General features: G+C 41.8%; 2 protein-coding genes across 3 annotated transcripts in view; both read right to left on the bottom strand.

The window, feature by feature from the left end:
* Window positions 1-14,675: 14,675 nt before the first annotated feature.
* LOC101472928 (uncharacterized) lies at window positions 14,676-36,514 on the bottom strand. Its single transcript, XM_024805985.2, has 3 exons — window positions 36,265-36,514; window positions 18,212-18,562; window positions 14,676-16,857 (listed from the first exon to the last, which is right to left on the bottom strand). The coding sequence occupies exons 1-3, from the start codon at window positions 36,434-36,436 to the stop codon at window positions 15,311-15,313; spliced, it is 2,070 nt and encodes a 689-aa protein (XP_024661753.1). The 5' UTR covers window positions 36,437-36,514; the 3' UTR covers window positions 14,676-15,310.
* Window positions 36,515-52,582: 16,068 nt separating this feature from the next.
* LOC101471087 (uncharacterized) overlaps window positions 52,583-53,963 on the bottom strand; it is a 7,213-nt gene continuing 5,832 nt past the window's right edge. For both annotated transcript variants that reach the window (XM_024805986.2, XM_023155271.3), the window contains exon 4: window positions 52,583-53,963. This exon is cut by the window's right edge and continues 508 nt beyond it. In XM_024805986.2, the coding sequence (XP_024661754.1) occupies window positions 53,375-53,963 (589 nt within the window). In that variant the 3' untranslated portion in view covers window positions 52,583-53,374.

Below are 53,963 nucleotides of genomic sequence, written 5' to 3'. Positions count from 1 at the left end.
GAAATATACAGTTAACAGTTGGTTTAAATAATAATAATGGATTACATTTATATAGCGCTTTTCAGGACCCTCAAAGCGCTTTACAGTTCCACTATTCATTCACTCTCACATTCACACCCTGGTGGAGGCAGCTACAGTTGTAGCCACAGCTGCCCTGGGGCACACTGACAGAGGCGAGGCTGCCATATCGCGCCATCGGCCCCTCTGGCCAACACCAGTAGGTGAAGTGTCTTGCCCAAGGACACAACGACCGAGACTGTCCGAGCCGGGGCTCAAGCGTGAGAAGAGGTCTCTTTTTTTCCTCTTGTACTTTTTCCCATTGTTGTGTAATTTTTCAGTGTTTTCTCTGCAACGCTGCCGATCTCCGACTGTATTCCCATGTGATGTCTTTGTTGTGTGTGTAAGTCGGGGGGGGGGGTCCTATTCCTCTGCAGGGCAACCTGCATATGGCCAATAAAGCAATCAATCAATCAATCAATCAATCAATCAATCAATCAATCAATGTAAAAAAAGTTTATGAGAATCATTTTATATATTTTTCCATTGCATTACATTTGAATTTAACAGTTCAATCTTTCAAATAACGAACAAATATTTGTGCAATTATGATACATTTGTGAATGTACAAATACATTTAAAAAACAAGAAAATTATGTTTTATTACATTTACAGAGATTTTACGTTAATTTACACTTGAAATGTAAAATCACAGTCTATTTATGTAAATTTAATGATATTCTAGAAAAACAGTACAAAACTGTAAAATACACAGTAAAATACTTTTATATTGCAATTTTTTTGTACAGTGTAGGAGGAAAAAAGTACTTTGTAACTTTCATTATTGACTACTCCAGATGTTGTAAAGTCTATTTCATAAGAGAAAAAACGGAAGTCCTGAGCAAGTTCAAAGAGTTTGAAAGAACCTTCTCAAATGAATGTGGGCAGGAAGTAATAAGACTCAGAACTGACAATGGTGGGGAATACACATCTAAAGAGTTTCAAGAATATTAGAAAGCTCAAGGCATCCACCATGAAATGACTGAAATGACACCACAGCAAAACGGTGTTGCAGAGAGAAAAAACAGAACTCTAGTGCAATCAGCTAGAAGCATGCTATCACATGCAAAGTTGCCAAACACATTCTGGGCAGAAGCTGTTGCTACTGCAGCTTACATACAGAATAGGCTCCCAACATCTGCTTTAAAGAACGAAACACCCTATCAGAGATGGTATGGAAAAAAACCAGACATTAGCCATATGAAAGTATTTGGATGTGTTGCTTATGCTCATGTTCCAGACACAGAGAGAAAGAAGCTGGACAAAAAGGCAGTGAAAGTTCCTGGGATAAGATAAGATAAGATAAGATAACCTTTATTAGTCCCACACGTGGGAAATTTGTTTTGTCACAGCAGGAGTGGACAGTGCAAAAGTTATGAGATATGCAACCAATGCAAAAGGCCACCGACTGGGATGAGGAGAAAAGAAAAATACTGATTCGACGAGATGTGGTCTTCAATGAAACAGATTCTCAATACAAACAAAGTGAAAATGATCTCTGTTTGGGGAATGAGGTGACACTACACACGGGTGAAAGACAAACAAGTACTGAGGAGACTGTCACCAGTGAAGCTGCAAAAGGAGATCAGCGGATCAGAAGACCACCAAACAGATATGGATTTGAGGAGTTTGCTGACGTAGTTACAGTTGATCATTATGCAAACATCTGTTGTGTCACAGAACCAAATACACTGGAAGAGGCTATGTCAAGTCCAAATGCAAAGGAGTGGAAAGAAGCAGCTGGTTTGCAATATGAGTCACTGCTGGAAAATGCCACATGGGATTTAGTGGATCTACCAAAGGATCGCAAAGCAGTTGGATCAAAATGGGTCTTTAAAGTTAAGCATCACAGTGATGGACAAGTGGAAAGATACAAGTGCAGACTTGTTGCCAAAGGCTATTCACAGATTTATGGTGCAGACTATGATGAAACATTCTCTCCAGTCGTACGATTTGGTTCAATTCGTACACTGTTATCATTTGCTGTGCAAAACAATCTAAATGTGCATCAAATGGATGTTGTGACTGCATTCTTGAATGGACACCTGGAAGAGGAAATCTACATGGAGCAGCCAGAGGGTTACATCAAACCTGGGCAGGAACATCTAGTGTGCAAACTAAACAAGTCAATATATGGACTGAAGCAGTCGCCACGTTGCTGGAGCAAAGCTTTTACAGAGTTCATGAAAAGCATTGGTTTTACACAGAGTACTTCAGATCAGTGTGTGTTTGTTAGAACAGGTCAGGAGTTGGAAATATTGGCTGTGTATGTTGATGATCTGAGTTTGATTACAGAATCAGCAGAGAGCATGAAGACCTTAAAGGACACTCTGAAGAAACACTACAAAATGAAGGACATGGGTGAGCTATCCTACATTCTGGGCATCTCAGTGGTCCAAGACAAGGACAAAAACCATGTTGCGCTTCATCAGAGACAGTATATTGAAGACATACTACAAACGTATGGAATGGACAGTGCCAATCCAGTAGCAGCTCCAGCTGACACAAATGTCAAATTAAGAAAGAGTGATGATGTCATTCAACCTGTAAACCCAAGCATGTATCAGTACATGGTTGGACATTTATTGTATGCAGCCATGGCCACATGACCCGATATTGCACAAGCAGTGAGTGTGGTGTCAAGGTTCAATGCAAACCCAAACACTACACACCTGACAGCTGTGAAAAGAATCCTGAGATATTTGAAAGGAACTCTAAACCTGGGACTCAAATATCAAAGAACAGAAACAGGAACCTTGGTTGGGTATTCAGATGCTGATTGGGCAGGTGATCAGGACGATCGACGTTCTACAACTGGAAACATCTTTCTACTTGCAGGAGGTGCGGTCAGTTGGCTTAGCAAGAAACAAGCAACAGTTGCACTTTCAACTGCAGAGGCTGAGTATATTGCTTTGAGCCAAGCTGCACAAGAAGGAGTTTGGTTAAGACGACTACTAACTGAGCCTGGAATGGAGACCACAGCAACAGTGATCCTGGAGGACAATCAAGGAGCAATTGCAATCGCAAAAAATCCAGTTGATCATGCAAGAATAAAGCACATAGACATTCGTTACCACTACTTTCGTGAATGTGTGCAAAATGGACAAATCCAGCTGAAGTATTGCTGTACAGAAAACATGAAGGCTGACATCTTAACCAAACCACTGTCTAGACAAAAGTTTGAGTATCTCAGAGAGAAGATTGGACTGTGTTCAGTTTAAAAAGGGCTATCATATGCTTAACATGCCTATATTATGCTTATGTTAAGATGTCAAGCATATCTACACCGCATTCATTACTCCAAGGCAAGACTGGCCAAAATATTTCAAAACATAGATGCAAGCTGTGAGAGATGTAGAGATCCCTCTGCAGATTTAACACATATGTTTTGGTCATGTCCAACTTTAAAAGCCTACTGGTCAACAATTTTCAAAACATTGTCTGAAGCATTGAATGTTGAGCTTCAACCCAATGCAGCTATGGGTATATTTAGTGTCACAGATAGACGACATAGAACATTAAGGAAGAGTCATAAAAACATAATCGCTTTCACTACACTGCTTGCACTCAAGAAGGATATTATTGCATTGGAAGTCAAAAAAGCCACCCAAAGTGGCTTTGTTGTTTAGTGACCTGACACAATTTATACATTTGGAAAAGATAAAGTATGCTCTCAAGGGGTCGAAGGAGAGATTCTTTGCCGTTTGGGATACATTGCTAAAACATTTAGAGAAAATTAAAACCATACCCACCTGATAGACGCTTGACAGCTGCTGTACATCCTTTTTCTGTATGATTGTGATTAATTTTGTGCAAATTATTGCCCTTTAAGTGCACATCTTCAAATATGGTGAATTTCCTTGTACGTCATTTAAATTCTGGATCGGCGTCCAACATGTTCTTGGGGTGGGGTAAATATATAAAAAGGAGCATTGTGGCCTTGCTACATGTATATCTTTGTACTACCATTGTTGATGCTCAATAAAAAAATGTCAGGCATATTGTAATGCAGAATAATAGTTTTGTCTAAGATGGACACAGTACATTTTTTTTCTTTTGTGTGAGTTCAAAACAAAAGAGAAAATGTTTTATTTTCTAGTAACACTGTGATATAGGTGCATATTTTTTGGGGGAAAGAAATAAACAATGCCAGTGAAGTAAGTGAACTCCATGGTAAAATTAAGTGGGAGTGTTGTAATAGTAATTTTACAATGTATGTTGAAGGGATATTACTGCCCTCTGTTGGTGTGTCTGTGCATTACATGCAATAAAAGGTGTTCGTTAAAAACATCAAACGCAACCATCGTCGGCCTGATCACTGCTGGAGAGGAGACGGCTTACAGGGAAGAGATGGCTCAGCTGGTGTCCTGGAGCCTGGAAAATAATCTCTCCTTAAATGCTGAGAGGACTAAGGAGATGATTATTGACACAAGAATGAGGAAAGACCAGCACGCCCCACTATGCATTAACGGGACTCAGGTGGGTGAAGACATTCAAACTCCTCGGCACCCACATCAGTGAGGATTTCACCTGGACTCATAACACACGGTAGATCATCAAATAGGCTCAACAACGACTCTTCTTCCTAAGGAAGCTGAGAAAATTTGGACTCACCTCAAAACTTCTCAGTAACTTTTACAGATGCACAGTGGAGAGTATCCTGACAAACTCCATCATAGTGTGGTACAGGAACAGCATCACTCAGGACAGGAAGGCTCTCTTAGCATGTTGGCAAAACTCATCTGTGGAGTACCACTCCCACCACTACAGGACATTTACAACACTCCTACCATCTAGCAGACGCTACAGGAGTGTGAAAGCAAGGACAACCAGACTAAAAAACAGTTTCTATCCACAGGCCATCAGGCTACTGAATCACTGACTATGTCGAACTGTTTATCCATAACTGTAAATTTGCACTTTTGTACACTTATACACAGCATAATACAACTGTAATTACCCCTAACCTGTAAATTTGCAATTCTGTACATATCTCTACATATACACTGTTGGGATTAAGTAATTTGCAGTGCCTCAATAATGCTATACTTTTTATTAATAAGTGTTATAAAGTTATATAGTGTAGTATTAAGTGGACACAGCCCTGAAAAATAAAGGTATGAGACCATGTGTCGCTCACGCTTTCCTGGGAAAATGTACATAAGAGGGGAGCATCTCTAGTGGAAAGTTACTGAGACACTGTTGTTCAGACTAGAATGAGAGAGCTTCTGTAATAAAACTGCTAAGTGCGCGTCACCATTTTGAGATCCGCGGCAACGTGTCATGCAGGACGCATCTCCCTCCTAGAAGTAATGTGAAAGAGAAATAAAGTGTTAAATGGTCTAGTGAGCAGTGTTTTGTCTTTCATCGGATGCCTCTGAGGAATCAAAAGAACTCGGTGAAGTGTTGATATTTAACAACACCTTAATATTGCATACTCTGTATAAATTATCACTGTGACATTGTTGCAGCCATTGCTGGACTGGCCATCGGGCATACCGGGCATTTATCAAGGAAGGTTTTGAGGAAATTGGGCCTTGCATCTTATTTTTAATGGATTTATCATTGTTAGTGGGCTGTGTCCCGACTGCTTTTAAACATGCGGTAGTGCACCCTGTTCTTAAAAAAAGTAATTTTGATCAGAAAGACTCTGCCAATTATAGGCCAATCTCGAAGCTTCCGTTTTTATCACAATTTTAGAGAAAGCCGTCTTTCTCCAAATACAGGCTTGCTTAGTTGCAAATAATATTACTGACAAATACCAGTCTGGCTTTAAGCCACACCATAGCACTGAAACGGCCCTGCTAAGAGTCTATAATGATCTTCTTGTATTTGCTGACTCTGGTCGCCCTGCCGTTTTAGTTTTATTGGATCTGTCTTCAGCCTTTGACATGGTTGATCATAATATACTCTTGAGGAGGCTAGAGCACATTGTAGGCATCACGCGTTCTGCCCTTAACTGGTTTAATTCTTACCTCACAGATAGATCCTTCTCTGTTGTGATGGGAGGATACTCTTCCTCTGTTGCCCCTCTCTGTTGTGGTGTGCCCCAGGGGTCTGTATTGGGTCCTTTATTATTCTCTTTGTATATGCTACCCTTGGGCTCCATATTTGAAAAATACAATATTTCTTATCACTTTTTACCAGTGTTGGTCAAGTTACTTGAAAAAAGTAATCAGTAATTAATTACTGATTACTTCCCCAAAAAAGTAATCCCTTTACTTTACTGATTACTTATTTTCAAAAGTAATTAATTACTTAGTTACTTTTTAAAAACACGATTTACAACCTGAATAGGTGATAAAGTGATAGATCTTTCAGCCCAATTCTACTTTTTCTGCATAATCCATCATACAAAATGTAATCAAATGGAAAAGTCTCTTTTTAAAACTTGTTTTATTAGTTTTAATCTTTTAACTTCATGCATCAAGCAAAAATTTAATTATATGCAACATTCTCTGACTGGAAGAAATTAGTTTAACATTTAAACCTATTTTCTGCACATTCCAGCACATAAAATAAAATATTTTTTGTGTTTACACTCAGTCTTTCAAATAGATGCAAGTAAAACACAGCAGAAAATAAATAAAGTCAAAGACTCAGCGGTCCTGTTGCTCTATTTTCACCTGTAAAGCAGGAGTGGGGCAGGCGGAGGTTTACCCCGGTGCAGGTGTGCCGCGGTCAGTGGAAGAATCCGCGAGTTTCTCTGTGAGTTTCCCATTACGTCGTAGCTACTCGGTGCTTGCTCGGAAGTTTAGGGGTTTTTTCACTGTAAAAAGAAGTTTTCTTCCCACGCACAGCGGACACTAATGTTTTTGTCACTTTTTATGGAATCAAACTCAAAGTAAGGTCAGTACTTCCACGCTTTAAACGCTGCACGCTCATACACTCTCTGCACTCGATATGTGATCCATTGTTGATCTGCACACAGCTGTTGTCACTAACGGCGCACTCGCTTACGTCACTGTCATGAGACATTCTCGCAAAAAATCACAGTTTTAGTAACGCAGTAACGCAGCGTTCCTACGGAAAAGTAACGGTAATCTAATTACCGTTTTTGCAATAGTAATCCCTTACTTTACTCGTTACTTGAAAAAAGTAATCAGATTACAGTAACGCGTTACAAGTAATGCGTTACTGCCCATCTCTGCTTTTTACACTGATGACATTCAAATCTATTGTCAACTGACTGATGATTTGGCAGCATCACTGACCTCCCTGAACGATTGCCTGAGAGAGGTTAAAGATTGGCTGCCAGAAAATTCTCTCGTTTTAAATGAGAAAAAAACTGAAGTTATGGTGTTCGACAGCCATGTTCCTCGAGACCAGCTTGTTGCCCTGCTGGGGCCCCTTGCTAACTCTCTCCCTGATTCTATGCGTAACCTGGGTGTCTGTTTGGATAGCTCCTTTAAGCTCGATAAGCAAGTATCATCTGTAGTTAAATCTGTTTTTTTTTTCAACTTCAAATTTCTAAAGCTAAGCATTATATACCACACAGGGACCTGGAAAAACATATCCATGCTTTTGTGACCTCCAGGTTAGATTATTGTAATTCTCTCTACTGTGGTCTCCAAGCCTTCTCTCTTCGAAGGCTGCAACTCGTTCAGAATGCTGCGGCTCGCCTTCTTACTGGAGCTAGGAAATTTGACCCTATTACTCCGGCTCTTGTTGATCTACATTGGTTACCAATCAAATATCGCATTGAGTTTAAAATCTCACTGACCTCCTCAATTTGTACACTCCTTGTTGCGCATTAAGATCATCAGGTGAATTACTCCTGGCCCAACCTAAGTTTAGACTGAACACCAGAGGCTATCGTGCCTTTGCTTCAGCTGCACCCAAGCTTTGGTACAGCCTCCCTGCTTCGATTCGAGCCTCGGACTCTATCTAGTCCTTTAAATCAAGATTGAAAGCATATCTATTTGACTTGGCTTTCCTGACTAGTTAATACCCTTTTAAATCTTTTAAATTTTAAACTTCTAAATCTTTTATTAAATTTATTATTTTATTATTAATTTTACTGCTGTTTTTGTCTTCTTAGCGGATTTTGTATTTATCTAACTCTTCTGGTCTGTTAGTGCCTCTATCCTGTCTGTGCTAGTGCCCGATTTGTACCCTGTTATTGACTTATGGTGACTCTCCATATTACTGTGAAGCACTTTGGTGTGCCTTCGGGTTTTTAAATGTGCTATATAAATAAAACTGTATTGTATTGTATTTGCCGACGTGATTTTTCATTTTTATGGGCCGATGATTTGTTTTTGTTTGTTTGTTTGTTGTTTTGGGGTTTTTTTATAACAGTATAAACAATGAAAGGTGGTGGATTGGCCAGATGCTGGCAGATGTGTAAAAATAACTCAGTTATTTGGAGCTTCCACAGAGGCAACAGGTGGATGAGAGAAAGGGGAGGCAGGAGGAGGAGAGACCCGAGGCGCCCACCAGTCCGAGTGTCAGGTGAACTGAGCTTCAGGTAAGAAGTTATGACCTGCAGTCTATCTGGGTCAGATATAAACCAAGTTTAGTTTATTTTCATAGTGCTCACTTTTTACCCTCAGTTACAATAACTCGTACTGCTACTAGCTAGCGAGACAGAGTTTCTATACAGCTGGGTGGTGCTATGATGTTACTGACAGTGAACATTATTTTATTCATAAGGTTAGTCAGTAGAGTTGCCAAATGTTCCGTAAAAAATGGAATCGTCTCGTATTCAGAGAAAATATTACGCGTTTCGTTTTGAGCTGAAAAAGAACAGTTTGTCCCGAACTTCAGCTGAAAAAGACACAAAGCTGGATTTGTTCTGTCATTATGCTGCACAGCTGCCTCTTCTTCTCTCATTCTCTCCCCCTGCCTCTCCTGTTGCTACTTCAATCATGAAACTGATCGGTGATCAGCTGATCGGCTTTTCTCTCTTGTTTATTTATCGCCCATTTTGTGCCAGAAAGAGGAAACCAGCGGATGTCACGCTAAACAACAGCAGCACGTTTAAGCTTGATCAGCTGTTAGAATGTATTTAATATTAATTTCTAGTATCAGCTGATGTTTGCTGGAGCCACAGCTGTAAAGCTGCTGGTCATGATGTTGGTTTGGTTATGTGGTGAGAGGGAAACATGAAGATGAAACCAGGAGATGTCCTTACTGAACCATCAGAGCTGAACAGGTGATGGAGAAACAGGTTTACCTTTTAGGTGACATGGATGAGTTGAAGTTATGAGCTGTTTCTGAGAGACAAATAACACCAGGATCCTTTTCTAAGTAGCTGACAGGGGCGGGTCTAGCAAAGTGTTGCCAGGGGGGCAGGTAGGGCATTAACAGGGAAAGGGGGGCACAAAGTAATACCTTTCTTTCTTATTCTCATTTAAAATGTCTCGCTTTTAATAAATAATTATCTGAATCTTACAACCAAAGTTTTTCTCTGATGTAAAATTTATAGAAATCATACATATACCAACAAGACTGTACATCACTGTCACAACAGCGTCTTTTTTCATTCAAGGCTTTATGGCTTTTCCTATAATACCTCGTCAAAATGCCCGGGCCGATTTTTGTGTCCCAGTCCAGCCCTGCGCACGACATGCTTAATCTGAGAAGGTGCATTAAAAAATAAATGGCCGGGCCAGCGGTGCACATCGCAAATTAGCTTGCATAGACACATTAGTTGTTCCTCTTCTTAATGACAGTATCTTAACTAACAACCCCAACTACCAGATTCAACTTGTAATTGGCTAAAAATAACTTAGCCTACCGGTGAGAGGGACGTTGCTAGCTGGCAGTTTTTTCAAGCGATGTTAAAATTTTCACATTCCAACACTTCAAATGCTTCAGGAGCATCCATCAGCATGCCATCAGTTAACCCTTCGCATGCCACAGCTGGCACGCGTGCCCAGTCCTGTCCTGGACCATGGTGCTGACACTCACCAGTCCCCGGCCCCCTTCCTTCCGCTTAGCGTACAGCCTCAGGGTGCTGGACTTGGGGTGAAACCCTCCATGCATGGTTAGGAGTTTCCTGGTCTTGATGTCAGCGGCTTTTATCTCTTCCTTTGGCCAACTTATTACCCCAGCAGGGTACCTGATCACGGGCAGGGCGTAGGTGTTGATGGCCAGGATCTTGTTCTTACCGTTCAGCTGACTCCTCAGGACTTGCCTGACCCTCTGCAGGTACTTGGTGGTTGCAGCTTTTCTAGCGGCCTCTTCATGGTTCCTACTCACCTGCGGGATCCCCAGGTACTTGTAGCTGTCCTCTATGTCTGCAATGTTGCCTTCTGGTAGTTCAATCCCCTCAGTTCTGACTACCTTCCCTCTCTTTGTTACCATCCGACTACACTTCTCCAGTCCGAACCACATTCCAATGTCATTGCTGTATATCCTGGTAGTGTGGATCAGTGAATCGATGTCTCGTTCACTCTTGGCATACAGCTTGATGTCATCCATGTACAGGAGGTGTCTGACAACTGTTTCATTCCATAGTCGGTACCCGTAACCAGTCTTGTTAATGATCTCACTGAGGGGGTTCAGGCCTATGCAGAACAGCAGTGGGGGACAGAGCATCTCCTTGGTAGATCCTGCACTTGATGGTGACTTGTGCTATGGGTCTTGAAGATTCCATAGGTCCCTCATCCTATTAATGACTGTGCCACATTGCAACAACAATGTTGCAAATTCTGTTTATTCAAAGTGTCTTTACTGCCTTCTTCTTAAAAAGTCCCTGCATGTTATAAATGAACTGTTCCTCATTTTAAAAAGAATTTGAATGTCCCTGTCTGGGACCCATTGAAGACTAATTGCTTGCAGCTTCAAAATGTAGTATGTTCTTATTTATAGTATGATATCGTATAATATAGTATGTTATTCTTACATAATTTCTTTATGAATATTTATTGTTAGAATACATATTTTGGATCACAAAAACAAGTACTGAACACTTACTATATCATCATTTAGTTATGATGATGCTCATTGCTACAATAGTCATTTTCATATACATTTCCTAAACATCATTTTGAATTCGTATTGGAAAGACTCATTTTGGAAAGCCTTGTAAAAAAAGCAAAAAACCATTTGTACTTCACTTATATAGCACGCTTGACAATACTACAGATAATGTTTACACATCTTCAGTAAGCTAGCCTCACACTGAAACACAGTTTATATAATTGAACAGATACAAAATGAAACAGGTTCTAAAACATTAAAGTCTAGTTATCAGGGAGAAGTCTATGGTTTCTTTGCATCATAATTCAAACACTACTGAGGTAGAAAGAAAATTACCAGATTTAGACAGTTACATCTCTGACATGTATTGACAAAAAATACACTTCTGGAATTTTGTACATGCCATTTTTCAATAAAAATAACATTTAAAAAGTTTGTTTTGCTCTCATAAAGAAAACAAATCCTAAATGTCATGCAGTCATGCAGATGCATGCCATAAGCTGAAGAACTCTCACTCTTTTCTCAATTTTATTATACAGCCAAATTTCCATCATTACTGAAAATTTTTTAAAAAAAATTGGGGGTCATTAACTACAGGACTTACATTGCCGGTAACCTGGTAATAGATTATAGTAGCGAAAACAAGCCCAAGGTTTAAATCGTTGAATCTAGGACAACATTTTAAGTTAAAGTTTAGACCTGTTAACACACACACACACACACACACACACACACACAAGCTTCTTTATATTTTGTTTACAAGTAAGGCAAAATCAAAGTCTTTAGGAAAAGTCCTCCAGGCTGATTGAACAGCTTTAAAAAGCTTTTGTTTTGATGTTGGCTGCCTTTTGTTTCATTTGCTGTCAACACAATCCCTGGATTCTGGGATTGTGCTCCACTGTGTGCTAACCAGGTATGGTTTTATTGGTTTATTCACTGGTTTGGAATCACCGAGCCTCATTTACAAACAGTGCAAATGCACAATTTTTTACAGGAAAATCTGTGATTTATCAGTATTTTCATAACTGAATTTCTTTGTATTTTGCATACAAATGTTGTAACCCCTCTGACAATGGATAACAAACAAATCACAGCCTGGCTGCAGTAGGAATTTGAATTTGCTACAAAAAACAATACCCCCCCCCCCCCCCCCCCCCCCCCCCCCAATTATTATAGCCTTATTTACAGTTTTCCAAATGATCATATACCACAAAATAAATAGCACAGGTAAAGAAAACAAAAACACTAAATGAAAACAGTGTATTCAGCACATGTATAAACTGACAGCTTAGAGTACTCAGCCTTCTTGGAGTACCTGGGTGTGGTGCTTGAGGGTCGTCCTACTGCGAGACTGCAATGCTCATGTGAGCAACGAAAGTGAGACCTGGAGGGGCGTGACTGGGAGGAATGGCCTGCCAGATCTGAACCTGAGCGGTGTTCAATTCAATTAAATTCAATTTTATTTATACAGCGCCATAACACAACAGTCACCTCAAAGTGTTTCATATTCCAAGGTAGACCCTACAATAAGTGTTGTGTTGACTTCTGTGCAAATAACAATTTGTCCATTACAAACACAATGTTTGAACATTAGGACAGACTGTGGCACCAGGACACCCTAGGCCGCAGGTCGATGATTGACTTTGTAATCCTATCATCAGGGTGGCTGTAGCTCAGGCAGTAGAGCAGGTCATCTACTGATCGGAAGGTTGGTGGTTTGATTCCTGGCTGCCAAATATCCTTGGGCAAGATACTAACCTTCATACGCTGATGGATTCATCAGTGTATGAAGGTGTGTGTGAATGTTAGTTAGAAAGCACTTACGTAGAAAATGTGTTTGTGTGAATGCTTTACAAGTTGTGTAAAGCGCTTTGAGTCCACGGAAGAGTAGAAAAGCGCTATATAAGAACCAGCCCATTTACCATCTTTGGCTATATGTTCTGGACACTCAGGTGAAGAGAGGCGCTGATCACCACCTGGTGAGTTGGATCAAGTGGTGGAGGAGATCTGTGGGGCACATGAATATATAGTGATGTTGTGCTGGGAATGCCACATCTTCAACTCCCACATTGGGCAGAACTTTGACAGCATTCCAAAGGATGCTGGGGAGAAGAAGGAGGAGTCCTATTGGGATTGATTACCCTGTGGGACTTTGGATTTAATTTTTTTTGATTGATTCGTACCAACGGGCCAAGTGGAAAAATTGGACCAGTTCTTTATCCTCTCAAGGATACTTGAGGGTGCATGGGAGTTTGCCCAGTCTACATGTGTTTTGTGGACCTGGAGAAGGCATTTGACTGTTTCTTAGTGTTGTGTGGGAGGTGCTTCAGGAATAAGCGGTGTCTGGCCTGTTGCTATTCGCCATTCAGTCCTTATACGACTTGCAATTGCGCGGTCCACATTGCCGGCAATAAATCAGACTTGTTCTCTCCAAGGAGAGAAGTATTGAAGTCTTGGGGAGAGGGGAAAATGAGATCGACAGACAGATTGGTGCTGCGGCTGCAGTGATGTGGACGCTGTACCGGTTCGTAATGGTCTGCGTCCCTAACCCTCAACTATGGTCACAAGCTTTGATGGCGGAATAAGCTTTCTCCAAAGGGTGGCTGGCTTCTCCCTTAGAGAAAGGGTGAAGAGTCTGGCCATCCGGGAGGGACTCAGAGTAAAGCTGCTACACCTCCATATTGAAAGGCAGCAGTTCAGGTTGTAAGGGCAGCTGACAAGAATGCCCCCTGGGCGCCTCCTTGGTGAGGCAGAGGGGCAGACCCAGGAATCCTAAAGAGATTAGGAGGTGGTGGCTGGGGAGAGGGAGCTGCTGCCCCCCGCGACCCCGGATAAGCGCAAACAAACAAACAAAAAATATATGGATGCAAAGAGGTGTGGGAGTCAACCTTCATCCACTCATTTTCTTCCACTTATGTGGGACAGGGTCATGGGGCAGAGGCCTAAGGAGAGCCGCCTAGACCTCCCTCAATCCTGCTACCTCCTCCAGCTTATTTGAGGGAACACCAAACCTGTCTTTACCACAACAGAGTGGCGGGCAGCATCCACAGCCTCATCTATTAATTTAAAAATATTCCATTAATCTGTGTTTTATTGTTTCTTAAATGTTCTTATTTTTCCACTGAAAATGACTTCTACCATTGCTGGATGTGATCATTTACAATATATATGTTTTTGGTACTACACCCTTGATGCTGAAGAATCTGGATTTTCTGTTTTCATTGCATTGAGCTTTTCATATGAGGCTGACAGATTACTCCATGTGGTCCTTGTCCTCCGTCTGTTAGTCATAGCGCCTTTTTCAAATTTTCTTTCTTACTTGAGCGAAAATAAGTGTTTCAGGGGAAATGAACTCCTGCATTTCAGACTCAGTATCGCTTTTTATTTATTTTTAAAAAGTCATCACTCCTGTGGAAACACTTTGGAAAGCTTCCACCTTGGACCTCAGACATTATTATTTAATTTTGTGCAGTCACACTTTCTCCTTATTTCCTGCCTAGAGGTGCAGGCGTCTCTCTTTACCACATCATCACCACTTTCTCCACTTCATCTGGAGGGAAATGTGTCCTTATGTAGAAAATTGGGGCGGGTCAGTCTGCAGATAGTATGCAAACTGTATGGAGATTCTACAAGGTTGTTGATTCCGAACACTTCAGATTTATTAAAATAAGCAGTAAAAACTAAATAGGCCGGTTGTATGTTTTATAAATCCAACAATAATTTTTCTTGGGAACAATTTTTTTTTTCGTTACACAGAGTAATTCTACGTAAACATTAGTAAATGAGGCCCAGTGTCATGCTGACACTTTACAGCTTTACAGATGCACAGACACTTCTTTAATAGGTTCATAATTTCATCAGTTTTGATAAGACTGCCAACATCAGTGGCTGAAATGCAGCCCCAAACCAAAACAGAGTCCCCACTGTGTTTAACGATGGCTGTAAAACACTCACCGTTGTCTCTTCTTGACCTTCTTCATGCACTCTAGCAAGCTGAATTTTTTACATTTGGACCTATCGCTCCATAAGATGTGGAGGATTTTCTCCCCGCTTCCCTTCTATTGGCTTCTTGACACATTTCCTGTTTTTGACGATGCATCTCTCCCCGACCATTTCTTAATAACGTGACATAATTATTTGAATACAATTTCTCTTTGCCATGTGATTTGTATCAATGTTTCAGTGACAATTACTTTGACATCTTCCACATTTTGCAGTTTTATATGCTTTGACAATGGTGGCATTAAACCTCATGGAATGAACCTCTTCTTGCAGGTTTTACAAACATACTTCCTCTCACTTGTGCAACTTCTTGTGTACACTGTCAGTCACTACTTTGACCACATCTTGTTGTAGTTTCGCTAAATTTCACCCCCTCACCCATGTGGATTCTTGTGTGATCCGTCACAGAACTGAAACCTTTGCCAGGAGATTTGCAAAGGTGCTGCCTCTCAGCTGTGTGATTTTTCACGTGAACACTCCCACCACTTTGAGTAAAAACTTCTCCAAATGTTTTGCAAGAACTCTCACTTGTGTGAGACCCCATGTGGACAGTCAAATGACTATTTTGACTGAAAGTCTTACCACAGGTTTTGCAAGAATATGGCCTCTCACCTGTGTGAGTTCTCATGTGTACATTCAAATGACTGTTCTGACTGAAGCTTTTACCACAGGTTACACAGGAGTAGGGCTTATCACCTGTGTGAGTCCTTATGTGGACAGTTAAATCCCTCATTTGGCCAAAACCTTTTCCACATGTTTTACAAGAATACGGCTTCTCACCTGTGTGAGTTCTTGTGTGCCTTTTCAACTTTGATAAGCAGGTAAATTTTTTCCCACATGTGTTGCATTGATAAGGCTTTATATGTGTGTGAGTTTTCATGTGGGCAGTCAAATTACCGCTTTGTGTAAATCTTTTTCCACACGTGGCACAAGAATATGGCTTCTCACCTGTGTGAAACCTAACATGACGTATCAAATTTGAAGCGTCCCTAAACGGTTTCCCACAGATCTTGCAGGGATAGGGCTTTTCACCTGTGTGGGTTCTCATGTGGTTCAGTACTTTGTCACGTCTTCTGAAATTTTTCCCACATGCTTCACAAGAATATGGCTTTTCACCCGTGTGAATGGTTATGTGGCACTTCAACTTTTCCAAGCGGATAAATCTTTTTCCACAAGTGTTGCATTGGTAAGGTTTTATACCTGTATGCGTCGCCATGTGCACCGTTAAATTGCCTTTATGATAAAATCGCTTCCCACAAGTATCACAAGAATGTCGCTTCTCACCTGTGTGATATCTAATGTGACATATCAGATTTGATCTGTCACTAAATGCTTTCCCACAGATGTTACAGGCAAAAGGCTTTTCACCGGTGTGAGTTCTTATATGGACCAACAAGTTATCCTTTCTCCTGAATTTTTTCCCACATGCGTCGCAAGAGAAAGGCTTCTCACCTGTGTGAATGCTCGTGTGTACTTTCAATGTTGACACGTATTTAAATCTCTTCCCACAGGTGTTACAAGAATATGGTTTCTCATCTGCTCTTCCCTGGCATAGAGAGTCGTGAGAAAGGAGCTGGCTGTTTGGCTCTTCTTTACAGGAACTCTGTTCCTCAAAAACTGAAGAGATCATGAAGGGATTGGTTTGCTGCTCCAGTACAAGCTGCTCTCCCTCCAGTACAAGCTGCTCTCCCTCCAGCACAAGCTGCTCTCCCTCCAGCACAAGCTGCTCTCCCTCCTGATTTGTGAAGAGTTCCTCCTCTTCCTCTTTTATTTGTAGAAGGCCTAGGTCCTGCTGGTTCAGACCAGATTTATTCTCCAGGTTAAAGAGCCATTTGTCATCGAAAATGTCCTCCTTGCATGCATAGTGGTCTAAAGGAATAAAGGGACACATAAAAACATTACTACTGCGATGAGAGGTAAATACATTTTTCAACACCAATAATGACCTTAGACATTGTTGTATTTGGTGTATGATATTGTGAGTTTTTTCTATCCGTTCACCATCTAAATGTATTTGCTTCCACCAATTTGTATGTGTGCAGCTGACAGCCGAGGCTTGTGCGTTAATAAAGACAAGCCTGCAGTCCGCGAGTCCTCTGTTGGGATAGTATGAGTACTATGAGGTAATTAAGATATAATGGGGCCTGATGATTCAAGACTTCGTAGGTGAGAAGAAGGATTTTAAATTCAATTATGGATTTAATAGGTAGTCAGTAAGGACAACCCAGCATGGGAGAAATAGTTCCCATTTCTAGTTCCTGTTAGTGCTGCTGTACATTTGCTGCAGTGTCTTAGATCCACTTATGCTTTTCTGGGAGCCTTTAAAATAGCCAACAACAAGGAGTCAATATAGTTCAGCCTTGAAGTAACAAATGTGTGGTGTAGTTTTTCACCATCACCATTAACTCGGACGTTAAAGGACATATGCTGGTTAAAAATGACTCCGAGACTCTTCAGTGTTTCTGGAGTCGTTGTGTTAAACCAGAGTAAACGTCATGTTTCTAAAGCTCCATTTTGTCTGAATTTAGGAGAAAAACAATTACTGGACATGCAGACCGTTATGTCTTTCAGACAAACCTGCAGTTTAACTGATTTCTGTTATCAGGTCTCATTTTTGAAAAATAAATAGGTAGATCTGTAATGACCTGAGGCAGCTTTATCAACTAAAGGCTTTGAAAGTAATGGTTAATTTACAGCAGCATAAAAACCCGTGGTACATAATGTTTTTAACACTGATAAAATTATCACTTTTAATATCAATGCATTGTATTTCTATTGTGTCTAATAGACACACTGATGGTTTGGAGAGACTGAAAGAAGCAGTCTAAATAAAAATCAGTGGATGTTTAAGTTGAATACTTGAAGATGGATCTCATGGAAGGATGTGATCGTTTCCTCTCTTGAATGGCTAAATTCTTTTGCTTGTGAAGAATTTTAAGAAATCATGACTACTTAAAGTTAATAGGTTATTGGGCTGTGCAGAGCTCTGACTGTCAGCATAGCTACGGTGCAGAAAAGAGGATGGTTTTTATTAGTAAGCGAGTTTTTGTTAGAAAGGAACAAACTATTTTTCCAGGACAAACTCTAAGTTAGAGTTATCTCCATGAAGGCATGTGTTGGTGAGTTATATGAAGGAAATATCAGCCAAACTGCTTTGATTTGCCATTTTCTTTTTTTTCAGTAGTAATGTTACATTCACTCTGACGAATGGGAACATTGTAACCTTTGTTTCTGTGTTGTCTCTTCTTTGGCTTCAGCTTTGTGCTGGTGTCCACACGGTTGTCTACTTCCTGGTAATGATTCTTAGATCCAGGAGAGCTGTGACAGATGAACTGGTCAGAACGTATTTTGGGTTCATTATCATCACTTTCCTCATTAGTGCAAGGCACCATGAAGGTGTCAGTTTCCTGCTTCAGTAAAAGCTGCTCTTCATTCTCAGTGAAGCAGTGTTCCTCGTGTTCCTCTTTAATCGGCAGAGGAACCGTTTCCTCCTGGTCCAAACTGGAGATGCTCTCCTCATTGCAGAGCTGCTGGTCTGTGAGAACGTCCGTATTGTAGACATGTTGTGGGAGATCTTCAGAAAAAAAGAAATAAAAAGGTACACATGACAAAAGGTTACTCCTGTGATCATTGGACATTCAAGTTAGTGACAGAAACAGGTTTCTTTGTGATAAAACAACAATAAAAATGCTAAATTTAAGGTTCTACAGTGAGAGCATGCTGCTCACACTGTTTCATCATTTGTTGGACAGCTTTAATTGAAGCAGCTTTTTAAAAATGTACATTAACCATCCATTTCTGTTCTCAAACGGATCTCCCTGTTGGAGCTCAGTGTGGGGGGAGTTATTTTTTCTCCTTGTAACAACAAGAGGCATGGCATGGGAGGCGGCGATAAAGAGAGGGGACTGGAACTACTAACAATGCGAAGCCTTAGTTTTTAACCTTTCAGCGTCAATCTGCAATTGAGGATGGAGCCTCTCAGTGCCTCATTTGTAAATTAAATATCCTCCACAGAGCTTTATGTTGTGCATTTTCTATGGTTTCGGTTTGGGTCGCTGCTCATGTGGTCGAGCAGCCAGTGCTACCTAGCCTGACCTGTCTCTCCAATGTGATGTTTGTGTATTGTATGTATGGTCGGCAAGGTATCATCTACTTTAATTGCCCCTTGGGGATAAATAAAGTCTCTCTGACTGAAATACAGATCTTTTTGTTCTTGTCCTCCATTTTTAGCCTAAATTAATTGGAGAAATTTTCAAGAAATCTTTTTGATACTTGATGAAAATCATTTGCAGTGGATGTCTAAAGTCCAAGAACTTCTCAAAGGACTACGAATTCACAAACAGGCTGCTCCTGGTTCCAGGTATTAGCCTTAGCACCAGTCTGCAGCATGCATCAATCATAACGCACAGCACGATGTGCCACACGCTTCAAATGCTATTTGTTGTCATATTTTAGTAATATGCAAACATCTTTTGTAGTAACATGTTTTCATGTTTGACATCAGTTTATTGTGTGTTTTTCCTCTTGGGTGTCTGTCTGCAGTATAGCGTGTAATGCTCATAATGCACAATGCCAGGTATGAAGAATGTGATTAGTTGTTCAAATGTTATTAGTTTTTGGCATGTTTACTTAACGGTTTTTCAAATGTAACATAATATCTGAGTGTTTCTTAGTTTTAGACGAGTTAGGCGATTAAAAAAAGAAAAACAGACTAAGACGTCAGGAACATCCCTGGCTTCTAGTGGAGAGCTGTGTTTATGAAAAATCCAATATCACTCTTATTACCCTGGTGTGTTTCTGACTCTCCTCAGAGCACATGCTCCTCTTACAATTAGTTTCAGCAAAATTGTAAATCAAGTAGGAAAATTACATTTATGGAATTGACAGAGTCTAGACAATATTTTATCGGCAGTCCTCTAATGACCCGTTTTCTGAAAGGCACCATGTGGTTGCTTTGTTTAGTGCCATGTCGCACATTCACAGCTCCCACAAAGCTCACCCTGAACTCACCACACAACAGCTGATTAAAGTCACCCACCCATATCTACACTGCTCTAGTACACTTCACATTTGGATGGCTGCTAGGTTAAAACAGGGTTTGGAAAAACATTCCTCTTCTGGTACAGCATTGGACTGAAAATGATTTTAAAATCAGCCAGTAGCCAAAGAACAAAAAAATATATCGCAGTAGGTGAAACTGTGGCCTCTCCTATGCAAAGTATACATAAACCATGAGCAGGTTAAGACTTTTGCACAATATTGAGTTTTTATACTTTACCAGTCTTGGTAGCCGGGAATCGGTCCGCCAGGACCTTTGATCCTGGCCGCCGCCTAACTCACATTGCACCAGACCCCTATGGCGCCTCCTGCGGGTGGTGGGCCTGCAGGAAGATGGGCCCATGTCCCCTTTTCGGGCTGTGTCCGGCCGAGCCACCAGACGCTCGCCCTCGGGCACCCTCCCCCCCAGGGCGGGGCCCCGGTAACCCTATCCCGGGCAGGGTGAACTGTTCCCTCAATGGTCTTTTCATAGGGGTCTTCTGAATCGCTCTTTGTCTGGAGTGCCCACTCCGGGTCAGGGATGAGTTCCTGCCCCAAGTGGAGGAGTTTAAGTATCTCGGGGTCTTGTTCACAAGTGATGGGAGAAGAAAGCGGGAGATTGACAGACGGATTGGTGCTGCGGCTGCACTGATGCGGACGCTGTACCGGTCCGTCGTGGTGAAGAGGGAGCTGAGCGTAAAGATGAAGCTCTCAATTTACCGGTCGATCTACGCCCTTACCCTCACCTATGGTCACGAGCTGTGGGTAGTGACCGAAAGAACGAGATCGCGGATACAAGCGGCAGAAATGAGCTTCCTCCGAAGGGTGGCTGGCCTCTCCCTTAGAGATAGGGTGAGAAGTTCGGCCATTCGGGAGGGACTCAGAGTAGAGCCGCTGCTCCTCCACATCGAAAGGAGCCAGCCGAGCAGTTTGGGCATCTGACAAGGATGCCTCCTGGGCGCCGCCTGGGCGAGGTTTTCCGAGCATGTCCCACCGGGAGGAGGCCCCGGGGCAGACCCAGGACACGCTGGAAAGATTATATCTCTGGTCAGAGGAGGCAATAGCGGAACTACAGGGCTGTTTCGAGGTGACCGACTGGGAAACACTCTGTGAGCCTCACGCCGAGGACATCAATGGGCTTACTGAGTGTATCACAGGCTACATAACTTTCTGCACCGACTCCATTGTTCCAGCTCAGACTGTTCATTGTTACCCAAATAACAAGCCGTGGGTGACTAAGGACATCAAAGCCCTCCTCAACAACAAGAAGAGGGCTTTCAGAGGGGGCAACAAAGAGGAGGTGAGGAAGATCCAGGTGTTACTAAAGGACAAGATCAGAGAGGCTAAGGACAATTACAGGAGGAAGCTGGAGTGGAAACTCCAGCAGAACAGCATGAGAGAGGTGTGGAGGGGCATGAAGACCATCACTGGATTCAGGCCAACCAACAGCAGGGGAGCTGAGGGAGGTGAGAATAGAGCCGACGAGTTGAATCTGTTTTTCAATAGATTCGACACCACAGTGTCTGCTCCCACCCCCACAACCTCACCTGTAGTCAGCCTGGAATCCAGAGCCACACCACTGTGCCAGCCTCTCTCTTCACATGTTGCCTCCTGTGAGATTCCTGACACCCCTCCCCCACCCATCACCTTCACTCAATACCAGGTTGAGATGCAAATGAGGAGACTTCACTCAGGCAAGTCTGCTGGACCAGACGGAGTGAGTCCCCTTGTCCTCAAGACCTGTGCCCCCCAGCTGTGTGGAGTCTTTCATAAACTGTTTATGCTGAGTCTGAGTCTGCAGAGGGTCCCGGTGATGTGGAAGACATCATGCCTCGTCCCTGTACCAAAGACGCCACGTCCCAGTGGCCCCCAGGATTACAGGCCCGTGGCACTGACCTCTCACATCATGAAGACCCTGGAAAGGCTCATCCTGGACCAGCTGCGACCCATAGTAAGACCACATCTGGATCCCCTTCAGTTCGCTTATCAGCCTCGTCTCGGAACAGAGGACGCCATCATCTACCTGCTCAATCGTGTCTACACCCATCTGGACCAGCCGGCGAGCACTGTGAGGGTCATGTTTTTTGACTTTTCCAGTGCTTTCAACACCATCAGGCCGACCCTCCTGGGTGATAAGTTAGCAGCGATGCAGGTGGATGCTTCTCTGGTGTCCTGGATTGTTGATTACCTGACAGGAAGACCACAATATGTACGTCTCCCACAGTGTGTGTCTGACAAGGTGATTAGCAACACAGGGGCACCACAGGGGACTGTCCTCTCCCCCTTCCTCTTCACCCTCTACACCACAGACTTCAGCCACTGCACAGAGACCTGCCATCTTCAGAAGTTTTCTGATGACTCTGCGGTGGTTGGATGCATCAGCAGGGATGATGAGACAGAGTACCGGGCTGTGGTCGACTCCTTTGTCACGTGGTGTGAGCAGAATCATCTGCAGCTCAACGTGGCAAAGACCAAGGAACTGATCGTGGACTTCAGGAAGACCAGGAAACACTTGACCCCTGTTTCAATCCAGGGGGTCAGTGTTGACATTGTGGAGGACTATAAATACCTTGGAGTACACATTGACAATAAACTGGACTGGGCTAAAAACACCACAGCACTTTACAGGAAGGGCCAGAGTCGTCTCTATTTTTTGAGGCGACTGAGGTCCTTCAACATCTGCCAGAAAATGCTGAGGATTTTCTATGAGTCTGTTGTGGCCAGTGCGATCCTCTATGCTGTTGCATGCTGGGGGAGCAGGCTGAGGGTCGCAGATGCCAACAGACTTAATAAACTGATCCGTAAGGCCAGCAATGTTGTGGGGATGGAGCTGGACTCCCTCAAGGTGGTGTCGGAGAGGCGGATGCTGTCCAAGATAAAGACAATGTTGGATAACACCTCCCACCCACTCCATGACATGTTGGTCAGTCACAGGAGCTCGTTCAGTGAGAGACTGAGATTACCCATGATGCACCACTGAACGACACAGGAAATCATTCCTGCCTGTGGCCATCTCCCTGTACAACGCATCCACTTAACACACTGTTTGCTGCTACAGCTACACATGTTTCTTTTCCAACTATTTATTTATAAGTGACTTATGTATGTATGTATGTATGTATATATATGTATATATTGTACTATTCTTAGTTAGCGTATTGTCTGTCTTGTCTTAATGTTGGTTTAAAATGGAGCACTGTAACAAAAAATAATTTCCCCCAGGGATCAATAAAGTATTCTGATTCTGATTCTGATCTCTCAGCTGGCCTGGGAACGCCTTGGTGTTCCCCAGATAAGCTGGAGGAAGTGGCTGGGGAGAGGGAGGTCTGGGCTTCTCTGCTTAGGCTGCTGCCCCCGCGACCCGGCTCCGGATAAGCGGAAGAAGATGGATGGATATATTTTACCAGGTGAAAATATTTAAGAATGAAAGCTCTCAAAGAGAACATCCCAACAATCATCCTCCATGGAGCAAGCATTTAGGTATTCGTGCACTACACGAGTAGTTACCTGCACGAGTAGGTTTTTTTTGAAGAAAGCACCATCTGTTGTTGACACTCAGCAAAGCGGTGTGTTTATAGTGGACACTGAGCTGCAGCCACCCACTGAGTAATTGTATTAACTCAATTATAAAACATCATTGTTGCAAACTCTTTGCTTCAGTGCTTCATTTAATGCATGACTCTGTAGCACTCACCCATATCTTCAACTGAAAATAGACCTGCAGGGCTCTAGAGGGCAACCAAATCTCTGATTGTTCGCATTTGGGGGGTTAGTGTCCAGAGATAGTCAGGGATGGGACCTCTGCGATTGGCCGTGGTCCTGTAATTGTCCCTTAGTCCTTCGCATGGACGTTTGAAAGTGCAGGCACATAGAGAGAGGTGAGTAGCTTGAACAAAGCGATATCGATTCATGAAATCCTGAATCGACTTTTAAATATAAATGTATTTTGCCAGAAATGCCGGAATCTCAGGTTAAAGCTCACAAAACTATTTCAACAAACAGCAAATGAGAGCAGGAAGCCATAAACACAGAGCGGACCATCAGAATCAGCTTTCTCTTTCTCGGATTTCTCACCCGACAGCACGTACACGAACACGCCGTCGGGGCTGAAAGCCGACAGCTCACTGACTCTGAGATTTAAGATTCCTTAAATAATGTTTTATTAATAAAAGAAATCCTGTCCACCCAACATCAACATATCTCAGACATCTTCAGGCTCTCTGCCCTTGGTGTGTTTTGGACCAGCACCTGTGACATCAGTACTTGGTAATGTTCCCTGTGATGTTTCATGTGTCTGAGCGAACACACCAACTCCCTGAGCGATCCCTTGGACCACTGTGAGCAAGAGCAGACGTGTGCACTGTGGTCACACCAGCATCGAATCCATCCAAGTTACATGGTTTATTAAAATAATCAAATTACAGCATTTACATTTATGTTAGACTACTTTTAATTAACTGCTTTAGCCCACTTACAGTGAAAATTAAAAAAATCTTGTCCATGTCCTGTGTAGTATGTTAACACTATTGGAAGTAAAAATAACTTGAACTCCAATTTTGAAAACACAACTTTCTTTTTTTCTTTTTTTTTTTAAATAAAGCTCTGACTTGTATTATGAGCCTGTGGTCTGGGAGAGAGTCCTGTAACTCTCTGGCTGTGTCCCAATTCAGGGTCTGCACGCTTGAAGTACGCATTTTAAGTCCGATTACGTCACCACCACGCGGTCCCAATTCGAAGTGCACTTCAAATGCGTACTCCAAATGCACCGTCGATTTCCCCAAATATCAAGTGTGGTCCGGTGCACGCTTTGTGGTCCCATATATCCCACAATTCATAGCGCGGCGGTGGGTGTGGATTATTTTGCCGCAAAATACGGCAGAAGGCAGAAGGGAGCGGCCAAAGAGTGAACTGTCAAAAGTAAGTACTGAATATGATGTCACTTATTTATTATGTGTGAATGTTTAATAACGAAGAAAATTAAAACATTACTGTTGGCCACATGTCGGCAAAGTTATGTGACATTAGTGCCTTTATGTGTGGACGGGATTATTTTTTAAAACGAAAACGGAAAATCTCAGTTTTCAAAAATACCCGTGTACGTGTGGACGTAGCCTCAGTCTCTGACTGGAAGCGCTAATTCGTCATTCGGCTTTTGTCAGACTAAAGTAACTGTTAAAACTGTTTGAAAAGCTCAGCTATACAACAAGGAGAGATTGAGAATTTCCTTTTAGTTCTCAGTTTATTTGATATTGACAAAAGTCAGTTTTGTCTGTTCTTCTGTAAAACAAACTAAGATTTATTTTTAGAATTAATATTTTGTTTCTAAGTGGAATTGACAATTTAGTAGTCTGTTTCGTTTGTGCTATTTTGAAACTTAAACGCTTTAGTGGCTGCCTTTTGTGTAGTTTGCAATATTTGCCTTTATTTATCTGAAAAAGTCTCATGTTCCTTAAGTACATCTTGCCATCGCCAGTGTGTGAATGTGTGTGTGAATGGGTGAATGACTGAATGTAGTGTGAAGCGCTTTGGGGTCCTTAGGGACTAGAAAAGCGCTATACAAATGCAGGCCATTTACCATTTACCATTTACCCTGTTGAACTTATTATGGGAAATAAATATTTAAATAAAAACAAGCTGCTGATTATTTCACATTTTACTTGTGAGCAACGGCACATTTAAATCTTACAAATATAGTTATTTGGCTTATATCGTGATAGATATCGTTATCGCCTGAAATGAAAAAAACATATCGTGATATGAAAAAATCTCATATCGCCCAGCTCTACTATAAGGATGTTATGTGTTTGTAGACTTTCTGCCCAGTTTGACCCATTTAGCAGACGTCAGCCTATTTAAGGCTCTGATATCTATTCTGTATGACTTAAAGCAGTTATGACATGGTCTGATTTTCTCACCCAATAAAGGAATATTTCATATATCAGTCTACTCTTCATTCTATCAGAAACAGTTTTCACAGCTCGTACATTTTCTTTTTACACATATATGTAAGCATTGAGCCAAATTTAGTAATGCCAACATACTGAAGGAACAACATTTGTCTCTTATGTATAATACATCTGTATATACACTTTTGAGTGAAGATTTAAGGTGATTGGAAATATATATAACTGCAACTTGAATCTTTGACCCAGAGTTCAAGCTCAGTGCTGTAGTATACCCCCCTCTTCCGGGGGGCGGGTGGGGGTATATATATTATATATGGCTACGGATACCGACTACGGAACGGAGCAGTTGTCAGCCACCTCCTGTACATGGATGACATCAAGCTGTATGCCAAGAGTGAACGAGACATCGATTCACTGATCCACACTACCAGGCTATACAGCAATGACATTGGAATGTCGTTCGGACTGGAGAAGTGTAGTCGGATGGTAACAAAGAGAGGGAAGGTAGTCAGAACTGAGGGGATTGAAATACCAGAAGGCAACATTGCAGACATAGAGGACAGCTACAAGTACCTGGGGATCCCACAGGCAAATGGGAACCATGAAGAGGCCGCTAGAAAGGCTGCAACCACCAAGTACCTGCAGAGGGTCAGGCAAGTCCTGAGGAGTCAGCTGAACGGTAAGAACAAGATCCGGGCCATCAACACCTACGCCCTTCCCGTGATCAGGTACCCTGCTGGGGTAATAGGCTGGCCAAAGGAGGAGATAGAAGCCACTGACATAAAGACAAGAAAGCTCCTTACCATGCATGGAGGGTTTCACCCCAAGTCCAGCACCCTGAGGCTGTACGCTAAGCGGAAGGAAGGGGGCCAGGGACTGGTGAGTGTCAGCACCACAGTCCAGGATGAGACAACGAACATCCAAGAATACATTGGGAAGATGGCCCCAACTGACCGAGTGCTCAGTGAATACCTCAGGCAGCAGAAACCCAAGAAAGAGGAGGGAGACGAGGAACCATCATGGAAGGACAGGCCCCTGCACGGTATGTACCACCGGCAGATAGAGGAGGTGGCTGATATCCAGAAATCCTACCAGAGGCTGGACAAAGCTGGACTGAAAGACAGCACAGAGGCACTAATCATGGCAGCAAAAGAACAATCTGTGAGCACAAGATCCATAGAGGCTGGGGTCTATCACACCAGGCAAGACCCCAGGTGCAGGCAGTGTAAAGATGCCCCAGAGACAATCCAGCACATAACAGCAGGGTGCAAGATGCTAGCAGGCAAGGCATACATGGAACGCCATAACCAAGTGGCCGGCATAGTGTACAGGAACATCTGTGCCGAGTATAACCTGGAAGTCCCGAGGTCAAAATGGGAGATGCCCCCAAGGATGGTGGAGAATGACCGAGCTAAGATCCTGTGGGACTTCCAGATACAGACGGACAAAATGGTGTAGGGCTGCTCGATTATGGCAAAAATGATAATCACGATTATTTTCACTGAAATTGAGATCTCAATTATTTGACGATATTTATTTAACCCTTTAAGACCTACTATAGAACCAAGTCCGCCAGAGCTCATATTATTTTTTTACATGTTGTAGTGCCATTTGTGGGAGCATTTCAAGTTGCTATACTACTGTTATAGCCCATATTTTAATAATATGTATGCATTAAGTCCATAGTAACTACATTAATTGCAAAAAAGTGCAATAAACTACAAAAAAATTGAAAATTGTTTTTGGTTTTTTTTACATATATTTCTACTTGGAGAAATTTAAGAGGTTTATCTCTCAAAACTTTAAATACAAAAAAGTTGCAAAAAATAGTTTCCCACCACAGGAAATTTATTTTGAGTGTCTTCATAGTTTTATTTTGGAGATACACCAATTTTTATATACTGCAGGAAAAACAAAAAAACAATCCTATGATGCAAATTTGCAAAGAAAACAGCAGGTGCATCAAAATAAACTATTTCCAGCAGTGCAATTCGAGTTCTAAGCATCCCAGAAACAATTCAGAAAAGTCAAACATGACTTATGAAAACACCATTATAGGCTTTTAAGGCCTACAGGTAAAAAACTACATTTTCTGCGAAAATGACGTCGCTTCCGGTTTCGGGCAGGAAATGGCGGACATGCGATAGTTCGCGCTGACGTCGGTTTCACTGTGGGAAGTGTTACGAACAGCTGATCGGATCGGCAAAGCGTGTTTCTGGAATATTATGTTTTTGTTCCTGCAAGCGCTTTTTATGCAAATTTTGCAAAGCTTTATGTGGAAGGAAACCGTGACCGAGGACAGGCTGATGGCATAAGATGTAAGTACAACTCCTCCGGTTTCATATGCAAAAAAATATATTGCGCTAGCTTACACGGTTCAGGTTCTACAGGGAATTAAAAATAGCTACACAAAACGGAGCGTGCAGCTCTGACCAGCTTTAAAGGGTTAACAATAACAACGTATTGAATAATGACTTTAAAAAATAATATAAAATAGTGTGCAACACCACTGAAGTTTTTTTTTACCTCTCTTTTCAGCCAACGGCAGTCACTCTTCTCTCCAAATAACTTCTGCTTAGCTTTCCGAGCTTCCCTCGGGTCCTCTTAATCAGCGGTCTCCACCTTTTTTTGCGCCACGGACCGGTTTATGCCCGACAATATTTTCACGGACCGGCCTTTAAGGTGTCGCGGATAAATGAGGGAGGGGCTAATAATCGGCTCAGTCATTTTTAATGATCGTTGAAAGCCCAGATCGTAATCATGATTAAAATTCGATTAATTGAGCAGCCCTAAAATTGTGGTGGCTAACCAACCGGTCATAGTGGTGGTAGACAAACAGAAGAAGACGGCCGTAGTGATCGATGTAGCAGTTCCGAATGACAGCAATATCAGGAAGAAGGAACACGAGAAGCTGGAGAAATACCAAGGGCTCAGAGAAGAGCTCGAGAGGATGTGGAGGGTGAAGGTAACAGTGGTCCCCGTGGTAATCGGAGCACTAGGTGCGGTGACTCCCAAGCTAGGCGAGTGGCCCCAGCAGATCCCAGGAACAACATCGGAGATCTCTGTCCAGAAGAGCGCAGTCCTGGGAACAGCTAAGATACTGCGCAGGACCCTCAAGGTCCCAGGACTCTGGTAGAGGACCCGAGCTTGAAGGATAAACCGCCCGCAGGGGCGTGCTGGGTGTTTTTTATTTTTATATATATATATATATACTAGGGGTGCAACGATATTCGTATCGATATTGAACCGTTCGATACAGTGCTTTCGGTTCGGTACGCATATGTATCGAACAATACAACATTTGTAATTTATTTTATCAACTTTCCTTCTGATGATGCTGTCTGTGTTGAGCGCTCAGTGAATCTGTGTTCGACTACTCCGCCTAGGCTGCACTGTCCAGCGCAGATCCACTGAGCGCTCAACACAGACAGCATCGTCAGAAGGAAGAGCGCAGGGCAAGCTAGCGAGACAGAAGTTAAGCTCTCCTTGTAACATGGACCTCCCCCCACCCTCATTCAGATCTGGCATTTGGAATTATTTTGGTTTTCATGTGATGTATGACCCTGAAGGTAAGCGAGTCATGGACTAAAGTAAAACAGTATGTTGGATGTGCCATGCAATGCTCAATTACATGGGTGGGAACTAGTGTGTTAGCGCAGTTAGCTCGTTAACGTGTTGGCCGTCTAGCCCCATGCACGGGGCGATCGGCGGTAGCTCGTTAACGGAGATTTGCCGTGTTGTGGCGTTAAGGTCATTTCAACGAGATTAACCTGAAAGCACTAGTGGGAACACAACGAATATGACTGCACATTTACGCCGACATCATCCTAGTGCAAAGACAAAAACAACAAGCATGCTACTAACTTTAGCCGAGTCATTTAGACAGCTGTTAGCACATGATTCTCCTTATGCTGCTGAGAATATAGCCCAGAAGAAGCGGATAGTATAGCTTTTATTTTGGAAAGAGACATTTCTCTGTAATAAACTCTCTTTTCCAAAGATGAGTGATTCCTCAATCAGATACAGGGCTCGCAATATTGCTAGCCCGACGTCCCGGGGCTAGCGATTTTTCCAGTCGGGCTACCAAAATCTCTCTCTGCCCTGCCCGTCGGGCTATTGTAGGAAGGAAAAATATATGTCAATGCTTTTGCATTCTTTCGGAAATGTAGCTGGGTAATTATGTCATTGGCATCGGTGAGCCACTGTCAATATGTGACATATTGAAGTCGCGTTTGAATTTGCGCTTGTTTTTTTGCTTTCACTTTGCAATCGTGCGAACTGTGTATAGAGAGCGACAGCACTGATCTGTGAGTGATGATAATTTGTGCACCAATTCCTCTGACATCGTCTTATTAATCGTTAGCTTACTATGCAAACATGACAAGTGAAATCTCCCGCAGCAAGCTTAAACATGTGAGAGGTTGATCGCGCAGAGAATCGCTGAGCTTATGTGAGAAGCGCAAATTCAAACGTGATTTCAATATGTCACATATTGACAGTGGCTCACCGATGCCAATGACATAATTACCCAGCTACATTTCCGAAAGAATGCAAAAGCATTGACATATATTTTTCCTTCCTACAATAGCCCGACGGGCAGGGCAGAGAGAGATTTTGGTAGCCCGACTGGAAAGATCGCTAGCCCCGGGACGTCGGGCTAGCGATATTGCGAGCCCTGTATCTGATTGAGGAATCACTCATCTTTGGAAAAGAGAGTTTATTACAGAGAAATGTCTCTTTCCAAAATAAAAGCTATACTATACGCTTCTTCTGGGCTATATTCTCAGCAGCATATTAAACATATCAGGTCCCCATAAGGAGAATCCTGTGCTAACGGCTGTCTAAATGACTCGGGTAAAGTTTGTAGCATGCGTGCTTGTTGTTTTTGTCGGCTTCCACTTGTCTTTGCACTAGGATGATGTTGGAGTAAATGTGCAGTCATATTCGTTGTGTTCCCACTAGTGCTGTCAGCGTAAATCTCGTTGAAATGACCTTACCTTCAGGGTCATACGTCACATGAAGACCAAAATAGTTCCAAACGCCAGATCTGAATGAGGGTGGAGGGGTTCATATTGGCATGTTGCAAGGAGAGCTTAACTTCTGTCTCGCTAGCTTGCCCTGTGCTCAGTGAATCTGCACTCGACTACTCCGCCTAGGCTGCACTGTCGAGTGCAGCTTGCCCTGCGCTCAGTGAATCTGCACTCAACTGCTCCGCCTAGGCTGCACTGTCGAGTGCAGATCCACTGAGCGCTCAACACAGACAGCATCGTCAGAAGGAAAGTTGATAAAATAAATTACAAATTTTGTATTGTTCGATACATATGTGTACCGAACCGAAAGCACTGTATCGAACGGTTCAATATCGATACGAATATCGTTGCACCCCTAATACATACACATATATATACATACATAGACATATATATACATACATACATACATACATACACACATACATATATATATATACATACACATATACATATATATATGTCAAACCAGTTTTTTAATATATTTAACTCCTTTTCCGCTGTAGTCAGAAGCTGTTCTAGGTTTTTACCTGAGCAGTACAGACTGGTATCATCAGCAAACAATACACATTTTAACAGTTTGGAAATGCTACATATGTCATTTATATATAATAAAAATAATTTAGGGCCCAGCACAGAGCCCTGAGGAACACCACAAGTTACCTTCAACTGCTTAGATTTTACATTATTGAATTCGACATATTGATTTCTGTCATCCAGGTAACTTTTCATCCACTTGTATGCTAACCCTCTTATGCCATATCTCTCTAGTTTATTCATTAATATAGAATGATCAATTGTATCAAACGCCTTTTTTAAGTCTATAAAAACACCAACAGTATATTCCTGTCATTTGCTGTCATGTAGTTCTTGTTATGGATAAAAAGTGTCTTTTTTTTGTTTCAAAACAGCTGATAACTATTCGCTGATAGCTGCCAACATCTGCAAACAAATATAATTCTATAAAGTGGTTCTATATATTGTGTAACTGTTCATATAGAGAGTTATTAAATTTATTGCTAATGCAATCATATGGCACACTGACTTCTGAGGAAATTTTAAATGGCACTCGTCATCAGAAAGGTTGCCTACCCCTGCTGTAGATTATTTATTATAAGCCTATTTTTACTTTGCTTACCAACACAATTTAAAAACTGGTTTATAGTATGAAGTTCGCATAGTCGACAAAAGTCCTGAATCGGTCATGTGCTTTGGAGCACAGGCACATCCATCAACTCTACAAGGTTAACTCTGTAATCATCAAAGGTTGTTACGTTCAAACTGAGGGCTATCTTCCAATGTACACACACTAACAGTCCAGCAAAGGTTTGAGCTGTCTGAACATCATGCCAAAAATAGAATAGAATAGAATAATCCTTTAATTGGCCCACAAGGGGAAATTTGGTTGTAACAGCAGCCAAAAAGACACATATACAAACAAAGAGTACACAGGACACAGAACAGAAACATACACAATTTTCTTACATATTTACATTAAGGACAAAGTGAAAAAAGGACTCTGTCAGATCGCAGCTGCTGATACTGGCTGCAAGCTTGGAGTGGCGCTGGAAGTCATATATAAATAACCAAAGACATTTAAACTTGAGAAAAATAACTTTTGTTGCTCACAAATCAGGAGATGGCTATAAGTTATTACAGCGTTTCCAGGTTTAAAGAATTGGAATTAGAAGCAACATCAAGAAATATAAAGTGTGCCACACAATACAGAAAATGCCTGAAGAAAGATCCAGCGGTCTAAAGACCCAGAACAGCTGCCGAGACACTAGAGTGAATGACTTAGCCACGTTGTGAAAAGTAGATTCAAAGAATACAATCACTAAAACCCAGACAATGGACTGCAACGTTACTGACCAACAAAAAAATCTCCCTCACCCTCAAGCCAGAATAAAGTACACTAAGGACAACCTGGAGAAAGATTATGCATATTGGAAATACCTCCTGTGGGCACATGACATGAAACTAGAGCTCTTTGGCCGTAGAGACGCCGCTTATGTTTGGAGAAAACAAGGAGTGCATACAACCCAAAGAACACTGTCCCCACAGTGAAACACAGAAACACAGAGAAACACAGAAACAGTGCAACACAGAAACACAGTGAAACACAGAAACAGTGGAACAAAGTGAAACACAGAAACAGTGAAACACAGAGAAATACAGAAACAGTGAAACACAGTGAAATACAGAAACACAGTGAAACACAGAGAAATACAGAAACACAGTGAAACACAGAGAAATACAGAATCAGTGAAACACAGTGAAACACAGAAACAGTGAAACACAGTGAAACACAGAAACACAGTGAAACACAGAAACAGTGAAACACAGTGAAATACAGAAACACAGTGAAACACAGAGAAATACAGAAACACAGTGAAACACAGAGAAACACAGAATCAGTGAAACACAGTGAAACACAGAAACAGTGAAACACAGTGAAACACAGAAACAGTGAAACACAGAAAAACACGGAAACAGTGAAACACAGTGGAACACAGAAAACGTGAAACACAGAAACACAGTGAAACACAGAAACACAGTGAAACACAGAGAAACACGGAAACACAGTGAAACACAGAAACACAGAAAAACACACAAAACGTGGAACACAGTGAAACACAGAGAAACACGGAAACAGTGGAACAAAGTGAAACACAGAAACAGTGAAACACAGAAAAACACGGAAACAGTGAAACACAGTGGAACACAGAAACAGTGAAACACAGAAAAACACGGAAACAGTGAAACACAGTGGAACACAGAAAACGTGAAACACAGAAACACAGTGAAACACAGTGAAACACAGTGAAACAGAAACTCAGTGAAACACAGAAACACAGTGAAAGTTAGTTCAGGGGATATGTGTTAGCCTTGTTAAAAACACAGGCCACCACAACACAGTCACGTCCATGTATGCCTGCTGTTAGGGCACAGGAAGCTGCTGGAGTGTTGTCCTCAACAACATGTGTCAGACAATACAAGCACATAAGCACTGACACAGGAAGTGCTTTTGTGTGTGTGTGTGTGTGTGTGTGTGTGTGTGTGTGTGTGTGTGTGTGTGCCTGTGTTTAATTGTGTAATTTCCGTAACTGTGAGATATGTGCTGCTACCTATCTTGGCAGGTCTCCCTTGAAAAAGAGGTTTTTAATCTCAATGGGATCTTCCTGGTTAAATTAAAAATAGAGGAAGGGAAGAAGTTAAAAACTGGACATAGAGACATCTGAGTGTTTGTGTCTCTGTGTAATCTGTAAAGCTCTGAGCTTCTGTACTCATACATCAATAAAACAACCATAAAACCAACACAGTCGTACACGTCTGCACCACAACAGCTTGTCTTCCATTATTACCAACTTAGCCTGACTCGACTCTGTTACTGTTGTTTTTAATTACTACTAAATACCACCTCAATGTGTGTCGGACGTCATAGCAACGCAACTGCAAGTCCTGTGATGTCATTTGTATGTGACACAACCACAACAACAGAGGACGCTGCGGCAGTATAGCTGATGCCCACACACACAGACCACTACCTCCTCTTTGACTCCCACCACCGTCTGGAACACAAACTTGGACCCTACAACACTGGGCAGAAAACACGCCCAGGGCAGGAGGCAAAGAAATGGAACACACATGTAAACAAAGCTTTCAAAATATGTGGTTATCCCAGCTGGGCCTTCATCCAACCAGCACAGATGCAGAGTAAAGAAGGTCAGACACCAACGAGCCACACACTCATACACAAACTGGTTCATCCCAAACACAAGCTAAGCAACACAGTGTATGCTGTGGAGTGCAACTAGGAGAGCTCAGACCTCTGCAGTGAAGAAATTAAACAGCCACTGCATAAACGCATGGCACAGCATAGAAGCGCCACCTTGACAGGACAAGACTCGGCTGTACATCTGCATCTAAAGGTCAAAGGTCACTCTTTGAGGATGCCAATGTCCACATTTTGGACAGTGAAAACAGATGGTTTGAAAGAGGAGTGAAAGAAACCATCCTTGAACAGAGGGCGGGGCTTACGACACCAACTGTCTGCTACCTACATCCCAGTTTTGAGATCCCTTCCCAGGCACCTCAACCCCTACTCACATCTTGCGTCAGTTGATCTGAATAAGTCACATGATAGGGCGAGGCGAGGTCCCACAATGGCTTCACCCTAAGTCTCTGCCGATAGCGACCTACACCCTTTTTTGACACCTTGGCTCACATGATGAATATACATCACAGACACCTCACCCTTACTACTGGAACTTCAACATTATGCACTCCATACTGTACATTAATGCCACTTGTTTTGCACATGTTCAACTACCAACCTCTGTATAGTTTATACATTTTATTTATTGTTTACTCTATTTAATTTGTAAAATATGTGTACACACACACACACGTAGAAAAACATATTTAGTATACACATCCAGTAATGCATATACTATTATATATTGTACATATATTTATTAGTCTCAGATTTAGCCATTCTTATATTTTCCTTGTTTTATGTTATGGTATGTTTTGCACACCTCTGTTGCTTGTGAAGCTCACACACAAGAATTTCACTCGCATGTAATGGACCAGTGTACCTGCACATATGATGTGACAATAAAAGTGATTTGATTTGGATTTGATTTGAATAGTGGGTCAACGACCCTCTTAAGGGACACCTGGGACCTGAACAAACTGAGTACCGTGTACTGATTGCATGAATACAGTTGAAGTTTTAGAGCAGTCGTGTTAGAAATAAACACACTACTGCACTGGGAAAATATAACTGGGATAATACTGTGTTTCCTGCTCGCTGTGCTCGTTTCAGCTGCTCCTTGAATGTCTCCATTATCCATGAGCTTTATAATTTCTCCAGATTTCTCAACGCAGCTAACACAAAGACAACTTGAAAGGACAGATGTAGTAGTATCCCACGGAGAGAATAGGGGTGGGGTTATATAAATCAGTATGTGGCCAAAAGCAGAGACACAAAGAGACACGCACTGCTAACAAAAGAAACGCGTTATGTGATCGATATCAAACTATAAAGTAACCTTCTTTGTGTTACACCCACGCCTGAAATGTGAATCAATTTCCTACGCCATCTGGAACCTGCAGTAAACCGTCTCAGGTATGCGCTCCTTCACAATAACCCGAGGGCATCAATTTATTTTCAGTGAAGTTTACAGCAGCATTTCCGTGACCTCGTTACATCTACCTGTCCGTTTCACCCCTTTAAATGCGTGCTACTGATCCACTAGTTCGCAGCTTTATCATGCAGCGGTGGTTTTGTTACGTACCTATTCTCTGTAACTTTATTTTGGGGAACTTAACGGTGATATCCCGGAGTATGCGCTGCCTGGCATCGGCCTCATTCTGGACGATCGTTTTTACAAAGGCTCCGAATATCTCTTCAGCAGCAGCCGTTAGTCGCTCATTAACAAAGTCTCTCAAATACTCGACTGAACACATCGTTACTTCAGCAGCTCAAATATTTATCTGCTATAAAGTACACAACCGTTTTCAGCTTCGACTACCGAGCAGAGCCAGAAACGTTCTACGCATGTGCAAAAAAACTTCTTCCTGTTCCTTCCTTTCACAATAAAACCCATCGACATTTTTAACAAGCTTTATTTAAAAATGACAACCTATGCACCACTGACTATAGAAAGGACTGTTATCCAGTGATGTTTATACAGCCAGTGGTGCATACAAAGAAACTTAATGCCATAACAGGAAATGAGTGTGTACAAAATAATAATACAAAATCACTAGTTTTAAACTCAGTGTTCGCAAATAATGTAAATTATTATTTGGGAGTAACAGGCAGAAGTTAGACAAAACATTCACAAAGAAGATGAAGATGAAGAGGCTTGGATGGAGCTCTGAGTAGCATGTGAGAGGCTGAGATGAGGAAGAGCCGGTCTGCATGAAAGACTGCGAGGGCCGGATAGAAAGATAATTGGACTAGACCAGTGATGTCAGCAGTGAGCTTGACAGGAAAGTGGAAGTGATGAAAAGGATAGATTGGCCAACAAACACAGACAGATCTGCAATACAGATTTTTCTTTATTGAACCATGTGTAAGCTTCATTTCAATAAGCAGAGATTTTTAGGATGAACGGAACATGATTTATTGATAAACAGAAAGCAATCAAACAATTCCACAATTTTATTGTAACAATAATTCTATTCTATTCTAAGCTTAGAAGTGGATTGTGGTAAATGAGACACAGAGCGGGCAGAGTTAAAGGGCCATCGGTGGCCAGAAGAGCGTTACGGAGCTGAGACAGAGCTCATGATCTGTGATAGAGATCAAGGCCAGTGAAGGCTAGGAGAGAAAGCAGAGAGCCTGCAAGAGGCTGAGCGCTAGCAAAGGACAGACGAAGGAGAGAGCCTGCATTAAGGCTCAATTCAATTCAGTTTTATTTATACATCGCCAAATCACATCGACAGTCACCTCAAAGCACTTTATACTGTAATGTAGACCCTACATTAATAGATACAGAGAAAAACCCAACAATCGTATGAGCCCCTATGAGCAAGGACTTTGGCAACAGTGGGAAGGGAAATCTCACTTTTAACAGGAAGAAACTTCCAGCAGAAACAGAGGGGCGGTTATCTACCGCAACCGGTTGGGCTGAGGCCAGGAAGACGGGACAAAAACATGCTGTGGAGGCCAAAATGGGCCAGTGAAGGAGATCGGAGCCTGCAATAAGCTGTAATATGCTATAATAATAGAACCTGCTAATTTTTGGTTGGAATGCTTTAGTGATAAACTATAGTGGTGAAAAGACAAATTGGAAAAGATAATGTCATATTTTGGATTGAATAGATTAGAAGAGGAAGTAAATTCACTGAACCTTAAAAACCCTTAAAAAGCTAAAACGAATATGAAATCCAAAAGACATTCAACATAGAACTAAACATGCCTTTGCAAAGACAAATTGGTATCTTATGAAGAATCGATAAAGTTATTGGTTCTGGACTCTTTCAGTCCAGAACTGAAAGAGTAACCTTTGCTATACCTTTATCCAGAAGTTAAATAGAAGATTTGAAAAAAAAACTTGGTAACCCTGGATCGTGACATCTAGCACTGAACTGTATTCCAGAAATTAAAATTTCAGTATAAGAAACTCCTCAGCCATATGCTGCCAATGTGCTGGAAAGGAGAGTTCATTTGTTAGTCCTTGGATACAGCAGGAACTATAAGGTTTTTGTCTCCAGAATGTGAACTGATGCGAATGAGAATTAGCACCTCAAAATCTGAGGCCATGGTCCTCAGCTGGAAAAGAGTGGAGTAGCTCACTCTAGGCCCCAAGTGAAGGAATGTAAGTATGGGGGTCTTGTGCATGAGTGAGGGGAGCAAGAGGTTGACAGATGGATTGGGGTGGCAGTGTTGCAGACACTGTTCCAGTCAGTCGTGGTGAAGAGAGAGCTAAACACAAAACAGGCCCCTCTTCTGTGGAACCAGCTTCCAGTTTGGATTCAGGAGACAGACACTATCTCTACTTTCAAGATTAGGCTTCAAACTTTCCTCTTTGCTAAAGCATATAGTTAGGGCTGGACCAGGTGACCCTGGATCCTCCCTTAGTTATGCTGCAATAGGTGTAGGCTGCCGGGGATTCCCATGATGCATTGAGTTTTTCCTTTCCAGTCACCTTTCTCACTCACTATGTGTTAACAGACCTCTCTGCATTGAATCATATCTGTTATTAACCTCTGTCTCTCTTCCACAGCATGTCTTTATCCTGTCTTCCTTCTCTCACCCCAACCAATCACTGCAGATGGCCCCGCCCCTCCCTGAGCCTGGTTCTGCAGGAGGTTTCTTCCTGTTAAAAGGGAGTTTTTCCTTCCCACTGTCGCCGAAGTGCTGTTCATAGGGGGGTCATATGATTGTTGGGTTTTTCTCTGAATCTATGAAGCGCCTTGAGGCGACTTTTGTTGTGATTTGGCGCTATATAAATAAAATTGAATTGAATTGAAATTGAAAAACCTAAGCTGGTCAGTGTACATGCCTTCCCTTACCTATGGTCATGAGCTCTTGGTAGGAAAGGGTTGTTTCTTGTGAAGCGTAGCAACGGAAAGAATTCAGTCAGAGGTGGACTCGCTGGTCTGTTGTGGATCGTTGTCCTGGTGCAGAACCCAAGTGCTACAGGCCAGAAACAGATGGCTGCACATTCTCCTTCAGGATGTTTTGGCAGACACGCTTCTATTTACCACAGCTTTGTGCTAAATAAGTGTGTATGCAGCGCTATGACTAAGTGAGGCAGCAAAACAGACTGAGACCATCAGACTACCACCACCACGTTTGACTGTTGGTGTGATGTTCCTTTTCTGAAATGCTGTGTTACTTTTACACCACATGTAATGGGACAACTTCCAAAAATGTAACTTTTGTCTCGCCTTGGGTATCATCAAGATGTTTTTGGCAAAACCGAGATGAGCCTTTATGTTCCTTTTTGCTCTCACTATGGTTCCCCACAGCTTTAGAAATGGCATTATAACCTTATCCAGACTGAGAGATCTCAGTTACTGTGTTTCTCTAGGATCTTTAAGTCTACTCCACTTTGTCAGGCAGGTCCTATTTAAATGATGTCACATATGACAGCATTTGTAACAGGCCATATATAATTTATAGAAAAACTTTATATATATCTTTTTTCTTCTTCTTGAAGCTTAATAAGGAATAAGGAAGATATGTAATCACTCATCTGCCTGCTTTTCTGGGTGTTAGTTTGGTTTTCTGTTCTCTGCACCACTACCATTTCCCACTCTGTCAATCTTAATACTGCCATTGCTACTTTAGTTGTTGAAAAGCTGTTAATATAACAATATCCACTTCTTAAGTCTGAGGTCCGAACCAACGACTGTCCAAACTTTCAAACAGAAACTGTGTCATCACAGAGAATTAAAAATGGTCCAAATTCTTTCACGTTCAATAAAATGATCAGTGTGGCTCTTCTCCCAGATGTAAAGTTTAACATCCAGGCATCCATGAAAAAGAGGATAAACTACAAAGTCCTGTAGCTGAACGAATTGGCTTCATGTGTGACCATGACGAGCCACTGCCACTTGGTAAATATGCAGATAAAGTAAAACAAAGAAGCTTAGGCTATACAAATGTGGCACAATTTACATTCAGCTGTCCTGTGTATTACTACTGTACTGAGAAATGTCTCTTAAGTAAAAAGTGTAAAGGGCAGTGAAAAGTTACACATTTAAAATGCACCAGAATGTATCTGTAAATAAATGTCAGTATTTCTTTCTTCACTTGAAGAAACATACGGTCAAGGTTAGGTGACCTCCACCTACTCTGTGTCCAGCAATGCCTCTGATCGAACCAGGGTTTGGTTGACTAGGGTCTGCGTGCTGCCTGAGTCCACCAAAGCATATACCCCTGTGAATGATTCAAACACCACACGACGTTAATTGGCTGTTTTGCCACTTTTATTCAGGCACACACACACGATATGCTTCTATGGAACGCCAGGACTGCCATAATGAATTAATTAAATACACCATTAAATAATTAATTAAATGTGTCAATAATTAATTAAAATTGGAATGAATTAATTAAATAAATAGTTATGACACATGTAATTAATTAATTATTGACACATTTAATTAATTATTTATGTATTTCACATTTTAATTAATTATTGACACATTTAATTAATTAATTATTGACACATTTAATTAATTATTTATGTATTTCACATTTTAATTAATTATTGACACATTTAATTAATTAATTATTGACACATTTAATTAATTATTTATGTATTTCACATTTTAATTAATTATTGACACATTTAATTAATTATTTATGTATTTCACATTGTAATTAATTATTGACACATTTAATTAATTAATTATTGACACATTTAATTAATTATTTATGTATTTCACATTTTAATTAATTATTGACACATTTAATTAATTATTTATGTATTTCACATTGTAATTAATTATTGACACATTTAATTAATTAATTATTGACACATTTAATTAATTATTTATGTATTTCACATTGTAATTAATTATTGACACATTTCATTAATTATTGACACATTTAATTAATTATTTATGTATTTCACATTGTAATTAATTATTGACACATTTAATTAATTAATTATTGACACATTTAATTAATTAATTATTGACACATTTAATTAATTATTTATTTATTTCACATTGTAATTAATTATTGACACATTTAATTAATTAATTATTGACACATTTAATTAATTATTTATGTATTTCACATTGTAATTAATTATTGACACATTTAATTAATTAATTATTGACACATTTAATTAATTATTTATTTATTTCACATTGTAATTAATTATTGACACATTTAATTAATTAATTATTGACACATTTAATTAATTATTTATTTATTTCACATTGTAATTAATTATTGACACATTTAATTAATTAATTATTGACACATTTAATTAATTAATTATTGACACATTTAATTAATTATTTATGTATTTCACATTGTAATTAATTATTGACACATTTAATTAATTAATTATTGACACATTTAATTAATTATTTAATGATATATTTATTTATTTCATTTTGGCAGTCCTGGCGCCTGGCTTTCATCATGAAATAATTTTATCTGTCAGCCTCACCCATCAAACTCAGGGGGCGGGGTTAACGCTGCCCATGCAGCTTCTCTAACATTTGATTGGTTGCCGTGCAAAGTAAGTCAAAACAGGTCGATCCTAGATAATCGATTGCTTGTGTAGACTTGGGGCAGCCAAGTATCCCAGAATGCAGATCAAATCACAGGCAGCAATGGTGGTGGTGTAGTTTTAAAATGCCCCGTTTTTCTGTCACCAGCTACACTTTTAACAGTGTTTTAGCCGCGAATGTCGCGCCGTATGTCTGGTCAGGTTGTCAACATAGAACATGTTTGCAAAAGTGCTCAGATGTTTTCAGAGATTTCACTAGCTCTGCTAACAGTTAGCATGCAGAGCGCACCGAGGGGGTTACGTTAACCGGTTTGTTTACATATTCCACTCTCCGTGTTCCACATGTTGCATTCGCAGATTCTCATTTTCACCGAACGATCGTCTCTTTCCGCCTGGTCTTGTGTCTCTGTGCTTCTGTAACATAAAGAACGAGCTGACATTTTTCTCACGAAACCAGCGATCAGCTCAACAGACCCTCAGTTTACCTGCATGCATCCTCCTCCTCATCTGTCAGCTCTTTAACACCTGCTGCTAATTCAAGAAACACGCCTAGTTACCTGGTGATAGTCACAGTTTAACTGGGCAGCCGGTGCTCGATATAAAGCAATGTCAGCGCATTTTTCTGCACAAGATAAGTAAATATAGTGTTTTCCCCGAGCGCAGAGCTGCTGGAGCTCGTTTCCTTACAGAGCACTTTATAGGCGAACAGCTTCATCAGCGGCTGATGTCCAATCACCGGCACACAGCTTTCAAACCTCAGCTGAGTTTTAGCTCTCAGTGGTTAAACGCTGGACTTCATTCACTCAGGTTCTGTCTGTCGGGTCACGTTTACTTCGCTGTTTTATTTACAACTGAGCAAATCGGTTTGGCTGAGGTTAAAGTTACGTTTCATAACTGCATAGTTTCACAGACGTTTAATGGTTCACTGGCACATGTGTTAGACTGAACTATCATCTAAATATCATCTGTTTTTTAATAGTTATTCAACTGTATTCTAAGCACCAGCTGTCTGTTAGAATGTGATTTTTTTCTCTCTCTGTTGGCAGAGGTATAAAAATGCGCAGGAAAATCTGACGTGCATGGCGAACTTCACCGACGATATTTAGGGAGGAATAAACACACATCAAACAAAAATGAACCATTTGTCTGTCTCCATAATTGAGAGCATTTTCTCTTCTTATCTCAACACTCTCTCTCTCTCTCTCTCTCTCTCTCTCTCTCTTTTTTTTTTCTTTTTTTTTTCTTTTTCGGTCATGTTATGTTTACCTGTCAAAGGCTTGTTACAAACTATGAAACACATCGTGCAGACTTCTGGATGTTAGAAGAAAACGAATACTGCTCATGAATGAGACTAAAGGCAGGAAGGTGTCCTTTAAAACTAAACATGTTAATAGGACCTCCCTGTTTATATCATAGTTTATGATATAGCACGTGTATTTCAGTAATAGCCTGCTGAGGCCACTATACGTGCTGGCCTCATATCAAATGTGAAGGCAGACTGAGTCTATGTTTGACGTTTGTTTATATCTAATCTTCCTTTTCAAACATTTAAACAGCAGCGAGTCTGCAGCTGAGGGAATACAAACTCAAATTGTCGGAACAGGTTTGCTCGTTTCTTGGATTCATTTGGTGATTTATTAAATGTATAACTATTATTCTAATCTGCTGCTGGGTCTCTTACACTTTTCTTTATGCTGTATATTTTCACGTCTCTGGAATAGTTGGCAGTTAGATAGTCAGCTGGGAAACTTTGTTAACTCATGGAGCTGAGGATATCGTGGATATGCTGACCTCGCTGCGTGGTGTACAGAGCGAGGTCAGCATGATTAATATTCACAATAAAAATATTAGCCGAACATCATGAAGTCTGTATGTGTTTCATAGTGTCGAACAACCTTTGTACAGTTAAAGCCAGCAGTTACTACATGACGGAAACACCAACGTTATCTCTTTTATGTGTTTATACACAGGTCACGCTGATTACTGAACAAAAACCCAAAGATCAGATGTCAAACAGATTTATTTGCTCTCTCTCCTCCTTAAACATGTTTTTAATGTTAGTTATAATTCAGAATTGGCGACTGAAACACGTAGGACACATAAGAACATCAGGAAATAAAACACCGATAAATATAACCTCAGTAAAAGAAGTCAGCGGGGTTACTACAGCTGTGTACCGGGGCCTGCGCTTTGTCGGTGGGATTGCTTGCGAGGCGAGCGGGTCTATCCCACGCTTTGCCGTGAGACTGGGCAGACATCTCCGAAATCATCGAAGCACTTTTGCAAAGAGGCTGTATCTTGACAAACCGACCAGACACATGAAGATTAAACCACTACATTCTCGGCTAAAAAAATATTAAAACGGTATTTGGTGACACACAAACAGGGTTTTTCAAAGCTCAGTTCTGTTAGCTTCCACATGCCGGTTGTTGTGTGCTAGAAACAATGGCCACCAGGCCAAAGCAATGGTTTTGACTCGATCAGCGTTAACCCCGCCCCCTGAGTTTGATGGGTGAGGCTGACAGATAAAATTATTTCATGATGAGAGCCAGGCGTCAGGACTGCCAAAATGAAATAAATAAATATATCATTAAATAATTAATTACATGTGTCAATAATTAATTAATTACATGTGTCAATAATTAATTAATTACATGTGTCATAACTATTTCTTTAATTAATTAATTCCAATTTTAATTAATTATTGACACATTTAATTAACTATTTAATGGTGTATTTAATTAATTCATTATGGCAGTCCTGGCGTTCCATAAACAGGGGCTACGCATCGATAGTAGAAACATTGATCGGCAACCCTTTGATTGGTCGGCAAAAATGTCGAAGGAGCGCGCTCAGTATTTTTCGGCAGCAGAGCAAGAACTCTTGATTGAGGGATTTCAGGAGTTTCAGAGTTTAATTAAAACGCAAGGGAACACTGCAAAGGCAAGGAGAGAGGGCTGGCAGAAAGTTGCTGACAAATTAAACTCGTAAGTAATTTCATCCATCCATTCGCTTATCCTTTTCAGGGTCGCGGGGGGCGCTGGAGCCTATCCCAGCTGTCATAGGGCGAAAGGCGGGGTACACCCTGGACAGGTCGCCAGTCTGTCGCAGGGCCAACACACAGGGACAGACAACCATTCACACTCACATTCACTCGCACATTCACACCTAGTGGCAATTTATATTATCCAATTAACCTATCCCCACTAACTGCATGTTTTTGGACGGTGGGAGGAAGCCGGAGTACCCGGAGAGAACCCACGCAAACACGGGGAGAACATGCAAACTCCACACAGAAAGACCCCGGCCTGATGTTGGAATTGAACTCAGGACCTTCTTGCTGTGCAGCAACAGTGCTAACCACCGTGCCACCGTGCTGCCTCAAGTAATTTAATAATAACAATAATAATGGAGTGGATTGATATAGTGCTTTTCAAGGCACCCAAAGCGCTTTACAATGCCACTATTCATTCACTCTCACATTCACACACTGGTGGAGGCAGCTACAGGTGTAGCCACAGCTGCCCTGGGGCAGACTGACAGAAGCCAGGCTGCCATATCGCGCCATCGGCCCCTCTGGCCAACACCAGTAGGCGGTAGGGTAGATTTATTATATTACACCATATTATATTATATTATATTATATTATATTATATTATATTATATTATATCCTCTTTCACATTAGAGCCACGACAGGACCCACTAGAACATGGGAACAAGTAAAAGTGAAATATAAGAATATTCTACAGAATGGTAATATTTATCACTTATATTGCTTTTCGTCTCTTGGAAAGAGACCCTGAAATAATCTGTTAGTTTGTTCATAACAGCAACCAAGAAAGGGCAGAGCACAAAAAGACAGGTGGTGGTCCTGCACCCCCTCGTCAACAAGTTGGTTAAGTAAATAATACCCTCACGGGAAAATCGATATCTCTCTATGAGCACACTGTCGCGCTGAGCTAAAGGATCCTGTCTGTCCCGCAATATACGCTGGATTCTGAGGACTCTCCTTATCAATCTTGCACCTTCCACAATGGGCTGCTCGCGTAAACGGACAGGACATGACTGCGACAGGCTTCCCAAATCCACCTTCGCTTTTATAGCCGTGGTCTCTCATCTTGATTACACGAAGTAATTTACAATTACTACTCTGAAATATGAATTACATCTGTAATAATCACATACATGTAATAGAATGTTAATAGTACATTTCCCTTTTTTAGGAAATGACCTGTATGTACCTGTGTGACATCAATCAAAGGATCAAGTGCTGCATTATCTTTAGTTACATTGATGTTATTTATTTATGGTGAAACAGTGGTGGAATATCGCTGTTGCTTTCGTATAAATGAAGCGGACATACCTGCGTGGCCGCGATCTAATCCTGTTTACATAAAGTAAACCTGCTCCCGAGCAGGTTTACGCTTACGGCTCTGTTGCTATGACAGCAAGTCCCGGATGAGCTTCGGGGAACCGAACGATCCAAGATCACGCGAAATCGTCAACAATCAAATCCAGCTAACTTACTTAGCGCGGTACGAAGAACGGGCCCCTGGAGTCTGTGTGAGCCAGTTCATGGGGAGAGGAAACAGGAAGGAAAGGGTCATTACTTGTTAGTAAATTAACCCATGATGTTGCCTGACTCTCAGTACACAAGCATCATGTCCATATGCCCCATATGGGCGATCGTGGCTCAAGAGTTGGGAGTTCGCCTTGTAATCGGAAGGTTGCCAGTTCGAGCCCCGGCTCGGACAGTCTCGCTGTCGGCAAGACACTTCACCCATTGCATACTAGTGGTGGTCAGAGGGCCCGGTAGTCCGGCAGCCTCACCTCTGTCAGTGCGCCCCAGGGTGGCTGTGGCTACAATGTAGCTGCCATCACCAGTGTGTGAATGGGTGGATGACTGGATATGTAAAGCGCTTTGGGGTCCTTAGGGACTAGTAAAGCGCTATACAAATACAGGCCATAATTAACTTTTCCAAAAAATAAAGATATCATTATCTGGATCAAATATATAAATACAAATAAACTAACATTTTGGATTGAAATAAATTTAAATTCTCAACAATAAAATGATGTACATTTTTTTTACAGCTTAAACATTTTTACTTTTAAAATTAAGTTTAGGAAAAATTTAACTTTGGACATCAATTTTTAAAGTAGAGCCAGGAGAAATGTGTCTGTCTTCTGAGACAGAGTGGACCTCAAACAGTTGTGGCTGTTTTAGCCCACTGAAGGCTCTCTCATCACATGCAAGTCATGGGCAGAGTGCAACATATACAGAGAGCAATGCACACTTCTCCAGAAATGCTTTGTTGATGCGGGATGCAGTGATAAGGTATTATTTACAAATAAACAATATCTAGAATCAAAACAACTTTCCCACTCACCTACTTCTCCAGATATCAGTGGGGCTGGTTCAGTGTCAGGAATGTGGGTGTGGGGAGATGGGAGTGGGACAGCTAAGCTGACCCAGAAGCTTGATCTTTTTTTGCCTGGCACCAAGTCGGCAGATGCAGGGAAAGGTGATATACGCATGCACACAGTGTTTGCCTGCATTGATTAGATGTTCAGCGAAATAACAAAGATAAGATAAGATAAGATAAGATAGAACTTTATTAATCCCTCGGGTGGGTTCCTCTGGGAAATTCGACTTCCAAAAAAAGCACAGCAACGACCGAAGTTACAGTTACAGAATTGTTATATATATATATATATATATATATATATATATATATATATATATATATATATATATATATATATCTACACACACACACACACACACACACACACACACACACACACACACACACACACACACACACACACATATATAAATACAGAGACAAATATAAATAAAATATACAAAGGGGATAAATAGAATAAATAGGAATAAAAAATAAAAATACAAGTGAATTGCACATTTCAAGTATTGAGTCTATTGCACTGTTGACTATTTACAAAGAGTATTGCACAAGGTATTGCACAGTGAGGTGAAGAGGCACTACAGCTTAGTTGTTCCCCCCTCCTTTGTCCTCCTGTTTCCCCTCCCTCTCCCCTCCAGAGAGGAGTTAAACAGTCTGATGGCGTGTGGGACAAAGGAGTTTTTAAGTCTGTTAGTTCTTGTCTTGGGGAGAAGCAACCTGTCACTGAACAGACTCTTCTGGTTGTTAATGGCCGTGTGCAGAGGATGCCCAGCATTGTTCATAATGTCCATCAGTTTCTTTAATGTCCTTTTCTCTGCCACTGTCACCAGAGTGTCCAGCTTCATGCCGACCACAGAGCTAGCCCTCCTGATCAGTTTCTCCAGCCTGCATGAGTCCCTCTTTCCTGTGCTGCTCCCCCAGCACACCACAGCATAGAAAAGTACTCCAGCAACCACCGACTGGTAAAACATCCTCAGGAGCTTCCTGCAGATGTTAAAAGACCTCATCCTCCTGAGGAAGTACAGTCGGCTTTGGGCTTTTTTATACAGGTGCTCTGTGTTGCATGACCAGTCCAGTTTATTGTCCACCCACAGCCCGAGGTACTTGTACTTGTTGACCACCTCCACCTCCTCCCCCTCTATCTGAACCGGCAGTGGACCTGCTCTGGACCTCCCGAAGTCCACAACCAGTTCCTTAGTCTTTGAGGTGTTGAGTTGCAGGTGGTTTGTGTGACTCCATGCGACAAAGTTCCTCACCAGACTTCTGTACTCCTCTTCCTGATCATCCCAGATACACCCCATGATGGCCGTGTCATCTGCAAACTTCTGAATGTGGCATAATTCAGAGTTGTAGCAGAAGTCAGAGGTGTACAGGGTGAAGAGAAGAGGGGACAGCACAGTTCCCTGTGGTGCTCCTGTGCTGCTGACCACTGTGTCAGACGTGATGTCCTTCAGCCTGACGTACTGTGGTCTGTCGGTGAGGTAGTCGGAGATCCAAGCCACCAGGCAGGGGTCCACCTCCATCCTGTTCAGTTTTTCCTGAAGCATACAGGGCCGGATGGTATTAAAGGCACTGGAAAAGTCAAGAAACAGGATCCTGACCGTGCCTTTTCCCCCATCCAGGTGTGAGTGGGCTCTGTGTAGGAGGTACAGGATGGCATCCTCCACTCCGACACCCGCCTTGTATGCAAACTGTAGTGGGTCCTGGGCATGTTGTACCTGTGGTCGGAGGAGGTTGAGGAAGAGCCGCTCTAGAGTCTTCATAAGATGTGACGTCAGTGCCACCGGTCGGAAGTCATTCAGCTCATTGGGCCGGTTCTTTTTGGGGACCGGGACGATGCAGGATGTCTTCCATAGGGCGGGCACTCTCCCCAGTCGCAGACTGAGATTGAAGACTCGTTGTAGCGGCTCCCCAAGTTCAGCAGCACACGCCTTTAGCATCCTAGGACACACCTTGTCTGGGCCTGCTGCCTTTCTGGGGCGAAGCTTCCTCAGTTGCCTCCTGACCTGATCCACTGTGACACTGGGAGATGTTTGGGAGGAGGGGAGGGGGGGAGATGTCTTGCTGCTGAGAGAGGGATTGGAGGAGGGGGGTGTCATGGTGTCAGGAAGGGGGGGAAGCGAGGGAGGCAGGAGAGTGGGGAGAGGACTCTGTAGTGAAGGTGAGGGTGGGGGGGTTGTGGGCTGGTCAAACCTGTTGAAGAAGTTGTTGAGTTCGTTTGCCTTCTCCACAGTCCCCCCCACTGTGCTTTTCTTGGTGTTGTGGCCTGTGATGGTTTTCACACCATTCCAGACCTCCCTCATATTGTTCCTCTCCAACTTCTGCTCCACCTTCCTCCTGTAGGTGTCCTTTGCTTCCCTCAGGCAGCGTTTCACCTCCCGCTGTGCTGCCTTCATCTCCTCCTTCACTTTGCTCCTGAAAGCCTTCTTCTTCATGTTGAGGACAGCTTTGACTTCCTGTGTTAGAGAGACACATTAAGTAATCTAACTATTATTAAATTAAAATATTAAATATAAAAGTCACAGATTTTCTTTCATTTGGACGTGGCTATGAGTTTCACTTCTATCACCCACAGACAAGGCCAACCTTTTTTGGTAAAAAAAATAAAAATAAAATTGTGTCATCCTCTCTTTTGTCTTTTCTTTGGAACCCCAACTTTACTTTTCATGGTCCCATCCTACAGTGTCGTTCTGGATAAGTGGTAGAAGCTGACTGGATTTTATTCTTTTTTGCCAAAAAGAAAAACAAATTAATGCTAAGAAAAAAAATTATAAGTAATAAGAGTATAACACTCTTTTATGGCAGTAGGTTTGCACCTTTTGTACAAAAACGGACTGATTGACTGTTCTCCTATTTTGTCAATCATTGACCATTAGAGTCATCATCACTTTACTCATCACTTAAGAGTCATCCTAGTTAGTTCAGGGTGAAAGTGATCGACTGCAGGGGCTCATCCACCAAAGAGTTAACCACAACAACCCAAGAGTTGTTTTCACCTCAGTGAAACCTCGTACCCTCTACAGACGATGTGTCAGTTCGGTTAAGGAGGTTTTAAAGGATTCCTTCCACTGCCCTCAGTTCAATTCAGCAGCACCTGGACTATATACCATGTGGGGGGAGAGCACAGCTTTACCCTCCTGAATTGCCTGAAGTTTTGTTCAAAATGCTTCAAGGCAGACCAAAAGTCTTTGTCCATGGCCTCACTGAACTCCTCCCAAACCCAAGTTTTGCTTTAGCCATTGCCCGAGCTGCGGTTCGCTTGGCCTGCTGGTGCCCATGAGCTGTCTCCGAAGTCCTTTCACTTCACACTTGATGGCTCCTTTCACTTGCGGTCTCCACCATCTGGTTCGGGGATAACCACCAGGCTCCAACCACCTCTGCAGCTCCTTGCAGCAGCCTCAGCAATGGAGGGTTAGAAAACTGGTCCTTTCGGACTCAGTGTCCCCAGCCTCCCTCGGAATGCTGTTGAAGTCCTGGGAGTTAAAGAATTTTATGGGCATTTCCAGCATACCCTCACTATAGCTTTAGTTGTGCCAGGCCTGTCCGGCATTTTATCCCCACCAACTGATCTAACTGAGCACCAGGTGGTAATTATTTGATGGCTCACAAGGCCACAGATCAGATGATACAACTGCAAAATTCATCATCAACCAAAAATAATTTCAAACTTGTGCACCCAAATCTGTTTTGGAAAGTAGGTAGTCCTTCCACTCTAGAAAAAGAACTCCATCCATCCATCCATCTTCATCCGTTTTGTCCGGGGCCGGGTCGCGGGGGCAGCAGCCTAAGCAAAGAGGTGCATTGTGTGCCGGGTGGCGGCCAGGAGCGGAGGCCCTGGCGGACTGACCCCCGGCTGCCAAGACTGGCAATAGGGAGAAAAAGAACTCATTAAATGAAAAAAAAAAATCCCAAATTACCATTTATGTCCTATACCTTTTTTTAGTTCTCAGCATAAGAGCAGTGTGGCTGGGGGTGGGGTGCTTTGGATAACTGTTTTTGTCATGTAATTGGATTGCACTTTGTCAGGCCTCTAACCTAAAATCCTGACCATCTGCATGTCCCACCTGAAGGCTAAGCTTCTGCTGGTGTAGCTTTCAGGGTCACTGAGGCTTGCAAACGCCCGATCATGTTAAGGCGGCAATCCCTCAGGGGGAAAACTGAAAAATAAAACAACAAAAACTAAAACAAAAATATTCTTCATCAGATTATCACAACTAAAAACATTTACTTTAAGTGGATGGCCTCTATCGAATATATTCAAACCCAATATTAACAAAACTAAAAAGGGCCAAGTTATAAAAATAAAGTCAATTCACCAAGTCTTGAAAAATAAAACAGAAAAATAAAATAAAACTATCATCCAGACCTTTACAACCAACAATATAAAATTTATCTTGGGTGGCCTAATTCTCAAATAAATGTGCAAAATAAAGTAAGAATAAAATAGGATTAAATAAAATTTCGAATCACCATGTCTCTTCCATATCCAAGTTATATGTTATGGACTTGTCATGGGTCAAGATCACCCAATTCCTCTTCCTTGTATGTAACATGGTGTGACGACAGGGGTTTAGGACCTTAACTTCCCTTTGTGAGCTGCTGGAAGTGTGTGTGTGATTACTGTGATTACTTTAGTATATGAAATGAGGGAACTGTTGATTGCAGAGCTGAAAGCTGGGCGGCTTTGTGTCGGGTCTGTGCAGCAGACAGGCTCACAGAGATAAACACGTCTGTACTGAAACAATAGTCACACACTGTACAAACATAGATGTATTTTTTAGTTAATTATCTCACGAGACGACAGAGATTTGCTGCTTCATTTTGCTCTACCCTGCCTACTGAGAAACCTGACACAGGCTCATTTGCATACTGACAGTGATTGGATGCTTAGCTGGGGGGGAGGGATCTCTGGTGAGTGCTGTGTGAGCCTGCACACAGAGTACGGAGGAAAAGAGCGAATGAGAGCTACTGTAGTAAATGTACTAAATCTTGTCCATATTCAGTTTGTGGGAAATCTATTATTGTCCTTCAACGTCTAAAAGTTTGACTTAACGGGGCAGGATGTTTGTTTAAGGGGCCGCTGCCCCCTCTTGCCCCAGCGTAGAGCCGGCCCTAATCACAAAGTATGCACGTACACATCTGTACGTACCCCACCTCCTCCTTAACGGCTGGGCCAATCTGAACGAAGATTTGCACAAACATCATCACACATATGGGGTTTATTTCAGGATGATTTATTATAAATCCCAGTTTGCTTGATTTTCCTACATAGTGTTTATTTTTGTTGGACCACCGTGAACGTTACGTTTTCCGTTTGCATTAGTATCAGTGTACGTTTACCGTACAGAACCTAATGGTCACATGAATTTGTATCCAGTGTTGTTTTGAAACACAGAAAGAAAGATTTAAAGTCAGTCCATCAGAAAAGGAAGTAAATATTGAAACCTCGTTGACAAAAGGAAGTTAGTTTAAAAGGCAGTTTTGACACAAATCAAGTTTTAATGTTATACTCGAAGTCTGGAACAAAGTGGGACAAAAAGGTTCAGAACTCACCAAAAAACAGAAACAAAAGGTTTTCAACAGATAAATGTTTCCAAGACTCACACACTTTTCAGTTAGGGTTTGAATACAAATTTAGCACACAGTGACAACTCACACTATGACCTACACTGGGACCAATACAGTACATGTACCATACTGGTATATACATATGTATATACAGATGTATATACATATTTACATGTACGCTGAAGCCATGTTTTAAAAGGTTTATAAGATGATCCCACACAAGATCCCTTACACCACTGGCTGAAATGCAGCTCCAAATCACCACAGAGCCTCCACCATGTTTTACATACGGCTTTTGTTACCCTCTCCTGTATGCATGTATGACTTTTGACCCAAGGTTTGGAGTCTCACCCCAAATGCCCTGCTGCTGCTCATTTTCAGTCTAGTTCTTGTGTAATTTAGCATCCTTGAAGTGTTCCTTTCTAAGAATGGCTGCTTGACAGTCACCCTATTACTGCCACACTTTCTTGTGTAGTTTCAGGTTATTTAAGGACACACTGCACACTATGCTACTTTTTTAGCTAATAGCTCCTTGTTGGTGCAAAATACTCTTTTATGCCTGTCAAACTCTGCTGTCATTGGCATGTTCCACAGATTCAAGTAAAGAAGCTAACGGTGTAGAGATCCAGTTTAATGTGATTCTTTGCCAACTGCTGAAATGAAACTGAAACCTTTGCTAGATTTGCAAAGGCGCTGCCTCTCAGCTGTGTGAGTTCTCATTTTGACTAAAAGTTTTTGCAAATGTTTTGCAAGAACTCTCACTTGTGTGAGACCCCATGTGGACAGTCAAATGACTATTTTGACTGAAAGTTTTACCACAAGTTTTGCAAGAATATGGCCTCTCACCTGTGTGAGTTCTCATGTGGACATTCAAATGACTGTTCTGACTGAAGCTCTTACCACAGGTTACACAGGAATAGGGCTTCTCACCCGTGTGAGTCCTTATGTGCACGGTCAAATCCCTCATTTGAATGAAACTTTTCCCACATGTTTTACAGGAATACGGCTTCTCGCCTGTGTGGATTCTTGTGTGGAATTTCAGATTTGTCCTCTGACTAAAAGTTTTGCCACATGTCGCACAAGAATATGGCTTCTCACCCGTATGAGTCCTTGCATGAATTTTCAAGTTTGCTAAGCAAGCAAATCTTTTTCCACAAATCTTGCAGTGGTAAGGTTTTATACCTGTGTGCGTCACCATGTGCACCGTTAAATTGCCTTTATGATAAAATCTTTTCCCACATGTTTCACACGAGTATCGCTTCTCACCTGTGTGAAATCTAATGTGATAT

Source organism: Maylandia zebra, linkage group LG18 (genome assembly GCF_041146795.1).
Source record: "Maylandia zebra isolate NMK-2024a linkage group LG18, Mzebra_GT3a, whole genome shotgun sequence".
NCBI lineage: Eukaryota > Metazoa > Chordata > Actinopteri > Cichliformes > Cichlidae > Maylandia > Maylandia zebra.
Note: the sequence above shows the minus strand (reverse complement) of the source record. Positions and strands in the feature narration are given on the sequence as shown.

Coding starts and splice junctions, on each gene's coding strand:
- LOC101472928 (XM_024805985.2), bottom strand. CDS start 36,436: ATGTGTTCAGTCGAGTATTTGAGAGACTTTGTTAATGAGCGACTAACG. Junction 18,563..36,264: donor AATAAAGTTACAGAGAATAG/GTACGTAACAAA, acceptor TTTTTTCTGAAG/ATCTCCCACAACATGTCTAC. Junction 16,858..18,211: donor GAGACAACACAGAAACAAAG/GTTACAATGTTC, acceptor TTATTCCTTTAG/ACCACTATGCATGCAAGGAG.